At 38.8% G+C, this 72,089-nt stretch overlaps 2 long non-coding RNA genes across 2 annotated transcripts; one reads left to right on the forward strand and one right to left on the reverse strand.

The window, feature by feature from the left end:
• Nucleotides 1–11,507: 11,507 nt before the first annotated feature.
• LOC309438366 lies at nucleotides 11,508–32,789 on the reverse strand. Its single transcript, XR_014183777.1, has 3 exons — nucleotides 32,743–32,789; nucleotides 31,779–31,860; nucleotides 11,508–12,291 (listed from the first exon to the last, which is right to left on the reverse strand). It is a non-coding gene; the product is annotated as an uncharacterized lncRNA (long non-coding RNA).
• On the forward strand, nucleotides 16,372–50,247 carry LOC309438365. Its single transcript, XR_014183776.1, has 4 exons — nucleotides 16,372–16,427; nucleotides 18,162–18,207; nucleotides 25,122–25,247; nucleotides 50,135–50,247. It is a non-coding gene; the product is annotated as an uncharacterized lncRNA (long non-coding RNA).
• Nucleotides 50,248–72,089: the final 21,842 nt, after the last annotated feature.

Genomic DNA, 72,089 nt, shown 5'->3' on the forward strand with positions numbered 1-72,089 from the left:
TCTGAAAATGACATGCCACTTCAGGTTCTAGTTGGTACAATCTGGTTTTTTTTTGTAATGTATTTACTTCATATCTAGTCCCAAGTGCTGCTCAGCTTGTTCCAGGTTTGTTTTTTTTTTTTTAGTTTGTATTTATAGGGATGATCAAGGCACTATGCTCTTTCTGTAAAGTTTTTCCTTTCATAGCACAAATTTGGAATGTAACTAATATGAGAGGGAAAGTGTGCTTCAGCAATGGCAGAAAAGGAAAATTATACAAAGTTAAAAAACACAAAGTTTGAAGTTGAAAAATAAAATATTTTTTTTCTGGTTTTAGATACCCAGGACTGATATTCAAACTCAGATTTTTCCTTTAAAAAAAAATAAAATAAAATACAACGAACAGTAGAGGAAGCATGGTTTCCACAGTTGTCCTTTTAATGCCCCCTTTTATTACCTTACTATGATGGACCTCTTCTTCCTTGGTCTTTTTACTGCTATTGACAAGTAATCCTAGCCTGCTAATTCTGACCCTTAAACTCTGCTACATTATAATTAACTTTCAGTGTCTCATGACTCTGATTTTTATGTATTAAATGCATGCCTTGTTATCCACTCAGCATGGCATAAGACACCAGTTTGACAAAGAATGAAATCCAGTGCTTGGGAGAGAGCTTTATTCATCCATAAGACAAATAAACCCTATTTCCAGGACTTAAGCGACATGAAAGGTTTGTTGATATTGAGAAATTTAATCTGTCAAATGCTTAAAAAAATACTTTCCAACTAAATTCACAGACTTGCACTAAATCTCCACTGATGTGCATTGTAAGGGTTTTCCTGTAACTTAATGGATTAAAAAAAAAAATCACCTAAACCATTTTAATTTTTATCTTGGGATATGAGTCAGCTGGCAGGTAGTCCTTGCATGATCCATTTATAAGATGATGATTTTCAACAGATGAGCCTGTTTATGAAACAGAAATATTTGAAATCAGTAAAGCTCCTTTCAAGAGAGAAGTTGAATGATTCACAGGATAAAAGAACTTTCTTAAACTTGGAATCAAATGCATCAAGTTTAACACTGGAATTACTTAAAGATTCAAAATCAAAACTTTAAGAAGTAGAGCAGAGATGGCAGGTTCTTACATTACTTAAAGCTTGCTCTTCAAAAACAAACTTTTTTCCAAATAAGTCAGCTCATTTTTATTTTTTCAGGTTTTCATGACAAGAAGCAAGATTTGGATATGTAATATCTTGTTTCCATGAGAAATAACCAGTTATCTTTAGAACAGCAGATGCCATTTCTTCAGATGAGAAAGGTGCATTTTAATTCACTTCTGCTAAACAGACTTTTGGCTTTATTGGTAGGTTGTCAGGAAAATTAAGTGAAAATGACAATGTGTTGCCAAAGTGCAAAAGACTCGGATCTAAAAACATCTCCACCAGAAATCTGTATTTCAAGCCATCAGTCCGGAAGTTTTTCCATGGCTTTTGTTAAAGTGAAAAGGAGAGAACTGGGCCTAAAATTCAGAAGAGCTCAGCTCGTTCACTGGTCAAGTTGTAGGAAAATATGACTGTATCCATTTATTGCAAAATATTGAAGTATGTTTTCAAATGCAGCCCTTCTAAGAATTTGAAAAGAAAGAGGAGCCTCTTGAAAAGCCTTGATCCAGCTGTGAATGCTGAAAATGGTGGCTTTCTGAGCTAGCATGAATGAGAATCCTGAGGGTTGACTGGGAAGAAGGGCAATTAAGTTTATCACTTAATTTCAGGAAGGTCCAAAGACAGACAGGCAGCGAGGGGATGGTCCTGTGGGCCTGCAGGAAGACCTGTCAACCACTAGGAGGACAGCAGAGCCCGTTGCGATCGGTGTGGTCTAAGCCTATGCCTCTTCAAAGTAGAGTTGTTGCTTTTTTGTTAAGAGCAAGAACAACTCTGGTTGTTTGCTGCAGGCATAGAAGAAGTAAAGAAATAATGTGATGCCTGAAACAGTGAGAGGTGGTGAAAGGCCATCTAGGTCTGGGCATGCAGGAGAGATGTGTATAAAGGCACTGAATTCTGGGGGATGCAGTGGGGAGCTAGACAAAGCCACCAGAGCAAGGAAGGAGCTGCTGGAATGCTCTGTCAGCAGGGTGGTTAACTTGTGGATTAACTGCTTAGGCAAACCCAGGGCTTGAACTGAAGGAAAATTGCACCCTTACTAGTCTTAAAACAAAGGAATGGGTTGAATGGTCCTAAGCTCTCCTTTCTCTTCTCCCCCAGTGGCCAGTCTCAGTGTCCTGTTTCACTCTTCTCCTTCAGAGTCCTCGCTGTGGCCACTTGCCCTTGCTGAAAAAGGCCCAGTGGAAGGTAGAGAGTTGCACAGGGCCCAAAAATCTTGGATATTTGAGGGGATCTCTCTGTATCAAGGCAGTAAACTCTCCTGAGAAAGGAAAATGAAGTTGATCTCCTGCTTGTCTATACCTCTGTGGCTGAGATCCGTTACAATAAATGCTTCAGACAGTTGTTTCTCTTCAAAAGGAAGGTGAACACCCATGAGCTAGCTTCTTCAATTTAAATTGAGCTTGGTCTAAAAGAGCTGTGGCACTTGTAAACATGATTAGTACTTAAATCTGCTGTCATTTAACCAGGAAACAATGCACATAACAACCACTGAAGTCTTGGCAAAAACAGAATTCTGTGTTGTTGATTTGTTTGGGTTTTCTTTTTCACTGTAAACTTATTTAGAATAAGAATAGTATGTATGGCAGTGGTGTACAAGAGTTGTCTTGGTAATTTTGAGAGTAAATACCAGCTCTGCTAAATTCTCCATTTTAGGAGTGACATGAGCAAAGGAGAATGCAGAAGAAAAAAATTATGTGACATAAAGTCTGTATGTCTGAATCTAAAAAAGAAAAAAAAAAAAAAAAGGAACCACTGAACGGTGAATGTGCTTTAGTGATAATGAGCCTCTTTTTTTTTTCCTGATGTATGAAATCATAAGAAGACTGGTATTACTTTTTATCTTTTGCTTTTTCAAGCTTTTGCCAAAATGCTAGAGGTGTAACATAATCCCCCATAATTACATGTTTTGAGATAGAGCATTCCTTGGCTGTTTATATGGATTAAAACTGACTTAGAATGCTAGAAGGCATTCCAGCCATAATGGTAAACTAATTAGCAATTAATACTGTGCTATGGTTTAAGAGTAATTTTTCTGTTATGCTTTGCCATTAAAATACAAATATTCAAGTAAGCTTTGAGTGAGTTAATGGAGTTTTATCTCATTAAGATGATAAAGTCTTTGTTTCTTTACAAACAGATGAAAAGTGTCTTGGAATAGCAATTAAAGAAAAAATAGTGTTGAGAGCAGCACTGTGTGGAACCTCACTAGTTTCACAAAAGTGGTTATATATTTGCAGACTTGCATTTCTCTGTGGCGATAACTGAAAAATAGAGTAGGATCAGATCTCTATTTTGCTACTGTAAAAGCTCTGCATGAATAAATTGAGCAAAAGTTTCTTTGACCTCTCTGTTAAGGTGCTGGAGTCCTGGAATGGCTAGACAGACCATGAAACAATACTTCACAGATTTATCCTTATATAGGTCTATTCTGGCACCTTTTTTTTTCTAATGATAGGTTAATGTGTTTAGTTTAGATCAGCTGCCAAGTACGAAGTACTTCTCTGAACTGTATCCAAACTGAATAGGTCTAAATTAAGATTATAAGACTATTATTTTTTTCCATTGACTTCAATAGGCTTTGGATCAGATCCCTATTGAATCTTCAAAGCTGAATTTGAAATTTTGTGTAATCATACTTTCTTGTATCCCTGGAGCTGATTCCAGTCCTAGAGTTGGTCTATGCAGAGATTTCTGATAATGTTAAACACAAAGTGAACCTGGCGTGATTCTTTGACTTTGTTAATGAATCCAAGTAAGTTGTTGTTGATTTCTAAAGCTGTGTTTTCAAGGGATGTTTGGTTTTTTGTAGAGTTTCATTTCATTTCTTTAATGGAGTTACCATTCTTTACCATTACACTAAAATAACAGAAAAAATCAGGTTTATGAGCATGTATGGTAGCTGACTGACTCTCAGTACTGATAGTCATTGTGCATCCAATCTGTTCTATTAGTCAAGGTGATCCAACAGGCAGCAGGATGGCAAAATCTTTGAAATAAAACCTTTAGAAATAAATGTTTTCCCCTGCTCTGTTCGCAGATATAACTTGAAAGACTGGCAGAAACAGATGAAAGGGGAATTTCTTTCCAAACACTGACTGTCAGCTTAAGTCACAAATGCCTGTTTGTAAAATATTGTTGATTAAAAGTCCTTAACTATTAAAATAGAAAACTTTCATAGAAAGTATCTTTTTCATAAGTGCCCTCCTGCTTAACAGAATGAGCTCTTACCAGAGAAAAATTCTGTCCTTGCAACATTGGCTTGATGGGGTTTTTTTTAACACCTGGACTGGAGTCTCTGCATGCCAGCCAATCTTCCATAGATCCTCAAAAGATTTCCTCCCAAGGGGAGTCCCTCTTTAAGCAGGTCCCAGAAACCCTGCTGAAAACCTCCAATGTAAGGATTTGAGGTCTGGAGGCTTCTGGAGGAAGCCAAAGGAAAGGAGTGAAGTAGGAGGGCACACAGGTGTTGTTTTCAGAGTTTCGTAGTAAATGAACTCTGGCTTTCCAAGAAAAACACACAGGCCTGTGTAATTCCCAGCTAATGTCATGGAAGACATTCCTAACAAAAGGCAAAACTGCTCACATTTAAATCTTTTCTACATTTCATTATAAGTTTGAAACTGGTCCAAATTTTATGAGGAAGGGGGAAAACTACTATTGATGTACATAAATTTTTTAGTTGGAAATTTGCCAGTTTGGGGGGTCCATTCATAAACATGAAAAATGTATCTCTGAAATAAAAGTAGTTTTTCTCCCCCCCGCATCCCCACTTAACAGAAAGGAAAACATGGAGAACATGAAACCACATCACTGAACAGCAAAAGATTAGCTCATAAACCTGTAATGTTCCCACTGCACGGCATTCAACCCCTGACAATTGCGTAGCAAGCTGCATTTTGCAAGGGGCTTCTGTGGGGTTCGCACAAATCACAGAATCACAGAATGTCAGGGATTGGAAGGGACCTTGAAAGATCATCTAGTCAAATCCTCCTGTCAGAGCAGGAACACCTAGATGAGGTTACACAAGAATGTGTCCAGGCGGGTTTGAATGTCTCCAGAGAAGGAGACTCCACAACCCCCCTGGGCAGCCTGTTCCAGTGCTCTGTCACCCTCACTGAGAAGAAGTTTCTTCCGAAATTTAAGTGGAACCTCCTGTGTTCCAGTTTGAACCCATTATCCCTTGTCTTATCATTGGTTGCCACTGAGAAGAGCCTGGCTTCATCCTTGTGACACTCACCCTTTACATATTTATAAACATTAATGAGGTCACCCCTCAGTCTCCTCTTCTCCAAGTTAAAGAGCCCCAGCTCCCTCAGCCTTTCCTCATAAGGGAGATGCTCCACTCCCTTAATCATCTTTGTTGCCCTGCACTGGACTCTCTCCAGCAGTTCCCCATCCTTCTGGAACTGAGGAGCCCAGAACTGGACACAATATTCCAGGTGTGGTCTCACTAGGGCAGAGTAGAGGGGGAGGAGAACCTGTCTAACCTACTAACCACCCCCTTCTAATACACCCAGGATGCCGTTGGCCTTCCTGGCCACAAGGGCACAGTGCTGGCTCATGGTCATCCTGCTGTCCACCAGGACCCCCAGGTCCCTTTCCCCTACACTGCTGTCTAAAAAGTTATTCACAGTGCACATAGCACAATCCACAGTGTTGTGCTTCAGTCTGCCCCTTGCTCCTCCCTCGCGGAGGATCTGGCATCAGCAGTGTCTCTGTAGGGCTTGAGCTGCATTCATGTTTGTCCCCGCTATGCTACAAAGCCCAGGGTGGTGGGTACTGCAGGAGCACTCATTGCTTACGGGAACAAGGTGCTGGGGGAACAAGTGGTCTAATTGCTGTGTTAATTCATTGTTAGGTGTGGAGTCATTGCTGCAGTTTGAGAAGAGCTGTGAGCAGCTGCAGAGGAGCCCCAGTGTTGTTCCACAAGCTAAGGAGGTTCCTGCATACAAACTTTTTCTCTGCTTCCAGCCTAGTGACCAGCTCTTGGGACAGGGGCTGGATATAATTCAGAGGAAATAACAACAGGGCTTGATTGCTCTGGTGGGCCGTGTACTGGCTTGGAGTCAGGAAGCGTGGCTTCTTCCCTCTTTAGTTTCTTTGTGCCCGTGTGCACTTGAATGAATTTTCCTCACAGACATTATCTGTCTTATTTGCTCACATTTTTAAAGCTCAGAACTCAGGCGTATTTTGGGATTGTTAGGCAATCATGCATGTTTAAGGATGCTGGTGTTCCCTGAGGCAAGGATCTTACCCGCATCCTACTGAAGGCTGCCTATGTGGCACAATGTAGGGATGTGTAGACAAACCAAGCTTGTTTGGGGGGAGCCCACTTGCAGGCCAGAAGTTGCTTGTCTGTTAGTGAGTCGAGTTAGTGTGTATTTCTTGGCCTGGCCTCTCCAAGTCTGCTTGGGTGTCTTTTGCAGCACTACACTCTGCCACACAGACCTTCAAGTAGAATACTGTATCCAGTAAATCTCTAGTCAAACGGGTGGTTCAGTTATTACAAGTAATAAAAACATCTCGGTATGGTACACTTGAGATGCTAGAAATTCTGTCATGGGACTGTAACAGGTAAGAGCATATTTTTCATTCATGTTCTTAAACTTAATTAAGAACCATCAAAAATTAAATTGAATTAAACATGCATTTACCCTGCTTGTCAGTCTGAGGCAGTGTAACATGGCTCTGATTTCTAACCTGGATTTAAACTTTAGTCCTCAATTAGGTTATTTAATTTCCTTCATTTAAACACTACATGAAAATGAAAAGCAGGTGTTTCTATTGTTATGCTTTCCTTTCTATTTTAAGTTATATTTGCAGCATTCTAAATAATGAACTGAGACATCCTCTTTGCTGAAAAGTCGAATGTATACTAAAGAACTGGAATTAAGCTGATTCTCCTAGTGGTTACTGTCATAAAGGTCTTCCATAAAGGGAGGAGGGAAAGGAAAGGCAGCTCCAAACCTTTATTTATCATCAGCATGTCTTAGGGGTACTTGTAATTTCCTGTCACTACTGTGACTAATAAAAATAGTTCCCAGATTAAAGGAGCAGAAGCAGAGCTCTGGCCCCGGAGTATGGCAATGGTATCCCAGATAAATATGGACTCCTTTCATAAAGGTATGGACCTCTCCTAGTAAACAGCACAGAACTGTGTAAAATGTAAGAAAAGCTGTTGCATCACTTGGCTGAATAGTGATTAGTTTCCCAGCCCAGCCAGGATGGCAGACATCTCTTTGCATTATACTTAAATGCTGCGTTAGTCTTTTATGAAGGTCAGTGGTTAATCACAGGCTGCAAAAACAAAAGCTTATGGATTTGAGACAACTTAAAAAAAACCCAGACAATGTCAATTGTTTTGAAATCAGAGTTTGAAATTACCATATTTGTACAACAATATAGTCATCGTAATCAAAACTGTAGGTATCTTGTGACTAAAGGAAAAAGTGGATAAATTCTGTGCATGCATTTGAAACACTGGAGCTCAAGGCTTGTCTTGGAGAACCTTAAAAAAGTACTAAAGAACCCCAATACTGGAATCAGCATGGAGCGTCTTGTTACCAACTGAGAAAAGAGTTTCTGGAATAACCTTTCTTGATTGTTCCAGTAGAAGAGTGAGCACTAACGCTTCAGGAAGTGTTTTCTGAGAATTCCTGCAGGCTGAGGAGTCATGCCAAATATTTGTTTAATGATGACTTTTTAGGTTGATTTTCCACTAGCAATGGGTAAATTTAATAGAGGTCAGTGGTTTCATTCATTTTACTGAAGGATGTTTATCAAAACCTGAACCAAAATTCTGTGAGATAGAAATCTTTTGAGATTAGGTACTTGGAAAATTGTTGCTTAAGCTGCAGGAAATTGGGTGTGATCATTTCATTATGGACCAATGTGATTACTGGCTATCTCTTTGTTATTCCAGCAAAAACTTTCCAGAAAATTTACCAAATGCTGCACTAGATGTTGATCTCAGTTCCATGATATAATTCAGTCCACTGATTTCAACTGAAGCTTGGCAAAACTGGGACCATCACTTCTTTCTGAGAGGACTTACTGGGTTGTACAACTAACACTGTTTTGGAGGTCTTTAGGGACAGGGAGTAGCACTTGTAACTGAAGAAATTCTACTTGCCTTGCTAACACCGCAGTCCTGCTATTAAAATGGTGGTTTTCTCAGCCTGCTGTGGTTTGAAACACTAGCTTTAGTTTCACAGCAGTTGACCTTGATCATGCAAGACAATAAGCAGGGGCATTGTGGAAAAGTCCAAGAATACAATTCTCTTTAAAAGAAGCAAAACAAAATCTGATCCACTGGTAATCTTAGAAGGTATTTAATCTAGCAGGAGAGATGACTGCTTCAATAGCAATGTTTAAAAACTACTACCCCTATGCCAGTCCTAATGATTTCCAAGTACAAATAAGAACTCAAAACATTGAATTCCCAAATATCTTTTCCCCTCTCCATCAACTGCCTTTTAAGAAATGAGCTTCACCTGTAGATAAATACTGAATATGGCGGGGCTATGAAGCTCCTGTTCTTCCAGACTAGGTTCATATATCCATGCATTTTTAGCACAGCACACATATGAATAAACACCAGTCAGGCTTTGCAAATACTACATTTCTATTCCACTCCTTCTTAAAGCACATTCCATGATCGTGAAAGCTACTGGGCTGGCAAGCAAGACAGGCAATACAGTTCTGTGGCCTTATATTCTGCTTTATAACAGCAGTTCAAACATTTTCTCCCCGCCTTGTCTCAAGAATGTGTGTGAATGAAAAAGGGAAGTCTTCTACAGCTGATAGTCTCATTCTTATGCCTGTGCCATCATTAGCACACAGTGCCAGCATGTGGGTAATATTATTATATTTGGGGGATGGGGAAATGGACTCACTTGCTTTTTCCCTCCATTTGTGCGTTCACAATCAACTGACAATCTGGCACACTGAGTCTCTTAGTTAGGAAAGCTTCCTAAGTGTGTGCTCCAGCCTGCCCATGCTGGTGAGGCTGTTAAAAACGTGCTTAACTGCAATCAGATGTTCAAATTCAAAAGGATTTAAACATCTGCTTCTCATTAAGAGCATGCTTAAGAGCTTTGCTGAATCAGGGCCTTAGCCATTAGGAAATAAACAGAGACCACCAACTTATTTTACATATACTCTTGAAGAGTGTTCGGGTAGATAGTAATGACTTTCAGTCAGTACTGACCAAAGTCGGCTTTGAACTGCTGACCCAGAGGTGAAAGGCTTGTATCCTATTACCAATCCCTGGGGCAAACCAGTCTTACTTGTTTTCAAATATTAATGAATTAAGTCAAGTCAAAATGTAGCCCCATTGGTTGCCTTTTTCCCTGTACTTTTCCTGTGTCAGCATCAGTGACTGATGCTGCTGTAGAAAATCTTTGAGAATCACTGCTGCCCACATTTCTCTGGTTTAAATCACTTGCATTGTAAGCAGAGTCTTAATAACTGAAACAGTTGGTTAGTTTCTAAAAATATTTAGAAATGGACCTTTCCATGAATGTTGACAGTAACTGTTCATCAAGGAAAGCACACTTATGTAGGTTCTAATGAATTATTTAGGTATCTATTCTCCTTGCAATATGCAGACATAACTCTCACTGACACTAATAGGAGATTCATATGCATGCTAGGAGCAGGGAAAATCCTTGGAGAGTATTTAGACAATATTCCTTGAGGGACTGGAAGAGGCAGAGGAGCGGGGGAGGAAAATCATCGATGCAAACATTCGTCATTTTTCCACAGAGGATATGTGTATTTTTATTTTAAAAAGACAGTGGGGACCATTAACTAACAAATATTTAAAACTCTGCTTGCATCTCTAAAGGCAAAGCTTAGAAAAAGGCCACACACAGACCTCCAGTTGAAAGTGGAGGCACACTAGTATGAAGCAAAGCAAATGCTCCTAGAAAGTGTTCTCTTGAAAACCGGGGGTTTAAATCTTGGGTATTTGACTTTTGGGAATCTTTATTTTCTACTGAAGGAGACTTATTGAACCACAAGTATTACCAAAAATCAGGGGGTGTTTCTTTATCATTGGATATAGGATGTATGTTTGATCCAGTGATTCAGGTGATGAGTGGCTCTGGTCAGATGTTGCAAAGGCCCGTTTCTAGCAGGATTTGCTCAGTTGCTGAGCAATATATGCACAGTGGTGTCCTATGAACTTAGGACCTATGTGACCTGGAACAGGTCAATACACCAGAGGCATCTGGAGCCTAGGCTGTGGCATGACTGCAAATGCAGATTTGCAAATGCAGAAAAGACTAAGGTGTTATGGCAAGAGATGCAGATAATTTAATTTTTGTTTCATTCTTTTTAAGCAATCCCGGCATCTCAGAAAGCCTTTCTTCTAGTAGTGCTGTATCAGAGGAAAGTCAGTCCAGTTGGGTGGAAGTGGCTGTCAAAAATCATGGTAGTGCCAAAACAACATACTCAATTCCCTGCCTCTGCTGCTTATCTTTGCTGGAGCTCTCCTGCTCCATACAGCTTAGCCAAGGGGTCCTCCAGCTGTATCAGATGTGGGTCCCAAAACCCACAAACTTAGCTTCATCACTGTGCTCTGTTTCTAAAACTGGTTTTGGGGCAGCAGGGAAGAGCAGCTCTCTAAATAAGGCTTCACACAGCTTTTGTTTGTTTGTTTTCACTTGGTTTCCCCGAGGATGTGTTCTGGCACGGGCTGTGCAGGGACTGAGGTGGGAGCAATGCAAGGTGCCGTTTTAGCTGAGGCTTTTGGGGTCCTTGTTGTATCTTCTGCATTTCGTAACTGCAGTCCTCTGCTGTGTGTTTCTGGTGCTTGATACATGCAAACCCCTCTTGTAAGTTGTGTTGCAGGCAGGTTAATTCAGTTTACAGGAGGAACTGTGATGCCATCGGTAAATGCTTTTGGCAAGCGGCAGCAAGTAATCTGCAACCCTGAGAAAGTTATTGCCCTTTTTGCCTGCTGTACACCTGGCAGGAGGGCAACGGGCCGAGAATCATCACCCTGAGCTTCTCCTGTGTTTCCTGGCTCTGCAAGGAGCCTGGCCCTTGCTCATCTCAGGGCTTGTGCGTAACATGAGGAGGCACGCAACTTACAGGCAGAAATAAACAACTTCAAGTGGGTAGTATTTCTTTACTGTAAACACTTCCATCAGTTCTGGAAAACCACAAAATAATGATAACGCAAAGTTACTGGAAAGCAAAACTCGTTGGAAATTGTGTCCTGATACAAGAAAGAATTCACAGCAAACCAATGGCACTTCTTAGGACAAACAAAATATAAAAAGGGCAAGCTAATTTCCAGTAAAATATAAATCAGATTATTAAACCACTTTAATTAAATATTGAACCAGCAATTCACAAAAAGCCATCCTGAAAATTTATTATCTTATCTTGACAGCATGTCATTTGCTGTGGGGAAAATTACCAAAGTCAGAGCAGAGGATAAGGACTCATGTATAGGCATGCAAATATTTCTAGGAATTCAGGTTTTTTAGCCTGTAGTGACTGCAGTTTACTTTAGCCTAACTCATTTTCCAAAAACATTTTAAAAGTTCATAAATTCCTCTACCAGGTACTTTATCATATTTTATATACTGCTGAAGATTTAAGACATTTACCTCTTTTTCCACTGTTAGATTTTTCAGGCTGACATAAAAGAACATGAAAGAAATGTCATCATTTAAAAAATGGTCTTTTTAATAAAGAATGAATGACCTTTTTATGAGATGTTAGTTTGGTTGTGCTGGATCACTAGATTCAGTTTTGGGTTGTGACATATTTACTTTAACTGACAAGTCTTTTCACTATAGTTCAGAGAAAAATAAGCAAGCCCATGTGAGGGGAAAAAAAAAACACAAATCAAGGAGAGTAAAACTGGTTTTGTATCTTCTTATGGAAAACAAACATTTCTATGAGTAAGCTGATATTTTTGTTGAAATATTTTAGTTTTTAGTTTAAATAACAAAAACGAAGTCTCTCTTCTCCACTCCCCACAATCTGATTTGCTTTTGTTTTCTGGCAACCAGAGAAAACACTTCTCTTTTCCAGAGGTAAACAGAAGTTTACATGGTCCTTTGTATAATCAGGTGTTCATCCACATGCATATTCTGCTGCCTGTTTCAGTCTTGATGGCACTTTGCTCTACAAAAAAAATGAAATGTTGCAGAGTAACAAAATTAGAGACTCAAAACATTTCAGCCTGCTCTGTTGTTAAACCATGCTCTTCCCTCCAAAACAGAGGCAAATACAGAAGAAGAAAATCCTGACATTTCTGAGGGAGCATTTTGACTGGACTAGACTATTTGGTGTCTCTAAAACTCCTTCTTCAGGCAGAGATGCAACGGAGCCAGGTAGGTCATTAGCCCAGTTGTTTTCGCTTTGTGAGTAGAAGACATATATTTAGCTGTCAGTGAAGGTAACAGGGGTCATTTGTAACCAAAATGGGTTGGTTTTGCAGGGCTTAGGGTCAACATCAACCTAGGGGCAGCACCTACTTGCATGCACAAATGTTGATGCCTTTTAACGAAGTGAAAAAACATCATATTGTAACGAAATAGGGAAGAGTTTATTTCTTTGCAGAAAGAATCTGAGTGTACATCACTGAATTCAGTCTGAGAGAGCTTTTTCAGGGTGAGGGATTTACTCAAGCCTGCTTTCTAGCTGGGGTTTTCAATAGTTGGGTCTGTGTTTCCTTAACAAAGATATATGCTGGGATTAAAGGATCTTGAGTTAACCTCCTCGGCTTATTTAAAATGCACTCTTTGTAAAATACACATCAAAAGTGTCATGAACTCTCTTTCACTCTGGGTGGTATAGAAGGTAGAGAAACGTCATAAACAAAGTAATACAGGGTAAATTGTAATCTAAGAGGCAACCTTTTTCCTATAGAAGGCAGCTGAACCAAAAATGCACTCCCTGGCTGCAGAACCCTGCTGACGAGGATAATGCCTTCTTATTATCATCACTTTATTGTTGTGCTTCTTCAAATCAGTATTTTTGTACTCTTCTGGGAAAACAGGTTGGACATAAATATACTTTATATGCAGCTGAGGTTTGCTGAGTGCTGCTGTTTGTTTCAGTGAGAGGAAGCTGCAGGTGGCTCGCAGGTTGGCAAGTATGCTGGATTTAACACTGCGTGGCTTCTGTAGCTTGGCCTTTGGGGCTCAGGATTCACTAACATCTATTTACCTTATGGCAGTTCCCAAGACACTCCCTTAAATACCAGCCACTGGTTGTGCTTTCCTACACTTGTCAAATAACAGATTTGGAACAAATTGTGTAGAATTACAAGTGGCACAAATGCAATGCATAATTATCTACCTAGCTACCAGAAGACAATGATAATTATGTTTTCATTTAAAATGATACAGTGGAGATGGCTACATTTCTTATAGTTGTAGTCTTGCTACGACCATAGTAACACTTTAGGCTTCTAGTTCAGAAATGTGGTTTAACGTCTTTTGGGTTTTCTTTGGTGTTTGTTTGTTTGCTCCCCCCCAAAAAAAAAATAATATATACATATATAGTTTAAGTAACAGAAGGCAAGTAAACACCTTACTTTACATATTGACTCTTGCATTACAGTAGGACGTCAAGCAACACTTGCACATTCTGGACAATATATTTGCATAGTTGAATAAAAATTTAAGCAAGATAGAGGAATTAGTCCCATAATAATATCAGAATTTGTGTTTAAATACCCTACATAGTCAATGAACTAAAAACCACTTCTTGCCATGATTTCAAATGGCAGCGTTTGCATATTGAATACTCAGCAGAATTTTAGGGAAAGAATGGGTACAATATGGTAACTGCAGCTGTGAGAGGGAGGAAGATGAGCTGTCAGTCGGCCCAGCTAGACCTTATGGCAAAGATGTCAAACTCTGCTGCTTCTCGCCCTTTACACATGTCACTCGACCTACTGTTGCTGTTTATTTGTTGCAGTTTTGGTCAGAGCTTTGGGACCTTCATCGCACCTGCTCCTTTTCTCAGTGCATCAGATGTGCTGTTGCATCTGTGGCCGTGTAATTTGTTCCTGTCTGTTAAGTGCCACTCTCCAGTCGTGGGCACAGCTTACTGGCCAAGAACTCACCGGTGAGAGCAGAAGCCATATGGAATCCAACTCCCGTTTTTACCTCCTTCATACTAATGTTTAGCTGAAACACTTTCTGCGGCCTGATGTTAACATGGCCCTGGGGCTGGTACATGCTGGGATGGTTGCAAGGGTGGAATTGTCAGAATATAAAATATTTTTGTTCCCCACCAACCAGCTGACAAATTCATTCCAACTGCAGAGAAAGAAATGAAATGGGGAATGGAAAAGACCTTCCATTTGAAGGGCTGAAAGGGAAATATCATGTGGGTAGGGGGAACCCCAACTCAAAATATTGTACATGCCCCTCACACACACACATCACACACAATGTGCTCAGAGGTTAATGTTGAGCAATGAAGAGTGTAAGATAGTGCTAATAATGATGCTGTTTCAGGACCTCAACTGCAAACTTGCACATGGGATTATCAAGACTTTATCTTCTTCCGTAACATCATCACTGTAATTGTGAAACGATGTTTTGAATTGAGGCTGATGATTCCCTGCACCTTCCTGGGTGACCATGTTGTCACTCTGAGCTACGTGATCTTTTATAATTTTTCCATCCATCTCACCTGTTTGAGGCCTGAATCTTCCCTCCATGGTAGAAATAGGTTTTCTGTTTACTCTATAACTCCATTTTGACCAGGATGCTACACAGCCCCATGTTACTCTTTGTAATTCTACAAGGTCACATTTTAATGAGTAAATGCACTCATTCCTTTGCCATCTGTGGGTGATGAACACCTGCATTAGGAGAGCACCAAATTCTTTCAAGATATTCTTGAATAGACTTGTGAATAGCAGTATCTCCTGCATCTTAAGACATGCAAAAACAATAGTCCCACAGAGTCTGAGGCACTGTATTATGAAATTTAAACGTGTTTTGCTTACATGGGTCTTAGCATAAATCCTTTCTTTCTTTCAACTGTGAAATCCCTCTTTCAATTCTTCAAATAACCCATCTGAAAGAAATCATTCCAGCAGAGCCATTACAATTAATTCTATTATGTAAACCTGTAGTTTCAGATTTTCATTACACTGACAAATGGTTCCTCACAGTAATTTTCTAAATTACAAAACACATCTTTGCTGATTTAAAAGGCCTATTATCACACACTATCCTGTAACATAGGACTGTATTAGTGGGTTGAAATTCAGTCCTCAGCCAGGATTTTTAAGGAGCTTTGAAAATACTAGTGTTTGGAACAAAGCAGTTGCAGCACAGGTTGCTAGGTAATGTTAATGATATTAGAAAGTGGGTTTTGTCCTAGTCATTTCTGGCAATCCTAGGTACATCTTCCTCCTCCAGTGAAGCTTCTGATTTGCCTGGGCCAGTGCTAAGATAAACTTGGCACCATGGGTCTTAGTGGAACTCCCTAGAAGCAGCAGAGATGCTGTTGTAGGGGCAAGCATGGGAATTTAGCTCAATGGTCTCCTAAAGAAATCAATAATCAGATCATTTCAAAAGAACCATTCAGCAAAACCTTGGATAAAATGACAGATTACTTACAACATTGGTTTAAAGCATTGATGCTGATAATTAAGAATAACAGACAAAGAATATTAAGTAAAGGAGAGCAAACATCTAGGCAGTCATTAAAAGAATGGAATTTTTCTAATCCTCTTACAAAGATGCTGGTTTGGGTCAAAGTCCCTTTCTGCATAAAGCAGCCACACCACATTTTTTAAGTCAATGAAGAGCTGAGAGCTGTAGCCCAGACCCTCAAAACTACTTTAAACAGACAACTCCTACTGAGATACAAGCATTTAAATTAATCTGGGGACTTGGGCCTATGAGATGAATAAAGAGAGTTTAGTTCACACTGTATTATTGCATAGTAAATAATTATGTAGCCAAACTAATTTGATATACAGAAATTTACTAATGCTTTCTTGGCTGGAAGTTTCCATATTCTGTATCACACATGTTTCATCTCAGGGTTAAGAAGGATTTCATTTCATACACAGCCACATTTATGAACAACATCTGGTCTTTACATTTACTCTTTTTTTTTTTCACTGATGATTGTTTGTTCCTGGGAAAGAGGGTATGTGATTGTTTTTATCTGCCTTATAAGTGACTTTGAATGTGCAAAACAAAGTAAAATTTACGTTTTTATGTCTTAAGTACCTGTGAATCCCTCTCAAGCCTCATGGTCTGCTGGTGCTATTCTGATTATTAGTAAGTATTCTTAATTGCAATTGTCTTCCTTTGAGTCCTTTTGACCCCTGGTAGGATCTGTGAGGCAGTAAGGTCCTGTAGAAGATCCTTCAATACTAATCTCAAATCTCATTCAATTAGGGCTTCTTGGAAGACACTGTTTAATGAGTTGGACGGATGTCAAATTCTACTTCTAGCTGATCAAACCCAATAACAACTCCCTAAGCTTCATAATTAACCTGCCCCTTGGCAACTTCTTCCAAACTTGCCTTCATGTCACCTTGTTTGAAGTCTCTGTCTGAAATGTCTTTATCACCCTGTTTATTGCTCAAGTCTAAAGGGAGAAGTCTTTTCTTCTATGAGGCCTACAAACCTGACTGCATTAGTTAGTATAGCGAAGTAACTGAGTAGATGGCACTCTACCTCTTTTCTCAATATCTCCTGTTCTTTCTGTTGCGAATGTAGCATGTATGAATGCATTCTATGGTCTGTAAGCTGAGTACAACACACATGAGGAGGTGATGGTATGGCCTGCTGTTCTGAGAAATGCTCCTGGTGAGGGTCATAAGCTGTTTAAGAGTACAGCAGCCAGTAGTGCTTTTTGTTCTTGTGTACAGGCAATTAAGTAAACTTATTCTCATTTTCAGAGAAGGGGATTGAAAGTCTGTAGAGGACAAGACTAATGGTTTCAAAACTCCTGTCTTGGTTTTCATTCAACCTTAGCTCTTCGTATTCAGAGGTGAAGTGGATTGATTGAAATAATCTACGCTACAAGAACAATTCAAGTGTTCTCAACCAAATAAACAGACATGGGCTATATAAAAGAAAGGCATATTTAGGTCATATGGGGTTTTGCTCTTCAGCAACATATAGTGCAAATATACAAACTGATGGTAGACCTTGCTGGATCCGTATCAAGGGAAATGGAATTGAGCAAGTCCACAGAAACTGAAGCTGAGGCTTAATTTACTGCAGTTAGTACAATTAGAATTGTAAAAACACCCCCAGCCTCTCATTTCATTCAACATTTTTGTGGTAAAAAGCTGAGAAGTTGATTTTTTTTCTCAATTCTTTTTTTTTCCTCCCTAAAATTTATACCCTATGGTGAATTAAAGCATAAACAAAGAGGCTGACCCTGTCACTGTGAGGAATAGGAGAGAAAGGAGTGAGTTGATTCTTTCTGATTTTACACACCACAATTACTTAGCACTCTTGTCAGCTGAATCCTGTCCTATAGCATATTACATCTCCACAAAAAGAGAAGGGAAAGTAAGTTTTTGATCTAAATAAAGGTAGCTTGTGCCGCAAAATCAGCACTGTAGAGGGCTACACCTTTAAATACTAAACTGCTTTGACAGAGGGACTATCTTATATCCTATATGTACATAATTTTTCTTTGTACCTGGCTGCCTTTTGACCCTGAGTTCAGCACAGTAATGTATTAATGCCCCTGCACCCTTGGCTTATTTCCTGAATTAGCATTTGTATTAAAATAGGAGCTATTCCTAGTTGTGTGGATTTTTAACTTCTCCTTTGCTTTATTCAGATACTAGCGAATGTAATAATGATTCAGATGACAATTTAGGACTAGGTTAGTGATGCTAAGTTTCCCACCCTACCTCTGTCTCTAGCCTCTGTAGACCAAGGTACAATACATCATCAAGTGCACAACATAGCAGGATAGCAGATTTCAGGCTGTGAATAATAATATGATTCAATGTGACTTGAATGCTCTGTGATTATTTCTATTAACAGATGACCTGGTGCTTAATTAGCAAGTCGTTTGGAATCAGCACACACAGTAAGTTACGTTTCATATAAGATACTCTTCTGAGAGTCCATTAGAAAGATATTTTACTTCCTTTTGAAAAAAAAAAAAATCCATGGCCGTATTCAATCAGGTATGGACTGGCACTTAGCTCTAAGGAGGTTGTGGAGGTAATCCTAGTGCATAAAATGCCATAGTCTGTGGAAAAAAAAACAAAAACAAAACCAAAACCAAACAAAGTGTATTTTCTCATGAAGTGATAACTTTGATGTCATAATTATGATCATCAAACCAGCCACAGCCAGCAGGGAGAAGCCAGGCTCCAGCTGTGCTTGTAAACTGGTGCTAATACGTACCTACCAGCTGCACAGGAAAAAAGTTTTACAAACAATTTCTGTCACTGTTGCACAGACTGTGCTCCAAGGTCCTTAGATTCCTCAGTGACATGGCTCTTGCCACTGTTCAAAAAGCAGGCAAGAATTAACAAAGTGAATGACCAAATTAACTGCCTGGAGTCCTCAAATATGTTGCTGAATCCAGCAGTGTTTAGCAAATGCTCAGCATCCTCAAGCATCTTCATTTTCATGTCTCGTGAGTTTAGCTCTCAGAGTTATGAAGTTCAGTTTTAATTTATTCTCCTTTGAGATTCTAATGAATTATAAGGCATTACTTCAGAGTGATTTATCTCAAAATGTCTGTAATTGCCACATTAAAATGTTCTATTCAGGGTGGGAAAAAAAATCCACTCTCTGAACTGCCTATACTGAGCCCCACAGCACTTGGTGAATCTCCGGTAATGCTGCTCTGCAAAAGTGTCTGGATTCTCCAGGGATTACTGGAGTGGTTTGAGACTCATCAGAAATGTCTCCCTTGCTCAAGTAGAGTTTATGCTTCACTAACCTTTAAACGTGATGCTGTCTAGTTACACAGATGGTTGGGTGTTCTGGAAACCCCAGAACAGACCTGCTCCTATCACCTGGCCCTGGCAGGCGGTGGGGAAAAGCCTTCACTTCCGTGATTTAGACCTCTGAACTCAGCCAGCAATTAGAAAATGAAATTTTGCTAAATACTGGAATTAAAATCACAAAGTGATAGAAGACAAGTTTCTCTAAAATAAGTAGAACTGCCAGAAAGATACGACTTGGAAAACTAGACTTCAAGCACATGCTGTTCTTTGTTTCTGCTTTGGGGTTTTTTGTTGTTTCTTTTTCCAGTGCAAACAATGCAGATTGTTTATAATACATGTTAACTTTATAGGCTTGTGTATAAAAAGTTAGTGTGGTATTGTGGGAATGTTTTTGAACAGTTTTCGCTATTGCCAGTATACATCAAAAAATCCATTTCTCTTAATTTTGTAGTAATAAGTCCAGTGTGTATATGACATACTGGTCCTCCATCTAAACTCAGCACATGTGTTTGGTTGCCATGTGTTAGACATGCTGCTTTGTGACTAGAGCTGCATGTAGGGCAACATCTTAAGTCTCTGAGAAGACTACACAGCACAATTTAGCAAGTCTCCACTAGTTTATTCAAGTTAGAACTGCAAAAACATTTTGATTAGCTCCTGATGCTTTTGCAAATCAGTAGATATGGTGTGAATTTAGAAAAGGCTCAAGGAATATTACCTGTTTTGTGAGTTTATATATTGTGTCTTGGTTTGGTCCCTGATTTCAGACAGAAGTTTCTAAGCCAGTACTCAGAGTATTAATATTGTTCAAGTGGCTGAGGGTATGGGTTTAGATCTTGAAGATCTGATCAAATATCCTGAAGAGTAACTTAACTGAACATCCTATGATCCCAAGGTCGGCAACTTCATTCCTGAATGTACATGTACTAGTAGCTGGCAAGAAAATTGACAAATTTTTTCTGATTCAGAATACCTTTGTACTCAGGTGCAAAAGACAATTGAAAGAAAATAGAACTATGTCTGTGCAAACTCCTCTTCCCACAAAACTCCACACACACATCACGTAGTGAGTGTCAAGTGGATCTCTGCTCCAGTGTCAGGACTTTGCTCACCTGTGGGTTGTTTGTCCCATTTTTCAGTATGTTTCACTTAATATTGTTACTTGCCGAGAAGCCACCATTATACTCCTAAGCTGAATACTGGAGTTATGAAGAAGAAAAAGTCACTGTGATGGAGAATAGATAGTGACAAAGACTTCATTCTCCTGTCCACACCGTCAGCTGAGAGGGACCTGCTATCAGCTGTAACTGAGCCTTGAATCGCACGTTTTCAATGCTGCAGGCGGGAGGTGGTCTTGAGTTACAAAGCTGAGTCTCACATCAATTAAAGTCTGTGTGCACAGCAGCTGCATTCAGAAAGGTGGAAGAGATTTAATCTTCACCTTTCACCTTGGGTCAAAATACAAGGTTACCAAGACAGGGTCTTATTAAAAATGGATTTTTTTCTGGCAACTTAATGTTAAAAGTTTGCAGTTATTATGAAAGTACTTTATTACTTGCTCCCTTTGTTAAAGAAATTTGCTGTTAAATAACAAGGAAGTAATAAAACAGTTGAAAGGAACAAATAAATATTTATGTCAGACTTTCAAATTCTGCAGAGGTTTTAGTCTTTCTTCTCGATAAAAATTAGAGAATTATTGTCTACTGCATCTTATTAGGGAGTAGGTGAATTATTCTAACTGAGTATAAAGAGGCTCCCAGGACAGAACACTGAATGTATACTTAGCTTGAACGGATGTACAGCAGGAGCAAGATTTTATTTTAGTATGAAGAATCATTTAAGAAACAAACCCAGTATGAAGCACTAATCTCAGAAATCATATATTCAAATTCAGCTCACCACTGAAGTCTCTGGGCATCTTCTGTTGTTTTTCAGTGGAAGCTGAGTAAAATCCAAAGGGGAACATATTGCTGATCTGTGTTCCCAGGATGCACTAAACAAGGTGTGATTGATCACATGGGTGTCTCACTGCCTTTTAGATGTTGTCTGAGATTTAAATTTGAGGCCAAACATCTTCCTGTTCAAATAAGCAAATTCCTATAGTCTTTGTGTCTTTTTGTGTGTCTAAATGAAGAAACTGCTCGAGATAGATAAAGACGGTTATTTTTCTTTGGTTTTATACAGGCTTATTTTCCAAAGTTTTGTGGAGAAATATTTAACTGCAAGAATATATATGCATTCTAAAGATGGGGTCAAAATCTATGTTTCATTTAGGTAAAGGTCTGTCATTGTTTAAGTCAATGTAATTTTTGTCATTGACTTGGAAGGGTATGAATGAACTGCCCGTGAACATGGGAAAGTCTTACTGTCATTAATTTACAGAAATTTTGTCATTCCAATTTTACGCCATTAACCTCAGGTAGAGTAAAGCTGTCAGAACAGAACAGAAGAGAAAAAGCAAGCTGTGCTGGTAGTAGCTTTCACTCTTTAAGGATAATGTTTGGAATGACAACTCAGACAAGAAAGTTGAACTTAGGGAAGGAATTTTCATCTAGCATAGGAGTCAAACATACAGTTTGGTGTCTGTGCTGGGTTCAGTGGCACTCACACTGCGATTGTGTCCTTTTGAAAAAAAATATTCTGAATACGCATTAGTCCTCTACAAAGGGTGTGTATTTCATGACATGTGTGTGTTGAGTTATAACTGAATATGACTTTTTAATATATTCCAGATATATTAAGCAACAACTGAAGAAGTATGTGGAGCATGTTCTAGCTTTTGTTCTAAAACACATGTATTTTATTTACAATGTGGAAACTGTACGGTCACCACAATAGTTACACTCTGACATTTAACTTTTTTATTAAAAAACAATACCTTTATTAAAATTGCAGCAGTCTTTTTAATTCATTTTCTATTTAAACAACTATCTTAGTCTACTTGCACTTTGAATGACAGAGTGACACTGATCATCACTTGCACATTAAAAAAGGTTTCCCTCAGTGGTGCCAGGTCTGCGTTAGATCCCATGTTCCTATGCTGACTTTCATTCAGAAAAGATAGAAATCTTCTTGCGTATATGGTGTCTAAATGAAGGTTATAAAAATGAACTGAATGTAAAGCGCCTAATGTATAAAAAAATCTTAAAGGTTTTAAAGCCCTAAATACATCTTTTGCTAATCAAAAGTCACCACGTAGTCTTTGTGGCTGATGACAGCTCTCACTATAAAGTAGATGGAACAAGATTTCCCAATCCACTGTTGACACAAAGAGTGGGAAATTGTATGTGTAGTTACTGTGTAATAGTCTCTCTTCAGTTCAGTTGTATGCAAGGAACAGCTTTGAAAATGTACTGCAGAGAAGAAAAAAGAAAGGGAAAAAGGGAAGACAACCAAAAAGATAAAAAAGGGTGGGGGGGAGAAGGAAAGGGAATGGGAGAATGGAAGGGTGAGATTTCCTTGTGGGTTATAAACACCACAAAAAACCAGTCACATCTTTTCCAGAACTCCACTTTCTGCCTATGCAGTGCTGTTGCATTCAGCCTGCAAAACAGAAGGGAAACCCCATCTTGAAGGTACAGCAGTCTCAGTTTTGCCATGACCTCCACTCAGAAGCCCCCCTGACCCACCAGGTTTGGCACAGCTCTGCCATACACATCCCTCCATACGCTTCCTCTTGATGTCACACAGGTACCAGGACCACTTGCATGCAACTTTCTTCAGGGCTGTTTCCCAGGTCACCTGAAATAATATTGGCAGCGCAGAATATAAACACATTGCTGCATCCCACCTTATTAAACACAGATGTGGTTCTTGTGAGGGCCTTCTTATCTAGAGGTGCCTCACCTTCATTTACTTGGGTTGCCAGTACCCTACAAAAAGGTCTCTGTTGTACTGCATCAATGCAGTCGTGGCAAAAACAGCTGTAGCCTCAAGTAAGGGTTTGCTGCAGGGATAGAGTGCAGAGCTGTTCCTGCAGTCCTGACCTCCTCAGGAGTTAAGGTCAGAAGGCCAGTTGTTTTTTGCTTGCTTGTTTGTTTGTTTGTGTACAAGGTATGTTCAGTGCCAGACTTCAGAAGCCCTTAGCTAAGCTTGTAGCACTTTGAAAAATTCACCACCAAAATCTGAAAATATTTATAAATCACATTTGAAAATATAACTGTTGCTACCTGTTAATTTATTAATCTGGGAAGCCAAGGGAATTGCATACCAGAATGAGAGAACTAGTGGCGAAAATGCATGTAGCTGATGCCTTTCTGGGTTTGAGTGCTATTTCCATGGTGTTACTTTAAGTGTCTCATCATCTCATATTGACGGTTGTTTTACTTCTGGTGAGGGGCTTGATAAAACTGGACTAGGCTGATTTGAATTTTTCCTTCATTATGATTTTTATACATATTTGCTGATCTTGATTAGACTGCTACTGGGACTTTTCTGCTCCAGGACAGAATTTCTGCCAAAAATAGAGAGGCTGACAGAGATTTCAGTAGTCCTTTGTTCAACAATGTGCCCTGGGATGAGGGAAATTTAGTCACAAGTCTTTAGACCAAATCAGACACATGAGAGCTCTGACCACCAGGCTTTTCAACTGGGACTGCATGGTTTTGTGGTTTTTTTGGTGGTTGTGTTGTGTTTTGTTTTGTTCGTAAACCCTCAAAAGACCTTGTTTTTCATCCCAACAGGGAACAGGAAGAGATTTTGCTTGAAAGCTGAAAAAGTTTCATTGTACAGAAACACTATTTCATATCTAAATGTAATCCAGAATTGAGTTTGTCAGTGCAGTCTGAATTTTGTCTTTAATCTCTAAAAGAGAAAGGCAGCCCATGAAAATACTGCTGAACTAAAAGAACATAAACAGGCTTAAAATACCACATTCTGATAGAGGGTAAAATGACATTCTGATGGAGTGTATCCCACCAAATCCAGGGCCCGCTGAATTTAGCAGGCAGGCTTATAGTGCAGTAAAGCTCTGAAATTTGATTTCACTTTTTTACCTAACACTTATGTGAATTTCTTTGCTGGATTTTTAGTCTTATCATCTGATATTTGGCATTTTCTTTTCCCAGAAGTACGGTAGAACACATAATTTACAGTAGATTTCTCTGGAGACATCTTTTAATTTGATGAACACTTCAAATGTATCTTAGTTGATTCTTGCTTAGTAAGAGTTCAGCAGAAGGACAAATAACATGCTGCCTCTCCCCATGTCCTGGAGAAGCACGTCCCAACCACATTCCTTGCTGGACCTGCAAAGCAGCTTTGAGGGCTCCCATGTTTTATAAAATCAATGAGAGCTCAATTGCCTGGCTGCACTGGGCATGCAGGGCCCTGGAGTGGAATATTGCTGTACCACTGTAAAAGCTGGTATAATTGGGGCATTTTCAGCACATATTGACCAATTCTGATAAACCCAAATACCTCCTTTTGTCTTAATGAACCCTATAGGAAGGGTTGTACCAGTATGGAAAATAAGTTCTATGAATCCTAGCATGGATCTGTTGCCACTGGAATATAAGAAAAGTATGGCATAATTATCAAAAAAGCCAAAAGAGCATACACTGAATGTCATTCTGGCTCAGCTAGGCGCAATGGGTCTCCAAGTGACCTGAGATGGCTTAGTTATTATCTGCGTTTTCTCTGATTTTATTCATCGAAAACTTGTCTTCCTCTTTGTACACTACAAATAACCAGTCACCTAAAACATTAAATAACGAAATTCAAATGTACTGAGTTAATCACTGGAAAAGTGCTTCATCTGAGAACTCCACAGGGGATCACGTTTCAGAACACAAGTGTCCTTGTACAGTGTGTGTTTCCTCTGGTTCACAGGTTTGTTCATGCAGAGATTTAGAGTAATATCAAATTACTGCCTGAAGCCATGCCTGATTATCTTTTTCATTAATTACCTTCCATGGCTTTGGGACAGATTAACTGATAAATATATGAATCCCTAGTGTAGTAACCTTTACTGTGTACTTAGAATAACTGGTAGGCATGTAATCTCAGAATCTGAAAAAAACTTTTTTCTTTCTTCCTATAGATTACTGCTGTGCTCTTGCTGTCAGAGTTGTCTGCCAATGCTGTATTGTGTTTGCTGAAAGATGCTGCTAAACCAACAACTAGGACCTCTACAACAGACTTCTGCAACAGTCCAAAAGAAAGATTGGTATGGTTTTTCAGAAAATTTCAATAATATTGTCTAACTAGATCACTAGCTAGATTATAGCTATTTTTCTTGAGGTTTTTTTGGATATGTTAGCATGAAAGATGGGTGAAACTACATAATCCCTTGTGTTATCTTTCCTAGGTAACAGATGTTTCAGAGTAGTCTAAGAAACGCAAATTAAGCAATAATTTTTCTGAGTCTGTTTGTTTGTTTGGTTTTGGTTTTTGTTTTGTTTTCTTTAGCAAAATGTCTAAGAAACTGGTTGTTCCAGAAGGGTAATCACACTGTCTTAAAAGCCTAGTTTCTATTGAAGCTGGGTATTATGTTTCTCTAACCTACCCTTCAGCAAACTGTTGCAAACTATTTGACTAGTGTACCTCCTCCTCCTCTATGCAAAGATTACTCAGATTTTTAAAACTTTTAAATCAAGTGAGAAGTATTTCAAATACTCATTTTGTCTATGGAGACCTGTTGTCCTTTTTGCCTTAATTGTTTCTTGTGAGTATTCTTACTCTATAATCTAGCTAGTGACTGAACAGCAACCTTGCTGGGGTTGCTTGAAACTTCCCACATGTAATCCCAAAAACTTTGCTTTGGGTCATCATTCCATGTCAAAACAATCATTTGACCACAGATGGAAGAAATAAAATAAAGCCAGATACCAGTGTTATAAAACATAACCGAACTGAACTAATGTGCTTGCATATTTGTTTCTAAGGCCTTTGCATTGATATATGTAATAAATTATCAGCATTATGTGATAAGACCATCTGTTTACAAGGAAATTATCTCAGGTGACTGAATCTTTTTACTGATGCCATTATAGCAGGTGAGTTTATATCTATTTCCATTCACTGAATTTGATCTAAATTGGTTTTCTAACCCTTTACCTGTTCCCCTGATTAACATTCATTTCTATACGCAGAACATCTCTACCATAGAGCTGCTCTCACATGTACAGCACCTTTTTTACAATTACTGTTGAAATGCATAATCAAAAGGGTGGTTTGGAAGAGCAAGAAAGAATATGAAAGGCAGTTCAGGTGATGATGCTACTGGAGGAAGAGGGAATTGCAGAACATTTTATTCCTCTGATAAAGTAATGCTTGAATGAGTCACAGTATTGCATATAAAAAGGTAATTATGCAAATGTAGACATGGAACAGAAGATTCCAGGGAAAGATTCATGGATGGGACTAAAATAAGTTGGGTTTCAAGGATGGGATTTTTTAATACATTTGCTGCTGATCAATTACAAGTTGGTTTTGAGCACCCAGCCATCCCAGATAAGATCTAAACCTCAGGTTTGCCTTAATATTTCTCCTCTTTTCACACATGGTCATATTGTCTCTTTCGTTACTCCTGTACATTTTAAATAAAGTTTTTATAAGCTTGCCTGAAAAAGGAGGACACTACTAAGTTAAAAACATTAAATATGCAGTCTTAATTAATGAATCTGTGGATGGAAAAGTATACTGCAAGAACAGGGAAACCAAATTGCACTTTCAAAACTTTAAATGTGAAAGAAAACTACAGGGAAGGTAGACCAATCAGAGCCTTTTTGATTTTTTTAATCTTCTTTGACACTGATACATAATTTCCTTCAGCAGAAGATATTTAGAAAATTACCAACAAGCCTATGTATGCCCCAAAACTGTGGGAGTAGCATCGCTGGTCTGTAGTTCCATAGGGTGAAGAGAGCCTCTGCTCGCATGCCCAAGCACGCAAGTCGCTTTTACAGCAACCTCTGCTCCTGAGCCTGAGCACTCCTATTGCTAAGAATCCATATAATTTATGCCTATAGGACTGCAACTCCTCAGAGTAATTTTTCTTCCATTTGTACAGCTTGAATGAAGAACATTTGTTAAACGGTGTTTGGAGGGATGTTGGCAGTAAAATGCATGCCCACCCTGATGTTAGGCTAGTTAACTGGGCTTTCCAGACACAAAGCTGACATTGTTATTAATAGATGGCACAAAGCTTGAACAAGTACAAATATGAGAGAGCACATTTTCTCCTTTTCTTATAAACTTGGGTATTCTTTCCCATTGTTCTTGTAAAAAGAGCTAAGATAACTAACTAAATACCCACTTAGAATAATTAGAAGTAGTTGAAGTCCACCTGTCAATTGTATAAAGTTAGATTAAGTCCAGTCTTTGCAGTCTGATACTTTTTCAGATTCAAGAAGCCAGAGCCATGTAAACATTGAAAGTAATTATGTGTCCTTCTTCTCCTTTTCTTCCCTTTTTCTCCCCTTTTCTTTCTAATGTTATTTGTTACAGAAAAGAGTCAACTTGAGTTTCAGAGAGTCTGCCAAAAAGCCTCTGGCATTCCCTGGGGGATTGAATTTTACATTGTTCAGCAAACAATGTCTCTCTCCAGAAATGCAAGAGGAAAACACTATTTTTCTTTTTAATCTAATATCAGTGTCTAAGCCTAACAGAGCTCTGATATTTTTATTTTCAAGCTTGAGGAACATCTTGTGTTGATGTTAGTATGTGCCTTTTTAAGCTTCATTTGTTATCTTTAAGCAGCTGCTAAAGTGTAAACAAGTTCTTATTCTTTTCTGTGTTAAAAAAAGGCTCTTAACTTATCCAAAAAGCTCCACTGCTATTGTGCTTATTGGGCTATGCTAACAGCAGTGAAAAAGCATTATTGAACACAGCAAATGTTTGGTTTATTTCAAAGCCTTTCTAAACGATAAATCATCTACACTTCTTTTCAGCCTTCTCTTTTTCCTTGCTAGTAGATAATTAAACGAAATCAGCCAGGAGATAGTAACATAGGAAGTTATCTGTGATTTTTTTTTCAAGTACAATAAAGAAGACATTTCATATTTCTGACAGTGACTTTACATTTGAAACTCATGTATGGTCTAGAATTTTGAAAGTGATGCTGGGTGAGCATTTTAGAGGAGGTCTGATTTCTCAGAAAGCAGGAAGTACAAATATTGTTCCTTTCAAGATAAATCAAGCTGAAATCTGACATTTTTGGATTATTTACATACAGGGCATATACACATTTCCCTCTCTCTACATTACTCCAGTTTTACATTTCCCTGCCAGACCACAAAGACTTCTGAAAGATTAAAAAGGTGGAGAAAAGAATAATTTAAAACATTTTGCATACAGACAGGAGCAGTAATTTGTGTTTAGAGAGGGAGTACAACAGGTGACTTTCAGAACTGAAATTGTTTGCCATCTCCATTGATATATACCTCATCTCCAGCAAAATCCCTGCCACCAGATATTATTAGATTGCTAAGGCCACTCCTTCAAGTTTACAGGGTATATAAATCTTGTAATCCTCTTCAGACTTTCATAGGAAAGCTTCACAAATAAGAAAACAATCATGTTGCTAAATTGTTCCTTACAGCTTTTAAGATTTTTTAAAATTTATTTTGTTTCCTTTTACTTTTTTACTTGAGTTCTGCTTGATATACAATTAAAAAATAACAATATTTGCTTAAATACCCCTGACACACACCCAAGAAAATGCACAAAACTCTATTTTAGGACCGAACCACAATTTATGCATCTCCTTTAGTTAGCAGCATGTGAAGTGTGGCTCAGCAGTCTTCTGGCAATGTAAAGCCAACAAGTGGCTTGCTCAGCCTGGCATTATTTAAAACCACCAAAGGACTGCACAGAGCTATGGGCAAGCAATTTGTGCCCCATCTGGTCAGCAGAGGCTTTTGGAACACAGGGTGCTTCTGGGTGTCTCTTTTCTTCCACAAGATTTATTCAGAAAATTATTATGTTTTGCTCTGTACAGGTTTTTATTTCACACTCTACATTGTCTTATCTGAATATTTTCTGTAGGATATTAAGCGCTGGTGTTCTCTACCACACCTTTGTCCTGCCTGTGCATGTGTGTGTCTCTCTTCCGTAATGAATCGGTGTTTACGTACTTGCTTTATATTTATGTTGGAGAATAAAAGGGTTAAAGAAACATGCCTTGTGTTGGAGCTAAAGGCAGCTTGCTTATGAAGCAAACTCCCTGAAGAAGCTTGGTTTCCTGCAGGTTGCTTGAAGGTGGCAGGGAAAAACACATTACACCAGCTGCATCTCTTGAGGCAGAATGTGTACATGTATGTGTTTGAGGGGAAGGGAGGTATAAAACCTCTGGGCAGGGTTTACTGCAGGAGTGAGAGGAAAGAAACCACTGTAGGGCTCAAATGAGTTTCCTGAATGGTGGTGTGATTTGTCACAGGGTCTGCCCTTTGCTATTGAACTTTTCTTTCTCATGGTCATCTGAGATGTTTCCCGTGCTTAAACCTTCCTGGGCTCCTTCATGTACTCTGCTGGAAACCCTATGAGTTTAACTTACTACATTTTTACTCAGTAGAATGTATTTAGTATGCACTAGGAGAGCAAAATAACATGCAGTACTAGCTATTTTAAATATCACATATATAAGTGGACTTCTATAATTTTAGCATTAATCCGTTGCAGCATCAGGGATGAATTGTGCTGGGTGGGGGTTTTCTCGTTGTTGTTGTTTTTTTTTTTTTTCCTTCCCTAAAGTGGTTTGATTTTTTCACATAGTAATATCCAGCCAACTGGGGATTGCTTGCCGCTTAAAGGTGTAACGAATCATACACTTCTACAATTTTGCCTGTGTTGCAAACTGTTATTGAAATGGATCATAATATCTAAATATTGAGATGGATCACACTAAACAGAAAAACTACTAGAACTGTAGATATTTAAAAGGCACTTAATCACTACATTTTGTTCTACTCATCCGATTTGCTGTTTTGGAAATAGTTATGGGGAGCAGGCTTAGCAGTTGCCAAGCTATTCTGCACACAGCTGAGGACTCCAGCTTGGTCCTGCGTGCCCAGGCTGAACTTTTACCACCTGCGTTCAGTTCTCCTCAGATTTTGTAATCTCAGGACAGTGCTGCAGAAATCAACCTGGCCAAGTCATTTTATACATAATTTTATCCCCTCTGAATCTCTGTGGATTTCAATTCACAGTAGAGGGCACTGTGCAGTTGGGAGTTCATCCTCTCAAGAAACTGTGTATACTTCTGGTTTCTTGTAGGCATAGAGATTCCAGGGCACTCTTCAAACTTACAATTTTAGCTCCACTCCATGCTCATGCCTAATTAAGGTAGTTATATTTTACTTCAGCTCTTGCTTTGGTTTCTAATGGATTTTTTCTGCTCTTTGTCTTTGCCACTGCCATACATTGTTAAATAGCTGTGCTGTTCCATCCCAGATATGGCTATATTTTAGTGGTCAGCCAGTAGATTACCATACCAAGTATTTAGTTAAATGCTTTGTGGATCTTTCTGTATAAAAAGAGCTCCATTGAGACTAAGAGGATATTATTATTCATAAAGTGGTGACTAGTTTCACACATGGCTGAAGCAAAATAAATCATCACTGTTTTTAACAAAACAGTGAGTAGACCTCTTGTTGACCACAGCATATTTGTGGTCAGCAAAGAAAGAGTCTTTTATAGCTATTAATATGCTGCCAAGGTGCTTTAGCTGAGATTTTTGCCCTAAGGGAGGTGGGCTTCTACTACCACATATTCGTGTTTCTCTGCTTAAGCCCCTTTCCAGAGCCCTACCCGTTAAGAGTGATTTGATACAAAAATCCAGTCCTGAAAAGAGAAGCTGGTTACTGAAAGGGCTGATACAGATGAATATTGCCTAGATGCTGAATCTGATAAGAAAATGAACAATGCTCTTGATTGTTCAAGTAGTAATCTTTATTTCTGAGCAGTCATACACAAAACAGCTGATATGTCAGCATGTCTGTTAAACACACCAGAATAAAGCCTGGAGGTTTGAAGAAGGATTGAGTGACACCAAGCATGTCATTGATCCCCAGTTGTTTACACTTCCAGTTCTGTGTAGTTAAACTGGAGTTCAAACATTGTTTTGTAATCGGTCTGTTTATTACACAGTCAAGGGAATGGCGTTGTTTTGGCATGTTGTCATCTTCTGATTTAGCACCCATATAATTGTATCTGACTTCCCTGAAACAACTTGGGGCAAAACATAATAATTTCTTATGCTGAGAGTCCTGCTGAACAGATACGGAATGGAGCCGGTACTGGTTCTTCAGTGCTTCCTCCCGTCACTTTACAGAAGTTAATATGAACTGTTCAACCTAGATGCAGCCATCTGCCCAACTCTAAGTCCCACCAGAAATCCTGAATGCTTTTGCAGTCAAAAAGTAGGAAGTTTGAACACATTTAAGGAGCACAAAAGAAATGTAGTTTATATGGTAAGAAGAAAAGATCAGAAGTAATACAGAAAGAGTCATGGGTGCTATGAGAAGAAGGGGAGGAATCAAGAAGGGGAGGGATCTAAGATAGGAAAGCTATTCTCCATAGCATATCATTATGTAAACCAAAAGCAGAACCCTTACTTTACAGGCTTACATTTTACTTAAACATGTTTCTTGACATACCATTTACAAGAGGCCTTATTCTGATCTCAACCCACTGTAAAAAGGAACATCTCCACCGAACTGAGTGAAAGCTGGGTGAATTTATGCGAGGGAAAACTTACGTGAAATGAGAAGCAAGGTCATCCTTACAAATTTATCTAAACCTTCTTATAGCTCTCCAGGTGAACTTCTAGAGTTGCATATCTGCAAGCAGGAAAAATGTAAATAGTTTATTGAAGACGTTTCTCAGCTTCTGGTGTATTCATAAATAAACTTAGCTCACATTTGTAAGGCATAAAAAAGTGCACTCTCTGTGTTTACTTTGCTGTCCTGTTCTATGTTTTCATTTGAAACAAATGGTTTCTGCCATCTCTAAACTGCTTTAAAAGCATCCATCATCTGATGTTTTTCAATATATTAAATTCTTCATGGCTGAGTGTCTGAAGTATTCTGTATTTTGCCTAAGCTCTGATACAATCCAATTCAGAAATAATGTGACTGAACCATCACCACCACAAAGATGTATCCAGATTAGCATATACAATCTCCTTTTGGGACAGTTGTAGCTTAGATAAAGTATTTGAAGAGAAAATGTTGACAAAATGCACGTGTAGAAATGCATTAGGTCCTTTAAAAAACTTCATGTTGCATCTGTGTCCTCTGCAAGCGAGTATGTCCCTGGTACCCAGCAGTGGTATGTGAGGTGGTTATTGGTTCTGACAATTCTCCAGAGGAATAGAAACAGGGATTATCAGTTTTTAAAAAATTAAATTCAGTTGAAGGAATCAGTTAACAACAAGCTGTAAAGCAAAGCCTAGCCTAGAAATTATTTTCCTAAAGTTTCCTGGGATTCTGTCTGTGCCTGTATCTATTGTAATGCCTGCAGTTGTGTTATTATCTTAGGGCTTTTTCTTCTCAATGTTGGTGATACATGCAGACTGTTAAAAAGGTCTTGATTTGGTAACGGTTAATAACACAGTTCCTACTAAAGCAATTCTGTTGGTTGCTATGGTTCAGAAATTATAAATTATAACAACAGGAGAGCAGATAATATTTGATAATATTTTACCATGGGAAAAAATTCACCTTTTTTTACTGTTTCAATACCAGCTTCATGTAAATGTAATTCACTCTGTAAAAAAAAAAAAAAAGAGAAATATTAATGGGTTATAGTTTTTGTGTGTAATCGAACCTAAATACCAGTTTGTGATCTTATCTATCACACTGCTTTCTCCTTGTTTCTATATGAATATGGAAATTTTCTGAGCTTTTGTAGGAGCTGCCACATTTTTTCTCTGGACAAGAAGGATGCTGTCTCAGGCAGAGTCCTGAAGTTGTCTCTGGGGACTCGGATGCCTTTTCTGCTGCAGGATCTCTCTGCTGTAGGACAAGAATTTTAGGCAGGGCTGTTCCTGGGTCACTGCCTGTGAGATGAAGGTATTGCATTTCAGTTTTGTGAAAGTTCTCTGGTAATGGCTGAGGGTTAAGGTTCTGTAGCGGCCTGACGAATATTTAGTAGGATTTATTTCTTCTCATCTGCTTCTCTATCTTAACATCTTAGAAATACGTATTAGTTCTTTCAGGGGAAAAATAGTACTGAGGTCTCCGAGTTGTTATGACAGTTATGAAACTTGCTCACAATAACTGAAAGTGCCTTATGAGGGCCATTTAGCTGAGCTGGGAAACTTTTGAAGTTTGCAAAACTCGTTCCTGCATGCGACAGTTCAGCTCTTCCTCAGAGAGCGTGGCTTTTAGTGGCATGATGCTGAACATCACCTTCCTCCTCCTCGCCTGCAGAGGCCATGTTGCCAGTGCCTTCTACTTTAAGATGTGAACAGCAATGTTGGCCACCAAGGCAATCTCATTTTATCAATAAAAGCAGGGTGAGAGGCCATGTTAGGATATAACAAACCTGACCTCTCTGTTCATAGGTACCAGGCTGCTCAAGCTAGCCACTGATATTTTAGCTGGTATTTTTGTCTAGGCCAAGCTGTTCTTGAGAAGTAAAGCTTGTTTATGAAACCCCCACTAAAAGCAGGTGTTGCAGACATCCCATTAGTAACCTTTGACTTACCTTCCCCTTTGAAACTTTTCATCCCAAAGGACTGACATTTCAAAGCCCCCTTTTTTTTGTGCGTGTCCCTCCAAGTTTGCATATTGTAAACATTTTTCTTCTCTGCTCTGATGGAACAGAGCCAAAAATCTGCACAATAGGGGAACTAGATGTTAATGAGCAGAGATTGTGGGAAAATGTGTACCGGGCTGCCCTGCCTGACCTGCATGATAATGCTACATTTAGCACATTCTTTTCCATTGGTGTAGCAGGCCTTGAAATGGTAGCAAACACCACATATTGTAAAGGTTTGCTTTAAAGAAAACTGCTTTCCTAGGAGAGTGGAAATAGAAAATATTTATTGTGTATAGTTGGCAGATGGACAGCTGACCCTGGAATATTTATGCACAAACAGTGGTGTGAATTTACATATTCTTAATGTTTTCAGTGAAAATGCTTTACATGGAGTTTTAAATTATGTAAAACACAAATACTACATACAGACTCCTACTGAATTAAGGACATTTACAATTGCTCTATGGCATTTAGGGACTGATGAGGGAAAAAAAAAGTGGCTATTGGGTCTGTTAGGACAAAAAAAAATTCTACAACTTTGGCATCTTCTAAATAGATTTTTTTTACCCTGACTGTGCTTACAACCCCTTTTTAATGTGTTTATGTCTGTGGAGTTTTGTTTGTACAAAATGCTCCTGAAAAATTAATTTTGGCTCCTCTGAGCCAAGTTTCATTTAATCATAAAACAAAATTTATGTCTCGACCATATGAAAATCATTAGGGGCAAAAGGATTCTGAGAATATAAACAACGCCATGTGACTTAGACACCCAATTGCACAGCTTGAACCTATCAAGTGGTGAACATATTAAAATACTAAAGAGAACTCTTGCAGTCAGCATTTGGTGTGCAATGAGTAGGGAGAAATCTGTTTGCACAAATCTTCTGACTAACAAAGAGGAGCACCGAAGGAATTCATAACAAAAGACTGACTGTAGATAACTTCTGAGCAGACAATGGGATTAAATCTATTAAACAAGCTATTTCTTGCAAACCTTTTACCCAGTCATTTCTTAATTATACTTTTATATGTCCAACTTTGCTCTTGCAGTTAAGGAAAGAGTAATTCATGTCATAAAAATTGCATAGAAATGTGAACTGTTTACAAATGACATTCCAAATCCTCATCGGGAAATGCTTATTTCTTCACAGTCAAAGGTTCCTAAAGAGCTTTTCTATGGGGAAAGAGACTTCCACTCATTACCTTAAAAACAACACTCTTATCTCCACCGTGGAGTGGATATAGGCTCTGAGCCATATTTTGCAAAGGACAAAGCAAATTCTTTAGCGGAACATCTGCTAGATAAGAGCAGCATTCCTTAGAATAGGTTTTCTGATGAAAGAGATGCTAAAGCCTTGATTCTAAAAGTACTCATATGCTAAAACAACTACTGTCTGTGCTCGTTCTGTTACATGCTTTCAGGAACAATTTCAAACCCCAGCTAGCACCTTAAAAAAAGGAGGTGGTTAATAATACGCTTGGGGGTTACTCAAATCAACTTACACTTTGTGTAGCAAAAGAATGCAGGAACATCAATCTAATTTTCAGGAATGCCTATGTGACCAGCTGATAGGTGGTCTCTGTGCCAATTGTCCGACAGGTTTCTGCAGTCTGTGACTCCAGCTGTTTTGCATGTCCCAAAGTCTGTGCAGTGAGGGAGACGTTTATGTACGTTTGCTCACGCTGCCACACCACCAGGAAGGCCTTGCAGCAATGCACTGTTATTGCGTCATGCAAAAGCAGAATGTGACATTGAGAAAGGAAACATGGCAAAAGGGGCTGAGTGCAAATCTGGCATGTGTTCACAAAAGCCCCTTCCTAACACCAGGGCAGCCTCTGTTGAAGGGACCTTCCAGGACTGGAAGGCTCTGGCTATGGTTGAACCCTGGATTCGTGAAATACTTGGAGGGTCTTGCTGTTTATTCTAGGGAAATCTTAATGATCCAGGTAGGTATCTCTTACTAAACTTTCCGTTCCCATTTTTCACGCTCTGTCTTCCACATCTGTTGCTACAGTTCCAGGTTTCTGATGTCCCTTACTGCTCAGTACAGTGACACCAGAACACCTCTGCATTGTCAAATATTTCTGCATAATGCTTTGAACCAAACTTTGACATGTTTATGGCAAACACCAACTCAGTGACCTTATCTAGGAAAACACCATGCTCTTTCTTGGTTAAGCTTTGGCTCATCTGCATATCCCATGGAGCTGTACCTTTGTCACGTGCTTTCTGTTTGATCATCTTTCTCTTCATTGCACTTGAAGGACATTGCGGTCTGTGTTTTGGGAACTGCCCCAGGTGAAAGAGTCAGGGAGTTGCACTGCAGCTGGAAACAGGAAAGTGGGAACACAGGGTCTGTAGTGAAAGAAGAGGCATTGGGAAAGTTGCTTTTGCTTTTCATCTTCATTCAGTTCCTGTTGGGTGCTGACTACTATGTGGTTTTGATTTTAGTTTCTCAGCTGAAATTCTACAACTTGTAGATCATTGCATCTCATCACAGCCTTATATATGATGATTATGCCCCCACAACTGAGAAGTTCACCCAGCCCACCTCCTTGCTGCACCTGGATTTACCTTCTTGCAGTCTTCTCCAGCTTTGCTTTCAAAGCCATGCAGAAAGTATTTTTATCTTTGTTCTCTTTTCATAAATTGGTTCCTTTGACTTCACACTCTGAAATTCCTATATTCTGTATGTGAATGCCGTAAGAGACTGCCTCCAGCTTGGCCAAGGCACATTAGGTTCGGCTTCTTCCAGTCAGTGCTAACTTGCTCTTGAGTAATTGCCATCATTCAGACTCAATGTTGAACGAGGATCAGGTCAGATCACATTGCAGATCTAGGTCTTTCCTGGACTGACTTTTTTGGACAATAGCACATATTCGTGCCATTCTGTTTTCCCAGAAGTGCCTGAGTACTCACAATATTAAAACCCGGAAGAGTTGAGTTACAAAGTGATTGAATAACTTTCCCACTCTCACAAAAGAAAAATTTGGTTTATGAAGTCCAGTTGTCCTTACATTCTTCATCACAAGCTCTTCTGGAAAATGGAGGAGATAATTTCTTTTGAGACAGTGATGTTTCACAGAGTGAGTGCAGCTCTGCTCTCATGTTAAGAAATTTAAGCTTTTGAAAACCCACTCACTGCCAAAAGACTCTTTTCATTCAAGACTTTTAGCTATGGGTGACTCTCTGTTTAAAGTCTTGTCCAGCTGTGCTTTATAAATATCTTTAACTGATAAATGAATTATTTCCTTCAGTTAAGCTCTCTGTATTGCTATTCCGAGTTAGCAAATGCACAGTTTCGCAGTAGATGTTTTAGTTTGCCAAATCAGTTGTCTTGTGTTTTTATATTTGGTATTTGGACCCTGCATGTTTTTAACTTTCTGGCATGATTTTAACCCAATTTGGTGAAGTATTGTCAATCATTGTTACAAGATATAGGCAACAATACTAGAAAATAAGATCTTGTCATTTTTAATCAAACAAAACAGCTCTGTTCCTGGTCTTGTCTGGCTGTCTAACAGATGGGCTAGTGTCCCATGAGAAGACAGCCACTTCCTTGCATAATAAACAAAGAAGGAGAAGTTGTCTGCAAACCATTAGTGTATTGTAAAGTTAGATGCAATGTCTTGATATTGTCAGAATGGGTTCCTCAAACACATTTCTTTAACATTCTGTCATAAGTCAGATACAAGACACTATTAAATAAAAATTAACACTTTGAAAGGATGCCAACTGTTTAACTGTCTCCAACAAAAAAACACCAGTAAAAATATCCTCCATTTTCTAAATATTGATAACCAACTAATAGACAATAAAGTACCGAGTAGGTTATTTGGTGGAGACAAGATCATTCAGCCCATGTGCCACGTTCCCAGCACATGGTAGAGATTCCCTTCTTCTTTTTCCCTTCTACAAACAAGGGTGTTAGATCTAACACTGTTCCTGCCTGAAGTACAGACTGGCTATTGTGTAGTGGCAGCTTCTGAAAATCCTGGCAGATCATTACATTAGAATTGGTTGGGTTTTTTTTGCGTTTGGTTGTTTTGGGTTTTTATGTGACACCTCAGGAAAATTATAAGACCCACAGAAATCAATGTGTTTTTCTTAAGAAGGGTATGTTTTGCCTTTAGTTCAAAAGACAGCACATTATATGTACATACAAGTTTATGGCTGGTCACTTTTCACAAGAAATGCCACTGAAATAGAAATGAGTGAGAAGTGTTGTCATTTGCAGAGGAAAGAGCTTTTTGTGATGAAACAGATTTTCTACCTTTTAAAAATGGCATTAAATGTGGTGTCCCAATAGTAAACTAGAAATTATTCTTTCTTCTGGTTCTGACAGGAAAAAAAAATGTACAGCTCTCAAACTTTTTCAACCAATTACTTCTGGCAGTTTTGGCACCAAAAAAAAAAAAAAAAAGAGATAGTAAAATTCCAGATGTATAATGCTGTTTAAGCCTGTAGGACATAGAACTGTTGAGCAATATAGTACTTAGTTGCCCTGACAAGCCTTAAGACCTTCCCACTGAAATTCCATTTTTAAGTTAGAGGCATAAATATATCCAGTCATCTGAGAAAAATAGAACACCCAATCTGGATAGATTGAGGTGACAATCCCTTTTTTAATCGATCTTAAAACTAACAAAGATTTAAAGCTAGAAACAAAGCCTTTCATATGTGCATTGCTTAAGACTTTTAAGGAACAATTGTAACCTGAAGGACTGACAAAATTAAAAAAAAACCAAAAAACAAAAAAAAACCAAAAAATAACACCGCAGGCAGTTTTTGTTTGACTTCTGTCATAGTCTTACAGTTTCTGTTTCTAGAAACTTTATAAATAGAGAAAACTTCAGGAGAAGATATACTGAAATTAGTGTGAGCCCCATGCCACAGATTCTTGCTTTCTCTGCTTTAGAGTGACTGAAAAGGGTCTAATTTGTCAAAAATATGCAGAAAATAAGAAAGGGATTTTTCAAAAAGATCAGTCATTTCTTAGCTTTTATTTTCAGAATATGTGAATGAATGTGCACTAAGTCACATATCTCCTAAAGTGTTTTGACTTTTTGGATTGGTAAACGTGTGTATATAGTACTTTTTCCATCTGGTTTCCTCTTCATAGTTCACTGGAAAAATGTAGAATTTTCTTAATTGGTTAGACAGTAGAAAATTCTACATATTGTAAACAGCAAGATATTAGATCATCATAAGCCAGATAGCGTTTATGATATTTATGTTAATTGGTGAATTCAAATGACCCAAATGTGCTATAGGAAACTCAATTTAACCTGGGGTCTTATGATAATTATCAAGAAAGCTTATTTTAAAACATCCTCTAAATAATCTCCCATTTCTGTTGATTTGTCTCTGTCTTTACTTTTTGTTCTTAAGAAATGAAATGAAATCTACTTCTCTACAAAAGCTATGTAAATTGTAAAAGTAATAACACAATACTTATGAATAGCAAGCAATATCACTGGGAACAAGTGTCTTATTTCATTGCTCATTCTTTATCATACAAAAATATAAGTATTTACAAAGGACCTTAGGACAGTTCTGTGGGATATAGAACAGAGCAGGGGGCTTGAAGCAGGGTTTTGATGCTTTGAAGCAGCTTTCCAGTGTATTTTAAACAGTACAAAGAATAGTAACTTTTTCTTAATCCTCTCTTTGAATGAAACAGTGACATTTCAAAGGCTGCAACAGTTTTGAAAACATAATTAAGCTAAGCCCCTTTAACTTTGCATCATACTAATTCTGTGGGATCGTACATAATCAATGGTTAAAGCGAATAACTGGATCAAGATTTGTGCCTCTAGTTTAGCAGGACCTCTGGTTCATACTTTGAATCAAACAAACCCTGAACATTCTTTTCCCTCATTCATTCCTGCTAGGAAGTTTTATGAAAAGCTCAGGCAGCACAATGCACAAGCTCCTTTCAGTAGGGCTTTTTGGGTCCTGGAAAAAGTAGAAGAGAACAAAATTATTCAGGCTGCTCTGTTTGTAATGAAGGTCATGGCACTGCATTTTGTATCTGTTATTTTCCTCAGTAAGTTTGTATGCCTGCTAGGGTAGACTGGGGAAAATAGAGCTAGAATTCATAGATTTGTTCCAATTAGGTCATGAAATAACAGTTTAGTAAGATGAATACCTTTAAAATAATATAATCACAACATTTGTCACATATCAATATGAAGAATAATTCCTTGTATCAGAACATCTTGCAATGCACCCCTTTGCAATGCTCAACAATATGGTTTGAGTCAGTCTTAAGAGCTGATAAATTATACTGCTTAAATGTTTGTTCTGCCTATTGATTTGAATACTAAATTTTCTCCTTTTGTCATTTATTATTTCTAATCTCTTCTGTCAGAGAAAAGTGATGAGCTCCATCATGAAATCAAAAGAGAAACTGGCATTACTGATAATTTGATTAAAATGTGGAATTAAAAGATCTGACTAAAATGATGGAGGAGAAAAGCAAAGAAGGGAAGATAAATCCGAATCAATGAAGGAAACAGCTTTGCAGAAATCTTTACAGTGCAGCCAAAGTCCATGAGAACGATGTGTATTCAATTTATATTGACAAATACAGTTGGAGACCTGGCATGTACAGTGTTCACCAGAGATCTGCTCCATTCCTCAACTTCTGCTGCATCTGTCCTGGCACATTGGGTTGCTCTGCTGACACTCAGTGCCGTAGCTGCTGGTCACAGACTGCAGCCCCGTGTGTTGTTTGAGAATCTGGTTATCAGAAAGCTCTAACAGAAGCAAGAGTTTGGGCTCACTGACTCAATCCCTTGCTGTTTGTGAGTTCTTCATCTACAACCAGGCAGCTGATTGCCTTTGCGGCCCTGCTATTATAGAGAGTTATACCAGAAGCACACTGCTATGATAGTTGCGACTTTTCTTCTAGTTTTCAGTCACACTGGTGGCTGTGCGAGCCTCTTTGCTGTCAATGCTACCTGGAACAATTAAAATAATTGAGGCTCACATTTTACTAAGTTAATAAGCCAAGTTCCCTTGATTTTTTTTTTCTCGTAAGAGAGGCTACCCATTCCTCTTATCATCTGAATAGTCCTTTGTACATTTTCCAGTCTTTTACCTTCCTTGAATGTCAGTGATGAGAATTTATATGCACAGCCTCAGGTGAATTAATACTAGGGCATGGTGCAGTAGTTTCAGTAATTCCCTTTTCTACTTTGCCTGAAGCCTTATGAGGTTGCATTTGCCTTTTTGAGTGCTGTGATCAAATAAAATACTATGCTCATGTTCCTCCTTTGTTGCGTAAATCATGGACTCTGAGCTTGTAAGAGAAATTCTGTTTTTCCCTTGCCGATATAGCATTGCAGTCTACACAGCTGAATTCTGTTAAGATCATTCCTGTGCCATACTCTTGTCTTCCTCAGCATGGGCAGGGCTCCCCCACTAACTTTCATTAGAACACTTCTACTGATTGTTACCAAAGTCATTGATGAAAGTGTTAATACATCCTGCGGCAGACTAATGTTTGGTAGGGTTTTTTTAGGTGCCTGTCTAACAACCTTCCAGTCCTTCAGTTGTCATTTGGTTTGTTGTTTGTATTAAAATGATGGTACTTACATTGGCCTTTTGCATATTAAACTAAGTTCTTTCTTTAGAAATATAACCAATGATTTTCTGATCACCAGATAAATTCCTTCTTCTTGTAGCATCTATTGTGTATCATAACTTTGGTACAGCTCAGGTGTGTTTTATTCTGTTTTCCTTTTATATTGAATGGTCTTTATTCTAACCTTACTACTTCTTCCTAAGTTCTTGTATGTTATTGAGTAACAGCCCAGGATGAGACCTGCAATTCCTCAGATCACTCTTTTCCCATTCTGAAATACAGGGACTACATTTGTTATTCTCTAGTCATGTTGTACCAATGCAGTGGTATGAGATGTTCAGCATTTTTGTATGGACATTTCTTGTGTTTCTTGAGTACATTGAACTTTTCTTTCATTTCTGTACTAGCATTCATACTATTTACCTTTTTGTGTGCTATTGTTCCACGTCACTATAAAATGAGCTGCTCTCGACAGCAAAAACAAGATCTTTGTAAGTAATTTCCCAAATATCATAATTCAAATCTGTGTTTCATTTGGTTTTCAAGGGTTCTGTTAAATATAGACAAGGGGGAAATTTTCATAGTCACAGATAGTATTTAGACATCAAATCTCTCTCTTTCCTCTGCCTTTTGCCTTTAGAAAGTCCTCCCATGGAAGTGTATATGATTTCTGAACTATTGTTTCTCAGGAGGCAGTGAGTAATATAAGGAGCAGATACCTCTGACTTTTTTTTTTTTTTTAACACCTGCCAGCTCGGTAGCACCTCTGGCCTTTTTCTTCAGGGCTTCAATAATTAGAGCTGTGTGAAGTTTCACACGTAGAATGGAATTGGATGATTCTAGCATCTAATGAGGTCAAAGGCTAAATTCCTCTGGTGTGCAACATGCTACCCCAGGCTGAATTACAGCTCTGTAAACCGGAATGGTTAGATCCTCAACTTCAGAATATTAACTTGTTAATTTAATTTTTTTGCAATGGGTAGAAAATCACCACACCATGCAACTGTCAATTTTGTATCACTGCTGACATCTTTTTCCCACACCTTGCAACCTGAATTGCAGGATGTGATTCTGTGCTGTGTTGCAATACCTCTTTGCTTTTCTAATCGCAGGAGGACATGTGAATGATACAAAGCATCACACGGCCTTGACCCAGCAGGCTGATCCACTGCTGACATAAAGCAGTGTAGCTGACTGATTGTGTGTTCTGTGGCTCTGGCCCCAAAAGTGGCAATCACTGCAAGTCGTAACCACTAGTCTATACTGGGATATGTAAGCTGGCATGCTTGATATAAGCAGTATAAACTGGTTATGGCATTGCCTCTGCCATGAGACTTACAAGCTCTGGTCATGCAAACCAGGTTTCTTAGAAGGAAAAGAATGGAAGATAGCTTTGCAGATAAGTAAGCACATGGGTACAAGTTTTAAACAACCTCTGTGTAAAAGTTCACTTTGAGTCAAGTGCCTGAAGAGCCAGATGCCAGTTTGTTGCATGCTAACCAAAGCTGGGCTGCTGATGCTATTTTGTTTGTGATGTATTTAAAGGACTGAAACTTTTTCTTAAGATTTATGTGTCCTTCCAAAAGGCACCCAGCGAACAGGCTAAATGCTTGGCATACTTTCATCCTGGCCTCACAATCTAGCACAGGCTGTGGATAACTGGGTCCGCAGTTAGAAATGCAGCTCTCCTGCTTTAGTTTGGCAGTCGATCACTTCTATCAAGGTACAGTTGCCTTTGGCCAAGCCCCTGGGATCTCTGCAAAGCTTTTCTCAGCCACAAATCATTCCTTCATTCAGCATGTCACTTGACATCTTTGGTATTATAAATTAGTTCAAGAGCATGGACACCCATTTAACCTCCTCATCAAGGGCCCAGTTCTCATGTTTTCTGAAGTTATTTATTTTTGCTTTAGGGGACAATGCAGTTTTACTCTCCTACTGCGCTATCAAGAGAACAAGTCCCTTTGAGCCAAACACCTGCTTTCTTTTAGAAAGAATGATGGGGAAATGCCTTTTTTAAAGCCTCTGTTTATCTACTTTCTTAATTTACAAAAAGTCCCTGATTACTCAGATCCCCAGAGATTTCCTAAAAAAAGTATAGCAGACCAATGTCAAAAAAAAAAAAAAAAAAGGAAAAATAAAGTATTGCCTTTCTCTTGCCACAACAGAGACAAAACCATGGCAATGTGCCCTCAAGGTTACCAGACTCTTGTTCTCTCCTGGAGTGAAAATTCAGTAGTGAGTGATCTCCACTAAGAAAACAATAGGTCAGTTGGTGTCTGTGAGCTCCAGCCTTGGCACTCTTTGCTGGCCAATGCCTGCAAGTTGGAAGCCAGCTGAGACACATTGGGAGCCAGCTGAGACACTTCACCTTACCCCAAGGCTGATGTGGCCCTCAGTGAATATGAGTTTGATGCCATTACCTTACAGGCTCCAGTCTCCTTATCCAGTAATTTTCTCTCAAGTTGCAAACAGAGGTGGCTGTGTTAGGAAGTGCCCAGGATACTCGTGAGTACATTGGCCTGCCCTGATTTAATGCTGCTTTATCATCTTGTATTCTCTGACAAATCTAGAGAAAGGTGTCATAAAGCTTTATACTTAGCTATAATTTTTGCAAGGGCTTAAAAGCCTTAAGCATCTAATTCTCTTATTATTTTTGAGAATCACATCCTCAGTTCTTCTTTTTCCACAGGTTTTTAAGGTGGCAAGTTTTAAACATAACATGACCATGCTGCGTAATGTTGCCACAATTTCTGGCTACACCAGATCCTTCTGTTCCTCTAGCATAAGCAGTGTTTTGCAATGCCACAGGGAAGAGCCAGTATTGACAGTACATCTGAGTCCTTACACAGCACCAGCAATTTTAAATAACAGATCATTTTCTGTGGGCTAGCAGGTAAGGAGCATGAACACTCCAAGCACAGAAGTAACAGACTTGACTGCAATTAAATTTGTTGTGACCTTCAATTACTCTTTTATTGTATCAGTGCCTTAAGAGCTCAGTCACAGACTACAGCTGTATTGTACTGTATGAACACATTGATGAAAAAAATAGGTCTAGCTACCAAATGCTTTAGCCTTGGGTCATCTCGTTTATAGCTTATGATTGTGATCTAAAACATGCAGAATGCTGTAGTCTAATTGTTTCTAGTCCAACTGTCTAAGGCAAGCATAGGATGGAGACATGACTGTACCAGTGACTCCTATGCCTACAGTTGATCCTGAGCACTTCAAGTACAAGTTTGCGCCTGCCCCATTTTGGCCTTGACAGGTGGCCTGTGGCCCATGAGCCACAGCACAGTCCTCCACTGCTGCCCTCATACAGCTTTCAGCACCTTCCGAAAACAGGTCCTCTCTGAGGTCAGGTTATTGCATCTCTTTCTGCTTTTCCCTCTGGGCTGCTGTGTATCCAGCTGTCGGCTGAAATAAGGAAGGCAGCATCACGTTTGGATCAAATCTTTTCCCTCCAACTCAGTCCAGAATTGGGAAAATATCCAGGAGTTACAGGAAGAACAAAATGTATTAAGAAATTACCTTAACTAAAAGTGGTTTTGTCTTGTGTGTTGTTTTTTGTTTCCTCATTTTGTTTTTCTCCACATGGTAATGTATAGATTCAACTCAGAAGTACCTGGTCCCAGTATATGCAAGATTCAGATGCAGGTCTCAGGTCAGGGTAATTCAGAGTAAGGACTGAGGCTTGATTCTTCATGTCATAGTTAAATATCCTAATCTGGAGACTACTGATGGTAGTATTATTCTGTGTTGAAGATGCTATACTTTGTAAAAGAATAACTATTTATTGCATGAGCAAAAGAGGCAGATTGACTCCATAGAGCTGTTTTGGAGTTTAGTGGTGAGAAGAGAAAAGGATTTTCAAAAGGCTGGGTTCAGATCACCCTCTTTCAAGAGGGGCAGGGACCTCTGCCTTTCGATGCCCTGAGCGCTAAGCTTCCTCACTTCCAGCAGTCAGGTGGGGGCAGAGAATGAAATTAAAAAATCAAAATTTTTAATCTAGAATACTTTACAGATACAGTGAAGAGGCAGAAAGTACATTACAAATAATAATGTACTGGCATTTGAATGAAAAATTGTGGAAAGGACAAAAATTCATTACTTACTCATAAATTTTCTAGCTGAGCAGAAATGTGTTTTCAACTTGGTCTCCAATATCACATTATAGTATAGAGTATGTATACAGTAAATTTCATATGTGGTGTATAGTGTGTCTCATCACTATGTGCTTAGACACTACTTCATGGGTAGTAAAGCATACTTAGAAATATTTTCCATAATGGTAACTTTGACATTTTATGTAACTGAAAATATGAAATAGTTCAAGACACAATTGCACACCTAAATGGAAAAGCAACTGCATAAGCAGAATATAATACTAATTATAAACTGTATGCAGTTTTACAGGCACAAAGTTTTTTTACATTTCTAGTAACCAAACATATTTTCTCCCATTTGCACTCCCATTATTCTACTGGGACAGTATCTTGTAGTTTGCGTATCTCCCCTTCATGCAAACAAAACAACCAGGCTTTACAGAGAATTTCAAAATCAGTTGTGTCTGCTGAGGTGAAACTAAATTAAGTGAGGAAACTGTACATAAAAGAACAAGAGCCAGATGCCTTTTATTTGGAAGAAAAACTTACTTGACAAGTAACCCTATGTATTGGAGAGTGACTGCTAGTGCTAAGAAATCTGAAAGTCTGATGAAATATGAAAAAAGCTATATACTTTTCATTTTCCTCTTTATCTCCTTGAAAATGTTAGTTGAAGCTTAACTAAATGTTTCTAGTGAGTATGTGAGGGTAGTCCGGAGGCCAGATCTCAGAAATATTAGGGAAATCCTTTGTCTGTGCTTCTGTTGGCACAGGTAAGCCAGTGCACTAGAGAGGGTTCTTGAGTTTTGAATCCATTTTTGTTCAGGTAACATTTTAATTTGCTCTCCTCTCACTGGATTTGGTAAGGACTTGCCTCAGAATGGCCCAGTACAGATTTATTTTCAAAAATTACTACATTAAGAAAAACAGTAATTGTCAAAGGCAAACACATAATCTCATACACAAAACACACCTTGGGTTTCATTCATTTCTCGCTGACACAAGGTGTAATTTAGTTGTCTAAAATGGAGTCATTCATGATTTACGTCAGAAAAAGGCCCACAAAGGCTATTTTTGACACACATACATACAACTAAATAACATTTACTTTTTTCACATTCACTCCCCAGTGTTGTTGTATACATCCTCGGTGGCATTATTAAGTGGAGCTTTTCAAACAGATGAAGTATGTTACTTGCTGTGGCTAAATTGTAATGAAAGAAGAGATGGCTGTTTGCCAATGAATGGTGTGTAGCTTGTAGAAGCATGTAATTACATAAATCACAAACATATGCAGAAGATGTTTTCTCTTTACATTTAACTGGTGTTGCCTGGAGCTATAGCTGCTTGCAGCTCTATTTAATTACCATAATTATTTTAAATGTGTATATTTGGGCAATCTTTGAGCTTTATGAGAATGTTATTCATACCTTATCAGTAAAAATCTAAAGGGTCCCATTCTTTCCCCAAAGGGGCTGCAGTAACCAGGTTTCTCCAGTTTTCAGGCATAGGGTGACTGTGATGTTTATATTTTTATTTGGAATTACAGGTTTTTCAAAAACCCAAGCCTCTGAAACTAATCAGATCTTGAAATCTCAGTAGACACTATAATTTCCTGGTAGGAAATTAAGCATTGTACATTGTGGAAAGAAAGTACCTGGAGAGGTCCTGATTAGCTTCTTTTACGTCTTAATTTGCTGACTGTGTAAATGTTGTTTGGCCAAACAGATTGACAAGTGTCTAGGAAAGGTATTGACTGTGTTAAAATGGATACTTCCTATGGGAAATGTCAAAAAAAAACCCCAAAAACCAACAAACAAACCCACCTGACAGACTAGCTGGGATTTTCTAGTTAATTTTTTCAAACAGTCAAATGTGTTACAATGGGGCATTTTTTTTTAGTTCTCTTGTGCACTGGTGTAAACCTGTTTCAGATAACAAATGCTAATGGAGTTGCCCCAGAAACACCACAGGATAACACAGGCTCTTAGTTCTTCTCTCATTTATGTCAGTTTTATGTTGACTTCATGCCATTGATATTGGTCAAGTTACTTGTGGCTCAGACCAGTACAAATGAGAAAGGACATGAGTCCTGATATATAGGGTGACTGGCCAATGTAGACACGCCTCAGTTTTCCCTAACTAATGTAAATTGGTGAGTATAGAATTCCTCCACTTGAATACATTGGAGCTGGTAAGACCTTGGGGAATAAGAAATCTGATAGCTAAATAACCTCAAAAGACCAAGCAGTAGGAACCATAAGCAACTGTCACACATAACTGATGAAGAATACTTACAAATACAGATACAGAATCCTTATGCACTGAAAGACCAAGAAAAGCAGGTTTTGTGGGAAAAGGTTAGTATGCTTTTTTAGTTTAACTCTACATTTATGAAAACAGGTTTTTGGACAAATGAGCCCTTCCTATGTTACAATACCAGCTGGTCAAACACCTGAATGCAAAGATAGTGAAGTCACAAAAGTTTCATGTTTCAGTAAAATAAAAAATAGTAATTATTAGAAATGTTAGAAGTCCAATTCTAGAAATAAGTTAAATATAATTAAATACCCAATGGAGATCAGATTGAGCAAACAGTACTTTCACATTACTCAGTGTCTGGGAAATAGGATGATAGTTTGCACCTTGTCTTCTTTGTCAACCACTATAGTTAACCTTGCAAGTGATGCCTCCTCAAAATAGCTCTGGTAAGTCATGAGATAATTTTTTTCAGCTATAATGTGACATGCCAGCTGTAGATCATATGTGCAGTTTTGTGACACAGCTTAGTCTTTTCTTCCACCACCCAAGAGAAAGCATATACAAAGCATTACTGTCAGAGATCAGTTACTACAATCCCTTGTGGAAAAAAAAAATATGCAAGCCTCCAGAGTGCCAGGGAACAATGCACTTTCCACATCAAAGACCGTTTTGTTTAATAACCACAAATTATTTCAGGTAATTTGGCACCAATTTAATTGTGCCCACAAGAATGTCCTCAACAATAACAATAAAAAGAAGTAATAAAAGAACCATCCCTACTACCAAACCTGTCAGGATGAGCCGAAGGCAGAGTTTCCATTCATTAAATTATGATTAGCCTTGCTAATACCTTGTTTATCAAATCCCTGTACTGTGCTGCAGACACACCACAGGGAAACCTATATGTGATGTTTTGAAAAGGAAGCTGATGGAAAGTGATACTTTTCCCACACATTGGAATGACAATAAAATCCTTCAGATGAAGGTGCACACTAAAGAAGTCATTAAAAATGCAGATTATGAAAAGCTGAAATTAAAATCCAGCCAAGACATTGTCAGTTAATGTATTTCATTAAAACAAAGATCATGAGGACAAACACAATATTCACTAACACTGAGGAGCATTTAATCTGGATTTGTAGTTAGATTTTGTTTTTTGTTGTTTTTTTTTTCTTTTTTTTTCATTTCATATATTTCCAAATCACTGTGTGATTGAAAGGCTATGATGGTTACATTAACCTACCATCTCTGTAGTATTGACATATATACAGAGGCTGATATATGCCCTGTCAATAGATTACAAAGCTCTTTGCTGAATAGCAGAAGAATGTGGGAAGGGGAAATCCCCCTAGTTTTGCCTCTGGGAAGAATATATCTTGGTAATTTCAAATAGTGAAACTGAACACAGATGTTTGGAAGATTCATTTTAAAAGCTGATACTGGAGAGCTGATGTGAAATTCTATTAAGTTCAAATGTTTTGTGCTTTCTCCAGCATGATGGAGAAACTTCCTTCTGACCTTCCTGAAATGCATTTACCTGCAGCTGACCAAAGGTAGTGCCATAGAAAGAACAGAGTCCTTTATAGAAAAGCTTTCACATTTCTCCTTATGAAAGCCATGTTTACTATGGCTTTTTTTCACAGTGAGATTTTCCCCTTCCATGGACCAGAGAAGAAACTACAGGCCAAAATTTAACAGAAAGTCCCTGACTGAATATAAGAAAAAAAAAAATAAAACAAATTGAGTCAGGATGATTTTTCCTTGAAATCTGGACATAATGTTTTTGTACCTGACCAAGGATTCCTTAAGATAAAATTAAAATATTCAGTTCCAAGTCAGAAGGACTCCGTGGTCTGTGAAGATTATGAAGAAGGGTTAAAAATAGTAAAAAAGAGAAAGAGAGAGAAAAATAATCATAGACAGAAATGAAAGAGAAAATAAGAGGATATAAAACCAAATAAAAAAGGAGATGGAAGGAGATCTAAAGACAGGAAACAGGAAAATGTGGGAAAGAAACAAGAGATAGTGGTATTTAGTTAACACATATTGCTGCCTTATATCAGAGGGATGTAAACATGGAGCAGTCATGCTAGTTAGGGCTATGGGTTGGAAATAAAGGAGCAATGTTTTCTTTTTATTTATTTTTTTAAACATTGTTTAAGGCTTTTTAGCCAAGCATTAACATAGTGAGGGCCAAGAGAAAATGTTTAAAACACGTAATCTGTGTCTAAAGCTACATGTGAATACTAGTGGCAGCCCCTAGTGAGGAGGTGCCCATCAAGCTCAGCAGGCACACTATGGGCACTGGCGTCCCAAAATCATTCTGCAACTCTGACCTTTGCTTCCAGCACTTGTAGTGTTGACTTTTATTATGGTATGTTTTGCAGAACAAATGGCCAGCCGGGGTTGTCAGGCCTTATGCTGCTTTATATGGCTGCAGAGGGTTATGAACAGTCCTAACACTTCATACTCTGGCTTCGTGGAGGAGACCCATGGCGACTGTGACAAGGTGAGTCAGTCTGAACAAGACAGCAAGCTATAAGACGCAGGCACCTACTCTAAAACACTCTCTTTTCCCTCTATTTTTAATCTCATATTTTCATGTAAGAAGTCTACCATTGATGCGGTCACCACCTCAAGTATTTTCTGTTGGCAGCTTTAATGAGTAACATTTTAAAACGCGAATTGCAAGCTCTTCAGTAAATGTGAGCTGGTGAGCAAATTTCATGCTGAAGGGAAGTGTGTTATAATTAGACGCTTGCCCAGGACTGACGAGGAGAAATGGTGGGGTCCACTGGTGTCAGGTTTTCCTCGCTTAGGTGGAGCAGAGAATTCTTCACAGAGCCACAGGAGTCACACCTGCAGCCTAAGAAAGGGCCAAATCACGGACCCATTTTGCCGAGGATTAGTTACCTGTGACTTTCAAGTGGCAGTGGCCGGGAGAAGGGTAGTTTTTATAGGTCTAAACTGAAAGATCAGCTTTTATCATCCATCAGGTTTGAAAGCCTTTACCAATTATTTTTTGTTGTTTTTATTCTTCAGGAGGGCTCAGAAGACCTGGGCTCATGGGTCACTGGTTCCAGGCTACGGCAGCCAGGGAAAGCATCAACAGCAGCACCACAAAGCTCAGTCCTTGTAATGGTAGGTGAAGTTTCCCAATCAGTAGAGGGGAAATCCATACAAGACTGAAACCTTTTCTTTCTTGGGCCAAGAGGAAGTCTCCATCCACAGGAATGGAATATTTCTAACGTGTAACCCAAACATAATACAGGTGTGAAGGCTAAACACGGGAAACACCTACCACAGCTCCAACAGCCAAAGCAAACACAAGAGAGCTCAGTAGCTATGGCTTCAAATAGCTTGTTCCTCAGTTCTTTTCATATTTCACTGACATTCTCACAGACACTGGCCCATGTACATAGCAAACCTCAAATGGGTTTTAAAACTAACCTAAAAAAGAAAAACAAAATTCTTATGGATCAGAGGTAGTTAACTAGCCCTGGATTCTGTACTACCTTAACATGTTTTTTCTTTCCTTGTTTGCTTTTTTTGTTTGTTTGGTTTGGTTTGTTTGTGTTTGGTTTGTTTCGTTTTTTGCTTGTTTGTTAGGTTGTTTGGGTTTTTTTCCTGTGTTTGTTTGATTTAGGAAGTGGACCTGTTTTTTTTTTCCACCCTTTCCTACTCTTTTGTCTAAGTTTTTCAAACTACCAAACAAAAAGTCAGATCATCAGTTTTGTTTTACTCGATTTTATAAACCACTGAGAAAAGCTATTAATTTTTGTTTGTCTTCTCATTTTAATGGTAAAACTGAAAACAACCAGAATAAAAGTGGGCAATGATGTGATTTTTCCAGCAACATCATAATCATCAGGGAGAGTACTAGACTGCTTCTTGATTAAATATGTCAAATTTGCTGTAATTCATTATTTTCTGAGAAAATCTTGACAACAAATGGATTCTCTCTTTACTATTCTCTCAACATTTCTATCAACATCCTCTTTACTACATTTATATCTAGAAAAAAGAAGTTGAAGTTAGGGTTACTACATTAATCTAGAACAGTAGAAAGATAATGCTTGTGGATCTGTCTATGCACTTGAACAAGAAACTGAAGTGAGATCTACTTGGCAGCCATGTATAAACCATGTAAAATCTATCCATGTGCTGTCACCAATAACTGAATGCATTCAGAAGAAAAAAAGTAGTTTCTCACAGAAAAGCTGACAGTGCAGCATCAAACCACTATCTTCTGTCCCTACCTGTTCATATCTGCAGACACTCGCATGGATATAGCTTGTTGCTTACATGTATTATTAGAGCCCCTGGCTACATTGCATCCAGTTTGCCTAAAAATTATTTCTCAAATATAATTCAGATACTGGGTACCTTATTTTTTGCATTCCCCATTTAACTCCAAGTTGCAATATCACTGAGCACACAAGCCTCTCAAAAGAAGTCATCATGAGGTAAACCTCATTAAATTTATTTCACTAATGAAAATGACACCCATATTGCACTTGGGTGCATGTTTGGAAGTAGGAAGTTTTCTTCAACTTTATTTTACTTGGCTGAACTAAAAGTAACCATGCAGATTCCCCTAACTTCAAACTCTGTATGGAGCTGTAAAAATCATGGTTTGCTTTAAAAGATCCTTGCTCTCAACCACAAACTTTGCTTTGCTGAGTACTGGCATCTCAAACCAGCAAGGACTGAGCTCTATGGGGCTGATCCAGAAAAGCATTCATGTAAATGTTTGATTACAGGTCCCGTTGAAAGCCAGTGCCTGAAAATATACAGCTGATCACACATTCAACTGCTTTATTGGATCAAGAGCAGGGCACGAGGTCTTGGAGATGGACATGTCCATGCTGTGCTGACAAACATCTGCACCTGGCAATGAGGCCAACTTTTCTTACAGGCTCCATGCTCTGCTTGGCTATTTTAGGACAGGTTAGGGACCAGTACTTGGAGGGGGACAGTTATTATGTGGATAAAGGTCAGAAGTTCGCCTGCTTGCTTAAACTGGCAAAATCTGGTTTTAATCCATGAAAACACACCAAAACACTCTTCTTGGAGAGAAAGGTATGTTGTATTTTTCCTGACCGCTGCTTTCCCCAGTGGCAAGTTTCTCATTTAAAATTATATCCACAGCTTTGTTTATGAGACTTTGCAGAAGGATTTGCATGGGTTAGCGAAGAGAGGGAAATACTCCCATACACAGAAACACAGAGCCCATTAAAGCACATGCGGCTCTGGTGGTTCCCCTCCCCAGCTGCTACTAAGTTTATTTGCAGGCTGCAGCCTGGAAAAGGGGCTGCAGCCCATCTGCACCCCGTATGTGGGAACTCATATCCAACATAGCTGCAGGAGTGTGGGTCCAGTAGACCCTCCCCTAACATCCCCCCAGATCCCCCTCCACGCTGACCTAATTGGAGCCAGAGCAGAGGCCACCGAGTGCTGCAGTTTCATGGTGTGGGGGGGTTGGGGGCTCAGCTACACTGCTGATTCTTTGAGGTCCCCCACCATTCCCCTCTTCCCTGGCATAACCGTGGGGTTAAACAGCATAGCAAACCTTGTGTGGGGCCCTCTGCATGGGGTGAGCTTCACCCCTAGAGCAGACCCAGCCTCACGCTGCACGGGGCAGGAGCAGGAGATCAAAGAGGCAATGCTGTGTCGCTGCACCGCATCTTCTGGGTCTGAGTTTCTTCCCTCTCAAGCTGCAAAGCTGACACTGGCTGTGTGATGGCGTGGGCATTGGGGGGATGTTGTGAGCAAGCATCTGGGGAGGAAAAATCAAAGGGCAATACAGAAACTGACACAGGGAAAGGAGATGGTGTTGCTTAAATTATGTCTCACTATATTGTGTTTTGCACAGGAGGAAAAAGTTTCTTTTTATATTTTGGGCCTGTCTGGAAGATGTTAGGAAGGGTTGTCTGAAGTGTTGTCTTAGAGTGGTGAGGGAAAAGGCATCTTGTGTTTTAAGCCTTTGTTAAAGGGAAAGGGACAAGCACTGAGGGTAGGAAAAAGGAGAGAGGAACATTAGCAAACAACTGCATTCAAGAGCATTTGCAAAGGGGTTTGCTCTGAGTGCAAAGGTTTAGAGGCTTTCTTAGAAAGATATGAGAATAAGCATTTTAAGAGGCAGTAATTCTGTGGCATAAGTGAATAATTAAACTAACGAAGGAAAACACTTTAAAACAAATGATTGTACAGGAAGTTATTGCAGGGCAAATGTCAGCAGGCAACCTTCAAAAGGTTTTAGACATTTTAGCAGTTTTATAAGTATCCACTTTCATGTGTATTTATCTGTGTTTCAGCTGAGTATCTGGCTCCCAAGGCCAGCTCTGCCCAAAAGGCGGAGTCACATTTAAAGTAAGCAGTGACCTCTTGATCAAAAATCATGAAGTCACATGCTCAAGAAAAAGAGAGAGTGATGGTAACACTTTATGGCTTTAAGCTTCAGGCTTGTTTTAACACCAACTTCCTTAAGGTCTCTTTCTTTTTCTTTTTTTTTTTTAAATCAGATTTTTTTTTTGTTCTTTTTAAATATATTTTAATTTTTGTCTTAAGTTCGTTTTTGTCCAACAATTTGTTTTGGTAAAATTGATAGTATGTAAAGCCATGTTAACTGTCGCAAAAGTGTTTTGATTTCCTTAACTAAACACAGAGGTACTGAGGTCCAATTCATGGCTGTGGGAACTGCTGCCATGGCCCCGCGTTCCACATTTTGCCCACTGCATTTTCCCTCTCCCACTGCTGTCTCAGCATTTCCGCATTCTGAAGAGAGCTCATTTTAAAACTCCCAGATCTCAACGTGTGGATGTGGTAACTGCTGGGGTTATTGGCCACTGTTTCAGGCCACCACAGAAAGGCTGGTGGCCATGCAGAGAAGGATTGGTGCTTTCGGAGGTGCCAGTGGTTCTGGGAACGCACCTCACTCCTCCTGTCCTACCTGACAGCCTCATGATCCTCCATCCTGCCTTGCCAGTCTTCCTCACCACCTTAAAGGAGAAACTCTGAGTATTTATTAAGGACTTGTATTTCTCAAGAATAAATGAAAAGGGAATGGTTTACCTCAGAGTCCAGGAGTTTTGCCTGTAAATAACCATACCTGTCCCCTTTGCTGTAATAAACCCAGGTCTTCTACTCCTCTAGTCTTCAGAGGGAAAGCCCTTATTAACTCTGGTATTAGCCAGCACCTTATTTATTTCTTTTCCGTGGCTATTAGTATTGAATCAGACTTTGTTGCTGAGGTTGAGAGGAAAGATGGTTTTAGTATTGGCTCTAATTATGTATTTTGCCTCAAGCCACTGACACAAACATTTATTTGCTCAAGGGTCAACAGAGAAGTGGTTGAAAAGCACCTAGAGATTTGAATTGGAATCTGATTCATATTCATGTTCAAGAATTCAGACGAGCCTTTTATCAGAACAAGCAAAGCCTTTACATCTTGAATTGAAAATGTTGTAGGAAAAAGCTTCCTTGTGGTATTTACAAAGACTTTTGGTCAAGGTGAAAATTCCAGGGAAGATGACTTCCTCTTTTAATTTTACCACTTCTATGTTAAATTTAGGAACTAAAAACAAAAGAAACAACTTTAACCTCTTGGCTTTTAATTCAAAATGGTCCAAAATGAAGTGATATGGCTTTCTGTTCATTATAGAAAAAGTGCTACCAAGGTCTAGCATTAACCCCAACCACCTAACTTGTGTGCAAGGTACAAATTTGTGTTTCTAGGATCCCACATCGAGTAAATACTTGTTAAACACACACATTTTCTGTAGCAATGGTGGAGTCAAAATGACTGCTTTGCTTCTGCAGTATGTATCTTGGAGCTGGATTTTTCCATGAAGTCTGTGGAAGCTTGTTACCAGGTTAAATGCCCAGCTTTCATTAAATGCACATCTGAAGGGTAAGTAAATGAATCCTGAACTTCACATTTGAAGGTATATGTGCTTTTCATGGATGTATGCCAACTAGATTGTAGATTTAAAGAGACGTTGTGATAACCTTAACCACACTGTGGCTAGACTAAACCTCAAAGATCTTGTTCCTAGGGGCACTGCTCTTTGAAGTGGCACCACTGACAGCTTTAGCTACTGCAGGTATTTATGAGGTAACAAATGATAAAGAAAAAAGGCACAAAATGTGATTTTAACAGCATGTAAGCATCACCAAACTGGATTATATTATTGAGTTCCATACCTTTGTTTGCTCAATTTGAGTTTTGTTTTCTTTTAGCTCTTTTATTCCTTTCCTTTTTCTCTTTCTCTATGAATCTGCCCTGAAGAAACATAGAAGTACTGTTTGCCAACTACAATAGAAAATCTCTGACAGCTCAGATGTATATATTTACTATGAACTGAACTTGCAGCTCTTAACTAATACTGTGTATTTAGCCTGTTTACTCACCAAAGCAGCTGAAGGAATATCTGTGCATTTTCCACATTGTTTCCAGTGTGCTGCTTTGTTCGTTGGTGTTTTATTAATGATACTTGTGATTTATTACTGTCACTTTATTAGATTATGTGCAAATCAGTGACAAAGCACTATGTGCTTGTTAGTCATAAAAGCATTCAAGAAGCCATGAAAATCAGTTAAGCTTGAACCTATTGAATGAAAGAACATAGTGCTGTCTATTGATCAGTAGCCTTTAGATATGTAATGAATAGTAGCACTTTGGACACTGTCAGATAGTGTTTTCCATAGGATCTGATAAATTGCATCCTTTTGTATTAGTGGTTCGAGATTTGACATAAAACACTCTTGTACCGGTATTTCTTCCAGCTCTAGTACTGTAGTGAACTTAGATGGTCAAGGCATACAAATGTTGTAAGAAAAGCTGATATTTATCTTCCAGAACAGTTTTAGCCATTGAATTAACACTAATCTAACTTGCATATATGGCAGAAGATTGAGGGCTGGCCTGCAAACAGTTTGCAGAATATATTTATAGCCTATGTGCATGATATGCACAATCTCCTTTTCATATATGAATAACATATAGATTTGGACCGTAGCTATGTAATTTCTTTATTAATAAATATTATATTCTGAATTTCTTATTGAACAGGCAAACAATATGTAAGATTAAGGCCTTGTCTTTTGTTGATATGAAGGGCACTTTGTTTCTATGCAGAATATCATGACAATATCAGGACAGCCATTTACACAAAACCAGGGCTGGGTTGTAGGTAAAATGTTACTCTTTTAATTGGGTAAAGTTGAAGGCAGAGCCTTTGGTGCAGCAGACCCCAAGTCTTATGTATGTTTCATTCACTAAATGATATCCCCATGAATACCAAAAGTCAAGTGATTTGGAGGAATATGTGTTCGCTAGGATGTTCCTCTGGGTCTGAGAGTCACTTTCTCCTTCCCTCTGCTCCTCTCCCTTGTAAGAAAAATGAGCCCAGTAACCTATTTTATTAACAGGACTAGGGACAATAAACTTCCAGCAGCTTCTTTTTTCTGGGTGTTTTCTAATGCTCCCTTCAGTGTTTGCTCAGGTTTTCTATGTTTGAATTAGTTCCTCTCAAATGAGCCTGATTTAGACAATAGTAGCCATAACCTCTGGGGACTACTTGGCAGTACAGAAGAACAGTAGTACTAGTTTGAACATCAGCAGTGCCCTGGCATGTCAAAAAAAGTAAAAGGTTCCGTTTAACTCAAGTTTAAGATTTTTTTGGCTGTATTTGCATTAACAGGCAAAATCCAGTCACACATCTAATGCTGAGAGCAGGAGCAGTGTTTGGTAAAATCTTTGACCCAGTGTTTTCTGCCTTTCAAGCATAGAAGAGTGCTTTTCAAGTATTTAGTCCCCTACTTGTCCTAAGGATAACACTATTATGAAGGCTGAGAGCTGAATTAAAAAAATATGAATATAAGTAGATATGTCATAGTAAGCAGACAGTTTTCTCAGAGCCATAGTAAGCAGACAGTTTTCTCAGACTGGAAAGGCCTGGGGACAAGGGAAGTGAAGCATTTATGAGCCTTTACTTGAAGCTATTTTTCAGGCTCTCTGGAACATCTGTTTTGCAACTGAGACCCCAGTTGGTTCTTTTCTTCCAGCAAAAAATCTCAGTGCATTAACGAGTAGTGACAATTTCAGAGCAGAAATGAAAACTGTTTGCTAAGGTGGATGAACTGTGCCTTGTCTGTTGGTTTAGCTACTGATTTCAGGACAGAAAGCCTGCAATTAAAATTTTGACCCCTTCAATCATTTTAGTTACTTCTGTATGAATTAACGTAATTAATTATCATCTTAAGCTGATTCAAAAGCTCTCTTGGCAACACTGTAACACAGTGACCACCTAAATACTAAATGAAAACATATCTAAAGAGAGTCAAAGCTTAGTAACATCTGCAGCACATTAAGAAAGGTTTTGGAGCTCTAACACATGACCAAAGTGACCAGCCTCCTTGCAGAATGTCTTTTACTGCAGCCTGGTTTTGCTCTGGTCTTTCTCAGAGCAGGCTTAAAGGGCAAGTAGTCTCCAACAACCACATTAATTGACCCAACAGAATGGCTATAGGAGGGAGAAGTGATTAGCATCTCAAATCACTATTTTCTATGTCAGTTTTTACACAAAATGAGTCTAGGCCAATGTCTAACTCATTTAATAAATGTTTCTTATTTTGTGAAGGCAACTATAATTAAGCTATAGAATTACAGAAGTCTGGCTGAAAAGAAAATTTCTATCTACAAAATATTTTGAGGTTAAAGCAAATAATTTCTTGTGACTGTGTAGCCATCCTGATAGAAAAGCTTTTTTCTGCCTGCTGTAATTACCAAAAAGCAAGCCAAATTAGAGTCTCTGCACTTTCAATTTCCTTCCATCATTTGAATCTAGAAAATTTTATTTTTTGGTGGACAATACCCAAATGAGTCAAATAATGACACCCCTCTCATAATGTTTTGATGAAACATTAGAGTTTTATAGTATAACTTGCCATAGAAACTGGATAAACTGGGCCGAAAGACATTTTAATCAGAAAAGTGTTTCATTAGTTTGCTTGCAGTCTTCAAGGTCCTGCCCAATTTTCCTTCTGCCTATGTGTGTAATAATAGATCCTACCTACCCGGAAGAATCTCACTGCAGTGGCCATTTCAGAGAAACGATGTGTATGCAGTCCCTCTCACTTATATGTGGCATATTGTTCTATCTATTCACATCCCATTTAAAGACTCAGTTCATCCATGCTGCCCAGAGACAGTGAGGGGTAATAACAAGGGGTGGATATTATTCTGTCCCTATTGAGTAAAATCCTACTCTGTGGCCTGTCCTGCAGGAAATAATACCCACAGAAACCAAAAGAAAAAAAAAAAAAAAGAAACAAAGGGTTTCCCGTCTCTTTTTTTCCCCATTAAATTGTGTTTTTCATATCCTCACTTGGCTTCCACACCCCAGGTTTAAAAGTATTTAGCTAGTGGTGTGTCTCTCATTACCTGCTCTGTGTGACTTAGGAGTTTTAATAAAACTGAAGCTCAAAAAGCTTCATGAATGTGGGACAGGGCTGCCACTGTTAGCAGTATTCCAAGACCTGGCATATTGCTGGTACTTGGCTAATAATAAATAATAGCAATAATGATGAGAGAGATGACTGATTTGAACACAGCTCTATGCCCTCTGTAGCATCGACAGTAAAAACTTCTAATGTAGCAGTTTGTGTAGTTGTTAGGGGATCAGTAACAGACCAGTAAATTTAGTGTTTCAGTGAAAAACGATACATATAGACACATAGCTTAAAAGGATTTGTTAGTCAGCATAACCTGATGTGACACAAAAGTGGTATTTTCTATTAATGCACTAAATTATAGATATAGCAAACAAGTATGTTTAGTGTGTACTGAATGACTATTATTAAAGTAAAATCCAACAAGAATCATAATAATACTTCCTGAGAACCAGAAAGATGCACTTCATATTTTGTAGTACATATATTTTCTTAGTTCTTGATTTGGAGATTTATTAAAACCTGGTCATTAGCACCTGGCAGTCCCACCCTGGTCTTAGCCAAATCAAGACTTGCCTAAACTGCTCTGTCCTCCTGTCCCTCTTACTCCTTTTGCTTCATCAACACTGCTTTTGATTCAGGGGTCTTTCTTAGAGACCAGCCATGGAGAAGGTGTGAAGATAGCTTCTGGAAAAGATTTTGGTAGCCCATCAGTGTATGAGCATACGTCTAAATAATAATGGCTTTGTTATTATTGTTTGATTGCAATAGTATTGCAAAGTGAAAGTACAGTCTTGATCCTAACCTCCACCTCCCCAGGACTAGACTAAAGAGAAGACTTTTACCATTGTCATAGTGAAAATCTCTCAGCATCAACTCAATTTGGTTAAGAAAAGAGGGTAGGAGCATGAATAGGGTTGATTTCCTTAAGCAGTTTAGCACACTGCTGATCACAGAACTTTGAAAAAAAAAAACCCAACCAATCTACAAGTAGGTAACAAACCTGCCTTTGTGGAATGGGATTTTCTTTGTATAGTGCTGAGAAATAATTCAATCCATAAAACATTCACAAGAGATATGAGACTGTAAAGGATCTCCTGAATCTTTTAATCCAGACCTTGCTATTATGTCACTACATGAGTAAAAAAAGTATATTAGTAATGTAATCTGCATATATTCAGCATGAAGTCATGAAGTTTTGTATTAAAATTGGCATTACTCTTCTTGTTCTCTGTTCCAGGATCCTCCTTTACTAAGGTTAGATCGAATCATATCATTAAATGTTTGTCACACTGAACATTTAAAAAAGTATCTTTATATGTTTCTGAACACAGAAAAAAATCCAAACGCAAATGTAACCATGACACAAAGTAATTATTGTGTTCATTAGAAAAGACATTTGTAGTGTTGCCATTAGAAAGGACAGCGCAACCTTCAGGCAACCATGGCAGTATTTTGGGTAAAAACACTTTTATTGAAAAGAAAAACTAGGGTTTGAGTTTTGTTTGGTGGGGTTTTTGTGTGGCGTTTTTTCTTTTTTTTTTTTTTTTTTTTTCCAAATAGAACGTTCCAAAAAGCAGTCCAAATGAGTGCTATAAATTACTTTATAAGATGACTGTAGATTGTATAATACAAAACAACTAAACAAAACTAACCAGAAAGCCCTGGAATTAAGCAGATGAAAAGCCCATTCCAGATGGAAAAGAGCTCAAGAGTCAGAGCTGCCCCGAGTCCAGAGTGCTCTGTCAAAATTAGGTTATATTAGTGTAGTCTTGAAAAGGAGGTTTGGAAAAGAGGCAGAGTTAAGACAGCAGTTAAACTGTGTTTGACAGACTAAATGGAATACATTTTCTAGCTCCAAATGGCTGCACAGTGCTCCTGTAATGGGTGTTTTACTCAAAGCATAATGAGGAGAGGGAAAATTATTTCATTTGTCCAGACTATAATCAATCACTTCCAGGAAAATAAGTCTTTCATGATGTTCCAGCAGCAATAGGAGTTGTTAAATATATCATTTAGCTGTGCACATTGCCTTATGAAAGAAAAAATGAAAAGTTATTAGAGAAACAAATAAGTTGCACAAAATCTGTAAATGTATAACTATTCTTAGTTATCCTTAGTCACTCTGCTGTCTTTGTGCCTCAACACAAGCCTTTTTTCTTTTTTGTCTCTAAATTGCCAATAGCTGTAAAAGCATGAAAGCAATAGAAAGGATGGAGGAGTCTCAAAAGAAAAGGGATTTTTCATCTGGCAATGTGTCCGTCCCAAAAGCCATAAAGGCCTTTCCTGAAACTTTAGGATTGCAAAAGCTTACTGAGCTTTGCCAGATTACTTGCTTCTGATGGAAATTCCCTAATGGTACTGGTGGTTTCTGGACAGCAATACAAGCGATTACACAAGGTGATAGTAGGCAAATGATTAAAAAGTACTCTGCACAGCTATAATAGCCAAAAATGTCTGAGTGTCTAAATCTGTATTGTCTTATCGAGTCAAGAGAGTACTATCACTCCCAAATTTAAACAGCAGGAAAGCTGATTCACAGTATTTCTACCTTTTCTAGACTCCTCAGGGGCTTGGAGAGAGGGGAAAAAACACCCCCCAAAAAAAACTCCCAAAAAAACAGAATACGATGAGCCCAAACTAATCTCCCAAAGAAAGAAAAAATAAATAAAGAAAGAAAGAAAGAAAGAAAGAAAGGTTCATTGAACCAAACAAATGGAGGAATTTAGAGAGTGCTCTAATTATTAGCTTCCAGGAGTCATTTAACTCAATTGACACCCATGAATTTCCTACAAGCAATATTGTATCTAAATGCAAAATTAAGATATTTTGCAAAGACTCTCTGGAAGGCCTGCTGCACAGATTAATATCAGGTAAAATTGTTACTGAAGCAGCAGTGAATGGATGAAGTCTCATCCATGGTCCTGAGCATACCTACACAGTGCTCTCCTGCTTTGCAGACCAAAGTTGTCTCCTGTCATATCATTTTCCTTTCAATGCTACCTGAATTAGTCTGTTATCTTGGAAAAGACCGGGTTCATTAAAATAATAAGTTCAGAAGCAGATGGCTCTAATGTGTAGGTTTAGGCATTATGCGACTGCATATCAATTTTATGGACATAATCCTTCAGTTTTAACTGGGCTTTTTAATTTCACCTAAAAAGAAGCTCACTGTATTGTTCCAACCCCATTTAATTCTCATCTCTGTGTGCAGCTTCACTTTATGTTTCTTATAACAAAAAGGCTTTTAAAGTTGATAAATGGCTGCAAAGATTTTGCTTTTACTTTGTTGCTTTTCTGTTTATTTAACCAAGAGCAGTTCTTTTAGTTCTGACCTCAGCCTTGCCAAATAGACTGTGTTTGTCAAACTGCTTATGCTCCCATTAACTCCTAGCTGTTTCAATTGTCACATTTGATGAATGGCTCAAATACTGCTAGCATCATTAAAAGCAGGGATACTGAGGGAAGTATTATGTTATACTGAGTCCAAATACACACCATAAATAGGAAAATTCCAAGCAAAGAAAATCTTTTATTGCATAAAGGAAATTGCAAGTGGTTTAAAACTAATCTCTTTTAATGCCATCTTTCATATGTGCAGGAGACAAGAAAAAGCCCTTCAGGTTTCGTGGTTGGTATTATCTCTTTATGGCTAAAGAACATTAGTCGCTTTATAACCTTATTTATACAGAGTTCATAGGAGTGTTTGGGTCTGCTTGGGGGAATGTTCCTGCCTAGTGTGAATCAAAGCGACAGAACCCTTCTACCGCTCAGTAGTTCCAAAGGGTCTGTCCCTTCCCAAAACAGATCCTGCTGTTTCTGTAAGTCAGGGCTTCCTCTAAATGAAGCCAGGCATCACAATTATTCCCCGTTATTATCTCCCCTCTCCCAGACTGATGGAGATACAGCAGCTCTGGGGCAGACGATGCTGACTGAGCCTTCTCTAGTGACTCACCCATAAAATCTACACCAGTTCAGCCTTGCCAGGCTCTGGCAAAACTTGCTTCTCCAGTTACACTCAAGCTTAGCGTTTCAGTTTATATTGTCTGCTGCTCTCATCTGCCCTTTATCGTACTTACAGCACAGGGCTAGTGAGAAGCAGAGTTCAGGATTAGTGCTGAGAAGTTGCGTAATGGCTTCAGCAGAAAGAATAAATGTTTTTGTTATTGTTGGTGTTGTGCTGTTGTTTTGGATTCTGGACTTTTTTTTTTTTTTTCCAACAGTTGAAGTCTATCTGAAGTCCAAAGAACTTCTCTTCAGATAGTTTTTTCTATTTTTGAGGTAGATAAAATTATCCATATTAATATTTATACAGATACATTTAAATATGCAAAGTTATACACTTCCAGATTAGTGGCATTGCTATGCTTCTTAGGTTTAAGACAGAGTTACTGTGTTGAGTTTTTTTTATTTTGTTTAAAAAAATTATGATTCTAACTACACATGCATATACATATAGGCTAGTTCTAATACTTCTGACAGTTACTCATATGGAATTTTCATAATGAATAAGTATACTGCTGCAGTATATTTTTCCTGGATGGTGATTAAAATGAGGACAGCAGACAAACCATTAAATCAGTTCTGAAATGGCATCAGAAATAGGCCCTCAAAGTTTATATTTTCCCAAGCTACATCAACGCATCATGGCTTTTTCCTTACTAGAAGACAGAATTTATTGATCTCGATCTTTTATAAAATACAGAGAAACCAAATAAACTTCCAGTTGTGCCAGAAACTATATCAAGGAGAATTTGCCTTCAGTGAGTGCAACTCTGCCTGGTTGCTTGAGTGCAAGCAATGGCAGAAATTGTCTCCTTGCTGTCACAGTTAACTCAAACTTCAGTATTTGGGATGATCTTTCTGAAACTTCCGTTTTAGAAAGATGATGCAGAATGTCAGTTACTGAACTTGAGGCATCATTACCCTAAATTAATGGTTTACACCACAGCTGAAGCATAGCTGTAGAGATGTAGTGAGAAGCATCAATAGTTACTGGATTCACTTAAGTCCTTTTTCCCTTTCTCAGATGCCACCAGCAGCAGAGCAGAGGCTGCAGGCATCCAGCAAGTCCCCACTGCCACTGGCTGAGTGACTGCGTTTGTTATTTCCTCCCAGGTGGAAATCTTCTCTTTGTTTGGACTGGATTACCTAGGTTTGTATGTATTTAGATTGCAGTTACCTGCACATCAACAGTACAAACTTAATTAACACTTTTTACCCAAACAGTGGAATGATTTTACTGTATATAATCATGAATGTGTTTCTGTCCTGGGGTGCACCAGGTAACTGATATTTATTGCCTAGGACCCTAAATATATATTTGCTTCCCTCAATAGTTGTGGGGTTTCTTTAAATCAATGGATTTCACAGTTCTTTTGTTATTCACTGAGTGATAATACTGTTAGTGAGTGAAATACTTTCATTAGAACAAATGCTTTTTTCAGCCTCAACTGTGTTCTTGTATCTGTCTGTACCAGAATTAAATATTAATCAAAACAAAGTAGGAAAGCTGCAATCATTTCCCCATGAGCCTTCTTGCATTTTAATCATGATTAGTTGGTGTTACTGGATTTCTGTTACCCTCAAGAGTACTGAAACCTACAGAACAGGAATTCATTTGATTGACCACATTCGAACAGAGTCCTTAGGAACAGGCCCTGTACTTAATATTGCTTTCTATGGGACAGAATTATAACCATCAGGGTAGCTGCATCTCAGAATTAAATATAAGTGTGTACTACACACAGGTAGGTACCAAGCCCCCAACCCACATGTGCTTTTCCACTAAAATCCATGAGACCAGTGTTTATAAGAAAACAGACTCAGAGCTCTGCAGGTTCAGTGGTCTCTAAGGAAATGTGCTCTTGATCTGGAAAAGTAGGATTGGGGTTGTCAGTGTCTACACACTCGTTAAATCAGTGACAAGAAGAATTTGGCTTATAGTTCACTGAAAAGGCATCAGGAAGGTTAAAGCAAAACATAAGAAAAAGCATGTTTGCTGTGCCCCCTCATTCAGCAAAATAATGACACTGTCACAAGTTTTGAAGTGAGCAGTGCGGTCTTTTCCTGGAAAGCATCATTGGCAGAAAAATAATTTTCAGCAGAACTCAAGAACTGAGGGGAAAAAAGTGGTATAAGTCAGTTAACAAGTTGACCCACCGGCAGCCAAACTAAAGAGGCCTCATTTCCTATGGATTTCTCTCTTCAGCCTCATTGTCTGTTCTCCAGGTTTCCACTACCACCAGCTCTCCCTGTCCTTTGTGCTTCCAGCACCTGGCAGGAATGACCATGCACATGGCCAGGCAGAGCTGCTGCATCCACCGTCCTGGGCTGTCCCCATTTTGTACAGGACTTGACACTCGTTGAGACCTCTGCCCTTCTGTAAAATGGAATTAAAACTGGGGGGGAAAGAGCAAACAGATGACAGGCAAAAGTTCATACAACACAGTTATGTTGTAACCTCATTTCCCTAAGGAGCTTTTTGAGTAGTTGGTATTTTTAGAAATTGGATATTTTACTTATTTTTAAAAGCAAGTAAAAAGATGCCTAGAAACAATCACAGAGAGGTGGCACCATGCTTTCTCTGAGTAAATAACGCAAGGCCATTTCAGAGCGCCATGTTTCATAGCAGACATAGCCTAACCTGGCTGCTTGTATCCCTTGGATTAGGGTGCACCCCAGACATGGAGGACTCAAAGCCCTGTAGCAAACAAGCATTTCTGAGCTGGGGGGTTCTCTTTAATAGTATACATCAGATTTTCTCTATAATGACCAGTTAAATTCTAGGACTAACTCAACACAGCTATGAAATCCTCAGTATCCTGCAACATACCTGGCAGAATATGGACGCACTTTTCACTTTCTTTACTTTGTTTTTCTTGCTTGCTTATCACTTCAGTTTGTCCACAACTGTGTGTCTTCTGCCATTTCCACCCAGAAAGAATGCTAGGCCTGGGTGGTAAATAAGGGACAAAGATAGTATCAACATAGATAACAATGAGGTTTTGTGTGTGCGGCTTTTTGAAGAAATTTTGTGTCATTTGAAATTTTCTAGCTTTTATTAAACAAAAATTATGTGTTTGCATTTTTATTCAAAACAATTAAACTAGAAGCAGGGGTTTTTTTTCTGTTTTGAAATTCATGAAGGTATGACTGAAAAGAATGATTTTCTCTGGCATTAAAATATTAAATCATCATCAGAAACTTAGGGTTTAAGTTCACAGGTAATAATGTGTGTACCCCTTGATCTCTATTTTACTTTTGTCTCACATGTATAACATAAGACCCCTACTTTTTTCAAAGAACGTGCATCTCTAGTACTCTGCAGTTTGGACAAATTTAGCTTAAAAATTACATGTGCAACTAGTCCTTGCTGGTTAGGCAGTTCTTGGTATTTCTCCTTTCATTTTTCTCTTTCCAACATATACATCCTACAAAACTTGAAAGCTTTGGAAAGGACTAGAAGTAACTCAATCACTTATTAATAATTTAGAAATATTAACTTGGGCCAAAATTTTGTTCTTCTCTTTCTCTTTGTCATTTCTGGACGAAGAAAAGTATTTTTAGCAGTGACAAGAATATTGGCATTATCTCACAATGCTGAGAAACCATAGGAAAGCATAGCCAGTGGAAATGTTAAATTTTTTGTTATATTGTGTGAACTCCGACTCTCACCAAAGTGAGTGAGGCAGGAATTCCTTCATGTTATATTTGTATGATGTTGTCTAATTGCTACGAAAGTTCTAATTATATTATTTAACACTACTTTTTGTCCTTCTAGTTAAGAATTTTCAGCCCACTCAGCTTGACTGAGCATTTCTGTCTGGAAGCATATTAGGAGCAGCTTTTCTCTGAGAAACCTGGTACTTGCTGCTTTTGCTTGAGTACTCTGGAAATTCAGGGGACTTCTTGACTTGAAAGGTAGGAGAGCAACTGTACTGAGACTGTAGTTTTGGAGATGAATAATCAGATGCTTACACAAGAACATTTCAGTTGGCTTCCCTGCAATTCTGTGTTGCTGTTGTGTTTTTTTACTCTTTCTAAATACTCTGTTATAGATCAGCTCCTACAAACTATTTAGAAGAGTCCTGTAGACTAGACCTTTGTCCAGCCTTAAAGATAGTTTTCTTGGGTTTCCTTAGGTCATCACATCACTGCTTATTGTGAGTCTAGGTCACTGAGACTTAAATGATGCAGAGAACTCAGCTAGCTCACAAAAACTAAGGGTATCCAAGTTGTTACGGTCTGGTCCATAACTGTCCTAAGAAGGAGTTAAATGTTACAAATTGCTGGGAATTCCCGTGTCTGAGTTCTGCACCCAAGGCATTACGTTCCAAATCGTCACAAATGCATGTTTCTCCCAGAACACAAACACCCTTCTGACCTCTCTAATGTTCTGATATAAACTAAGAATCTTTTCATGATAATCAGAGTCAAGTATCAGTTCCAGAAAGCCATCACTATGCATTATAGGCACTTATGCACATTAGAAAACAAAACAAGCAATCTACCACTTTCCAGGATTAATGCTATGAAACATTTTATGGGTGGTCCATAAGTGGACAGAATGTTGCACTAATGTGTGACTGCATGGCAATTAAGCTTAATTAGGGAAGGTTTTGAAAAAGACAGATGAAAGTAAATTATGGGAGTGAAAGCAACTGTGCTTTTGGGGACCACACTCTGGTATACTAGTTCAGTGAAATGTTGCTAAAAATGTTCCCTGTCTGTCACATTCTGATGCACATCCACCAGTTTGTCAAACCAAGCATTTTCCTCTAGAAGGAGGAATCTCTTGGGAGCACATTCTTTATTTGGTCTCTGCTGAACTCACTGGTTTCTTCAGGAGACAGCTGTGCTTCCATCGTCAGAGCAGGAGATGACCCTTAATACGCTGCCATCTGTTTTAGTTTAGCATTGCTGCTTTTCTACATGGAGTAGCAAAGGTAATGATGAATGTGGGTTTTCATTTTCATGTGTGCACTGGGGGAAATTTTTTTCACAATGTCATATTTTTTAATGCTTTCTCAGATTGAAAACTGAGCATCCCATATGGAACATCTAATTCTGTTTCCAGTGACTTTCCCTGGTGAGAAGACCCTGGTAAGCAGACCTGGAGCAGCTCCCAGGCTTCCAGACTTGCGTGGTTTGAGGTTATCCCATCAAACAGGCTCTTTCAGAGCAGAGGACTTTGGGGTTTCTGTGCTTGGAGGCAGATCTAGGTGCCTATTCTCTCTCCAGGAGAATTGTAAAGGAAACAAAATTTAACATGCTGAAGTCCTCAGTGAAACAGAATTGCTTTTTTCTCCTCTGGACGAGATGGTTGTTGCTGCGGGCACAAGTATACTATGCTATGTTATATTGAATTTTATTAAATTATGGAAACTAATTAATTAGAAAAGCAGGGAAAAAAGGCTATGCAGTCAGCAGGCAGATCTTTGTTTAGCTTGGATAGTGTCTGGTATTGCTTTCCACCAGGACACTGGGATGCTTTTTTTTCTCCTAATGAACTTTTTATGTCCAAGATGAAATACAGATTCTGTGGACAATTTATTAAGAAAAACACCAGTTTCATGTGAGCAGTTTTCAGACCAACAGGGAATTTATACGTGGAAATCATATATGGGTATAAGGAAACACCTCATAAAAAGAATGACTACATGGTCAGCAGCTGTAATTTATATGCATTCTTTTTTAATAAAAAAATGTGTGTTCAGACCAATCTTTTCTTTTTTTATTGCAGCTCAGCAAGGTACCTCAAGTGCAGTTGTTTAACCTTCTGACTTTTGTGTGGGCTTTTTGTTGTTGTTTTTAAAAAATCTAAACCCAGCACTTTGTGTTTTCAGTTGCAAAGTTTATTTGTATGTGAAAGGTGCAGTAAGGGCACCTTCCTCCACTGAAGGAAGCTGAAGTAAGTGTTGATAAAAGTATCAAATATAAAAAAGCGTGTTAAAAATGAAAACAGGGAGACAAGAGGATATAAAAAAAAGAAGCTAATACTGGTATTTGATGGCTAAGCATGAACAGCTGTACACAGATAATCCTGATACACTTCCTTATGCCTAAACTCCGCATGTTAGATACATGTTTACCTACACGTACACAGATGCAAAATTTGAAAATGGTGTGTGTATTCATAAATGACAATTTCCTACAGGTCAAACTTTGTGGAAATTAATTGAATTAAAAATTATAATCCTAGAGAGTGTTCTGTAAACAAATCCTCTGGATGGGATCTGACCTCATATTTAGGACAAAGTGCCATTTCTGAAGAGAGATCCCCTCAGCCAGGGAACTGTGCTCAGGTCCCCTGCTTGCCTGCACATCTGTAAATGGAAAGCAAAGGCTTAGCCGAAGAGTTGCTGGAACGTGAGGTCATGAGAAACTCCAGGGCACGCCTGGATCTGTGGTAACATAACACTTGCGAGAGGAGCTGGCACGGTCTCCTTGGCAGAGCTGTTACAAGCCCTCCATAGGCTCATTCTTTCATGGAGATGATTACACGTTGATGGGAGCCTGATGCAGTTATGCAGCAGTCAGTGAACAAGCCATTTCCCCACTAAAAGCCTAAACCCAGTGTTTATTACTTCCTGTTAGGTCACACAAATATCACTCATCTGTCATTTTGACGATAGCCGTGCTCTTTTCATCTTTGTCCTCCTGAAACACTTTGCCCTGCACCTCTTTTTACACATGCTGTAAACGCTCCCCTCCAGCAGGTTTCCCAAGATCTGCAGGATTGCTGCTGACTCTGGGAGTCCTGGGACTGACTCTGAAGGGAATTCTCCAAGCTGAATAAATCAGTCAGGGCAAAGGCTGGCATTTAGCTTTTGTTCAGTTAATGCCAGGGAGAATTCACCTGGGTTGGTACTGGCTACTTAACTGCAACCTACAGGGCATTGGGATTTCTCCTTCTACAATTTGTATATTTTCTAAATACATTTTATGCCAGAATGCTGCAATGTTATATGTCGGAAGAGCCAGGGAAAAGCAAATTTTTACATCTCAGCGAGACCTGCGACAGCAGCGGGAGCTATTCTCTCCACTCTCTCTCCACACCGTAAACCTTCACAAGGCTTTAAAGTCAGAGAAATCAAGGCATATGAAAGGGACCTGCCAAAAAAATACACCAATCGAGAAAACAAGTCCACTATTCTCAGTTTTCTAGAAGACATATTTTGGTCTGTATGTGCTATATTTCTGCAAGAGAAGTTTAATATTTACAGACGAAGGAACTCAGGCTTGCTGGTTTTCTTAGGTTCATTTCTAACCTGCCCTCATTTCTTTTTTCCCCCACCTCCTTCCCCGTTGTGTGGCTTTCCAGCCTAAGTGCCCATGGCAACCCCCTATTTGGGATCCAGGATTAATCCTTCACCGCAGGAATAAGGCGAATCTCGGCGACAGCCGCCGAAACGCCTTGATCACACGTTCCCAGCACCCTGCCCTGCCAACAGTGGGAGGAAACTCCAGTTTATGTTAATAAGGTGTGGAGAGTGGCCAAACTATTTTGTGAGTTTTCCGGCTCGAAAGGGTAATGAAGCTACCTCTGTCTCAGTACGCTGGCACAGGAGCAAGCTAAACAACCGGGAAATGTGTTTCAAAGGAGAAATACAGAGCACAAACTCCCTGGGTTTCACACTTCCACTGGGGGCTGAGCTTTGCCTCTTTCCAGCTTCTTTACAGGCTGGCTGCTCCCTTTCACACAGAAAGAGGGGTGGGTGAGGGAGGGCGAGCAGGCTGTTTTGCAGATTAGCTTCAGGCAGCTCTCACCAGACTTAAAGTTACACTGGAAAACATTTCTTAGTTTACACCAAAATAATGAATTGTTTAATATGTAAATTCAGAAAGTTATCCCCATAAATTTGGTTTAAAATTCACCTATTTATTAGCTCCGAGCAAAAGAAACCTCCACACTGCTGGGAGCACTGTCAGATTCTTTGGGCTTGTTTCAAAAAGCTCACTCTTTTTGTCATTCCTCTCTGACCTCCTCCCTGCTAGTCCCGGGATGAAAAGCAAGCCAAAGATCTGCTGAGAAATGGGCCGAGCCACTGCTGACCTTTGCAAATCCAATTTCTTCAAAGCGAGAGCTAATCGACGTGTTCCCACGCTGTGTATTGCTGAAATGTACGCTGCAATTCAAGGAATGAATTCACCATGGTGCAATCTCATTTTGAATCCAGTTTTCTTGCTATGTGTCAGAGGGTGAAGGAGGCAGAGTGTGGTACAAGTTATAAAGAGCAGTCACACACAAGTTTCAGAAACCATCTAAGTCTGTCTTGGAAAGATTTTGTACTTTAGAGGGGTTCTTTCTCTTAAAATTTAAAATGCATGAGCCTCCCTGCCCCCATTCTACCTTTCTCCCGCTCAAAAGCAGAGAGACATTTTGTAGTGATTTAAAAGAAAAATAAGCCAATGAGAGTTTGTACTGAATATAATCTACAAACAAAAAAAATACTCTCTGTGAGTATTATCTGACATGTAACAAAGGTGCCTGTCTGGGGAGATTTGCATGCATGGAAGCTATAGGTGAATTGCATGGTGATACAGGGGGAGCTTAAAAAATCATATTTAAAATTCAGATTCTCTCTCACACTTTGCATGTCAGATTTGGTATGAGCGCTGTTCCTATTGTCCAGCAGTGAGAGCGGTCTGCTCTGCGTGAAGTTTTGTAACCTCTGCCAGGTACCACAGATGCGCCCGCAGGATCCATGCAGTAGAAGTGTATCAGTGTTTCTAACCTAAATCTTATAATATTGTTTCAACAGGTGTGTGGGGCCTGGTGCCCTCCCTGTGTTTTCCAGGAGTAGCTGATGTTTGAGGTCCCTTCCAATCCCCAACATCCTGTGATTCTGTGATTCTGTGTGTTCCCCATGCTGCTGGCCGAGC

Source organism: Streptopelia decaocto (genome assembly GCF_964273445.1).
Source record: "Streptopelia decaocto genome assembly, chromosome: 3".
Classification (NCBI taxonomy): domain Eukaryota; kingdom Metazoa; phylum Chordata; class Aves; order Columbiformes; family Columbidae; genus Streptopelia; species Streptopelia decaocto.